At 47.6% G+C, this 70911-nt stretch overlaps 3 protein-coding genes and 1 long non-coding RNA gene across 7 annotated transcripts in view; 2 read left to right on the top strand and 2 right to left on the bottom strand.

Annotated features, from left to right (window-relative positions):
• Nucleotides 1-8531, top strand: part of LOC144142953 (uncharacterized) — a 10985-nt gene extending 2454 nt beyond the window's left edge. Inside the window, exons 2-3 of the mRNA XM_077674781.1 lie at nucleotides 5333-5439; nucleotides 8373-8531. Coding sequence (XP_077530907.1) covers nucleotides 5333-5439; nucleotides 8373-8531 — 266 coding nt within the window. The remainder of the gene's footprint in view (nucleotides 1-5332; nucleotides 5440-8372) is intronic.
• Nucleotides 8532-20438: 11907 nt separating this feature from the next.
• LOC144142398 (uncharacterized) lies at nucleotides 20439-42324 on the bottom strand. Of its 2 annotated transcripts, XM_077673888.1 has the most exons (7): nucleotides 42027-42317; nucleotides 34176-34288; nucleotides 33965-34084; nucleotides 33602-33724; nucleotides 32963-33055; nucleotides 26431-26587; nucleotides 20442-22787 (listed from the first exon to the last, which is right to left on the bottom strand). In XM_077673888.1, exons 3-7 carry the CDS (start codon nucleotides 34053-34055, stop codon nucleotides 22574-22576), a joined length of 678 nt encoding a protein of 225 aa, XP_077530014.1. In that variant the 5' UTR covers nucleotides 34056-34084; nucleotides 34176-34288; nucleotides 42027-42317; the 3' UTR covers nucleotides 20442-22573. The 2 variants fall into 2 exon arrangements, with proteins under 2 accessions (XP_077530015.1, XP_077530014.1); XM_077673889.1 differs by lacking the exon at nucleotides 32963-33055 and having other exon boundaries at nucleotides 20439-22787; nucleotides 42027-42324.
• Nucleotides 42325-45157: 2833 nt separating this feature from the next.
• LOC144142391 (zinc finger Y-chromosomal protein 2-like) lies at nucleotides 45158-53717 on the bottom strand. 3 transcript variants are annotated; one of them, XM_077673875.1, is made up of 5 exons: nucleotides 53366-53717; nucleotides 50740-50838; nucleotides 50579-50668; nucleotides 49253-49421; nucleotides 45158-48460 (listed from the first exon to the last, which is right to left on the bottom strand). In XM_077673875.1, exons 2-5 carry the CDS (start codon nucleotides 50825-50827, stop codon nucleotides 47578-47580), a joined length of 1230 nt encoding a protein of 409 aa, XP_077530001.1. In that variant the 5' UTR covers nucleotides 50828-50838; nucleotides 53366-53717; the 3' UTR covers nucleotides 45158-47577. The 3 variants fall into 3 exon arrangements, with proteins under 3 accessions (XP_077530001.1, XP_077530000.1, XP_077530002.1); XM_077673874.1 differs by having other exon boundaries at nucleotides 53404-53717; XM_077673876.1 differs by lacking the exon at nucleotides 53366-53717 and adding an exon at nucleotides 52646-52906.
• Nucleotides 53718-53936: 219 nt separating this feature from the next.
• Nucleotides 53937-69222, top strand: LOC144142403 (uncharacterized). The gene is made up of 4 exons (XR_013316981.1): nucleotides 53937-54081; nucleotides 59560-59663; nucleotides 68386-68447; nucleotides 68687-69222. It is a non-coding gene; the product is annotated as an uncharacterized LOC144142403 (long non-coding RNA).
• The last annotated feature ends 1689 nt before the right edge of the window (nucleotides 69223-70911 follow it).

Below are 70911 nucleotides of genomic sequence, written 5' to 3'. Positions count from 1 at the left end.
TCAACAAATGCGACCAGCTCCCCGATGATTCTGCACAAGATTTCGTGGCAGCACTTCAGCAGCTGGCTCACTGTGACTTTGAGGAATGATTACATCTTTGTGGTTGCCTGATTTGCGGTCTTCACAACAAGACAATCAAGAGGCACCCCTTTACCAACCAAAATACTAAGGCGTTCAAAGCCATCCTACTGGCTCATGCAGCGGAAGAAACAGCCGCCAAGGCTTAAGAACTGCGAAATCAAAGGTAAACTAAAGTCGACACCAACCAGCTGCAATGCAGCGGTAAGCTTCTCTGTGCAAAAGGACCAACTTCTACGTCTATGCAACCATGTTTGCGTTGTATGGGCAAACATGAACCACACACTTCCTTACACCATACAGCATGTGGCAACAAAAAGCACCTCAAGAAAGCCCGTCAGATAAAAGCAACCAAAGAAAAGCAAGCTTCAAATACAATCATTGCAAGGGACACCCAAGAAAGAGTCACAATATTGTGGAAACAACCATCACGTTTTGGAGCCTCGTGATTTAACTAAGAAGGTTAACACTCGTACTATTGCTGATTCGTACTCAAACGAGCCTATGCATGTTACGCCCATGTCTGCCATGGTGAACCACACTTCACCTCTTTTCCGTGTGGATGTGTGCAACGACAGTCCACTGTCCATGGATGTTGATTCTGCAAGCACCTGCAGCATTACCAGTGACAGAACGGTAGATAAACTTGGTCTACCAAGGAAAGAGATTCTTCCCAGCTCTCTACAGCTTCGATCTTACACAAAAGAGCACTTAGATATTCTGGCATTCTTGGAAGTTTCAGTCTCGCACAAAGTCTGAAGAGCATCCAATTTATTGTTCATCGATCTGGTGCTAACTGGCTGGAAAGACTGGTTTCCTGCTTTGGCTGTCTCACTCTACAGAATAAACTATGTTCCCTAACATGAAGCACCACTTGCAAAGTTAGCAGCAATCTTTGAATTCTGCGAGGTTCTTGCTGAAGAACTCGGAAAGAGAAAAGGGCGTCCTGTGCACACGTAAGTCGGTGTGGGAATTACTCTTGTGTTCTGAAAAGCTTGACAAATTATCATGGCTCTCGAATCGCGAGCAGACGATGCCATTGACATCTGCATTCAAGAAGGAGCCTTCGGGTTCACTGGGCTACTCTTGTGCTTTGCATCGTTAAGACGAATGGCAACAATAGAATGTGTGATGTGTGGTGACTATACGAGCACCGTGAATCAAGCGATCAAGTCTGAAACTTATGTGCTTTTCTCAAACCATGCTGGCTGTACAGTCTTCTCACAGTTCGACCTAAATCACACCTATCAGCAGCTTGCTGTACAAGATATAAATGAACACTACTCGAGGACTGTTTTGAGTCACTAACCTACCGTTTGGAGTGTCAACTGCCATAACCGTATTCCAGCAATACATAGAAGAGCTCCTTGCTGGGTTTCAGGAGTTCATGTCTGCCTTGATAATATTACTGCTGGAAGCCAAGGTGCCAAAGAGAACAACAAATGTCTGCGAACCGTGCTGAAATGCGTCACGGAAGTGTGCTGAAATGTCGGAGGTAACTTTTCTTGGATATCACATAGGTGCATCTGGGATTAAAAGGTTGAACCTCTCAAGAATGTGCCCCAACCTAGAAGTAAACAGCAAGTTCAGTCTTTCCTCAGACTGCTGAATATTTACAAGAGGTTCCTGCGGGGTGCTGCTGATATTCCCAAACCTGTTCACTGTCTCCTGGAAAATAATCAGTGATGGAGACAGTACCTATATACAACGATCATTCTGGAGCAATCCAAACAACCCACAGGATTGAGCAGCTGCTAAGCGCCTCTCACTTGCCATGCAGGCATGTGCGGAGTGCTATACACTGATCTTTGGAGTAACTTTGCAGTGTTTCTTGGATTGCTTTGTGAATGGTTGACCGTCTGTTAACCAAAACTATTGGCAAAGGTGTTGGCTAACCTGTCTGCTTGACTTGGGAGCAATATTGATGGACTGAAAATAGACTTGAAAGCTGCATTTTTATCTGAGCTTGAGGGTGTTGTGAAATCAATGGACTTTAAAAAGACAAAATCGGCGGAGTTCAAGACTAAAGTGGCGCCAATAAGCAGCTATGGTAAACAGTTTTGCCTCCAACTCTGACTTGCAAACACCACAGCATGACATCAACTTTACAGCTGCTGGACATCGTTCTTCACAAGCCGTGCAAGGACGGAATGCGCGAACTGTATTATTAATGGATAGCTAGCGACAATACGGTACTCCAACTGGCCGGCTGCACAAGCTGACTCTCAAAACAGTTTTTACTTGGGTATCCCATTAATGGTGGTCACTGCCTAATAAAAAAGCAGTCCGCGCATTTGAGAAGTGCTGCATTAGCTACTCCTGCAGTGGCATAAAGGATGACACGCTGGGGACACAACCAGCGAGAAGCAATCATGCACAAATGTTATGGCAGTTTAGATAATTGAGCAGGCAAGTAAACAATACAGCACAGTGTTGCCATTTTACGGATTTTATCGCTAGATTTAGAAACTTTTCATCTATTTAGCCACCGATTTTTCAAATTGAGCAGACAATGACATTTTCAGTGGAATCGCCCAAGGGTTTAGTGAAATTTTAGTGACTTCCATATATAACTGCAATATTTGTATTTTGAACACCTTTAGTGCTATTGTGAACCCCTCGCTTTTCATTGAGGTAAAAAAAAAAGTTGTAAAAACAACTTATTGAGAAGCTGCTGCACAACTGTAGAAAACATTTGTTTTAGTCATGCGTCACCTTGCAGTTTTCGTCTTTGCAAACTTTGTAGGGTGGTGCTATGTACTCTAATGCCCTCACACTGCAATGTTTGACATGATTATGGATGGTTCCAATTTCGAGATGATACGATTTTCAACGCGAAAGCGTTACTTGGCTAGGTTGGCGAAATTGTGCATCCAGTTTCCATGCCAAGCTGGCATGCACAAAAAGCTTTCACAACAGCTGTGTCCAGCAGTCACGTTCATAAGTCGATATGTAGCCCCGAATGAATATTCGAAATTGTTGTATGTCAAAGCGTATACAGTCTACGCTTGTTACAACGGACCCTGTTAATCTAGAAAAAAACGTCCGCTGTAGCCGAAGTATGCAGTATCTGACGGGGGGGGGGGGGGGGGGGGGGGGGGTATGAACCCTAAAGTTGGTACTTTTACTTTGACCATTATTGCATATACATAGTACATACACTTTGTTCTTTCTACACGCCTGCAGCACCTCTGCACAGTGTTTGCGCGAGGGCAAAGAGTCACGTGAACCCCGTTTCCAAAGCTTAGCACCGGCCCTTAGAAAAGGCTTAGCGCATGCGGTCAAGCGTCTAAAGACGCACGATAAGCTGAGCAAGTAAAGCAAGAATATAACTAGGCACAATTATTAACCAGCTATAAAACATCAGTCGTGGCCATCAGAATTCGCTAGTCTCTTTTAAATCCCTTCACGATTAGGCAGGTTTTCCTGAAACGGTTCGTCAAACAAATCGGTTCACTGCCTGACGTTCCCCCAAGGCAGCTTCCACATTTTTAATGATTTTAGTCTGGTCATTGAAACAGCTGTTACGAAATCTGATGACGGACAGCTGTAAAATCGAAAGTTACACCAGTTGGACTGCAAACGGTTACCGGCAGATTGCCCACAATGGATGGGAACCAACCCCCTACTTGAGGCATTTCTTACATTTTTCACCGAACAAACGGGAACGATGCATGCATGGGAATAATAAAGACCGAACTCCACTGAACCCCAGTTAGTTATACATAAAAAAAAAAAAAAAAAAAACTGACGAGGGCAGACTCGCCCATGGGTGCACCACTTTGCATATTTGATAGCGCTGTTTTCAATCTCACCGTAGTCGCGTTTATCAGCAGCGGCCTTGTTCTTGATGGTAGAGTGGACCGTCTGCTTAGACAGGCCTGTACTTCTGGCGATGTTGGCCAATTTTTCCCCATGTTCGACAGCATTATTACGTTCAATTTATCCGATGGTGAAATCAGCTACCCTGCCGCGTATGCCGCTGGTCGCCCCCCCCCAAAAAAAAGCCACTGGCACAGGCTTGTCTTGGCTGTGCCAACGACCCAGCTGCCAGCAATGTTGCCAAACATAGCAGTTTTCTTGCCAAACTAACCAGAAAAAGCATATTGGGTGCCGGCCCCGCGGAGGTCCACTATAAACATGCAGTCGAAACAATTTTGACCTAAAATTTAGTCTGCTGTAGCCGATAGTCTGCTCTAGCCGGGTCCGTTATGAGCATAGTGAACTCCATTTAAAATGCATGGGGACCAGACAAACTAACAGAAATGGTCTGCTGTAACCGAAAGTCCGTTGTTGCCAGATCCGCAGAAACGAGCGTAGACTGTACAAGGTATATGACTTCAGCTCCAAAACCAAACAAGGCTATTTGTAAAGTTGAAATATTTTCAAAGTTCAGGAGTTCTGCTGAGGTGAAATGCCGCATTAAACGCAACAAAGCAAATCCGCCTGCAAACGGTCGCACACAAGTCGAGAAATGGCATGGCATCTGTCACTCGTTCTGTTAACCCATTTGTTGGTGCCTGAACATGGCGGTGTGTATTGCCCCACGTATATTTTATAAGACTGCGACTTTAGGTATTGTGCTATGACACTTTCAAAATGCTTTACCAGACCCTTATCGTATGGGACGAGACACGCACGCTAGTCCTCCTTCCACTCCTACTGCGGGCGATGTAAACCATGAAAGGACGAAAGTAAGCATACTTGAGGGAGCGATGGGTGGGGGGTGTAATATTCCAGCTGCGTGTGGCTAACACTTACAGATATTTGAAGAATAAAGTGTCTATAGAAACGTACGTGACTGGTTCCTTGAACAAAGAAAAACATATCCAAAACGCTATGAGACTTCCGCCTAAATACGGCAAAGCAACAATTGGATATACACGGCATAAGCGACTCGCAAAAGTGTAGCCTTCGAGATCTGCTTCTTAGAAGCAACTGTCGGACAGGGGCATGAATTAAGACGCGGACTGCCTTTGAAAAAGCAAGTAAATATGTATTGCAGTAATGTAATATAAGTGCCAGAATTTTATGGCTACCGCATCATTCTGAGCCAGTGCGCCCCCCCCCCACTTCGCTCTGTGCCCCAAGATCCACACCACACAAGCAACACTGCCGATCCCCGGCCAGTCTACCATCCAATCCATTACAATCCTGGTTAGCAGAAAATAGCCCGACCTGTACACATCACTTCTCGTTCTTTCTTCTGACAGTGCTGGGTTCTTTTGGCAGCAGCATGTGCTTGATTTCGCAGCTGAGGAAGGGGCCGCTGCACCTGATGATTTTGTGGCCCGTTCCTTCGGGGGACGTGGCATAAGCTACGCACTGGATCCCCTGGAGGTGCACTGTGGACTGGCAGAGGTAGGGCACCAGGAGATCGAGGCACAGAGCACAAGAAAAATGTCGCGAACGTTTCTTTGGAACCTCCTCAGAGGAGTCTTGTGATGATTTTTAGAGCGACGACTTAGGCGCATGAGCATTCTGCCTTTTTTTGTCCTAGTGGGGGATGTTTGTGGACACCATCTTGAATTTTGGTGTTGTTCCGGGATACTGCCCCCGCCCTATTTGCTGGTGACCTCAACTTGCTTACAGGAGGCGTGCTTGCTTGAAATTTTACAGTATTCATTATTTTTTTTAAAGACTAGCAGTCGTCCAAAACAGTGCCATGGCTGCTAGGGGAAGCTTCATGGTAGCCACATTTCAGATATTTGCGCTGTTTTCTTTGTTCGTTATCATATCGGCATCAGGGGTGTGCGGTTGGCTCTCATCGAATTTTGTACTTCCATCATTTGACCTGTGCACACCGGGAGACAGGACGAGACTCCTCAGTAAAGTTTTCACAGTGCAATACGGAACTTCTTTGATCGTTCTGTTAAGAATGCAAAGTGTCGCATACGTAAGATGTGTTTAAAAACACCAACACCACAACCCTCGTGAATCACTTTTGACTTCACACGGAATCTGCTGACAGTGCTAAGAAATCCGCACACAACAAAAGTTGAGCATGACTTTTGCAAGCACTCATTGCCACTTCCATTAATTAGAGCTGTGGATTACATTCAATTAGAAAATATTCGCTTTGTTTCGGAAATACTGGTACTATTCGAAAAATATTCTATCAATATCACTATCCGCTTCATATTCGATTAGAAAAAAAAAAAAAACGACAATTCGCACGTAGCTATCCTTATGTTCACAGCATGTGCATTACAACAGAAAACAAAAAACGAAATGCGTCAAGTTAATAGGAACACGAGTTCCAAGGCACATGCAACAACAAAACACAAAAAATTATTAAATGAGTGCGCCCATTCGTGGCGACACATTACATAGTGCATGCATCATATCTCAATCGGCATTGGCTACGATGCATTGTATATCAGATATAAAACACACAGGAATCCTACAAAGGAAGCATGGTACTGCATCGCGTGTGCATCAGAAATAAAATGCACAGAAAATCTGCAAAAAAAGCGCGGTAACGCTTCCACATTCTGATCTCTTAAGAGTATGCTTAGTGAACTGCAACTTTTTAAAAATTACTGGTGAGAGTGCTTGACGTACAATGTGTTACCATTTCAGGATAGTCTGAATGCTTTGCAAGTTGTGGTGGAATGCAAATAGTTGAAACTCCAGGCAAGCAGCAGAACATGCGCGCCACTGAGTTGCGCCGAGCACCCGAATCTCTGCAGCGTAGACCTCACAGCTTGCGTCAAGCCCTGCCAGACCTAAGAGCAGCTGTCCTCTATTTCCAAGACTGGAATAATTCAGAGTAGTTCACGGGCAGTCCAGAACTGTCCCCGCAACAGAAATTCAATGGGCATAAAATAAAGAGCTGCTCTGGAGTCGTTCTGGGCAGTCTACAATGACAAATCGTGACATAACGCTCAGCTCGTCCAGAGTAAAGCTTCAGCGATATCTGACACTGGTCAAGGGTAGTATCCTTCCCTTTCTACCGTGCTGTCGGAGGTAACTAGAGATGGAGAACATTGTTTATTGTAACAACTGCTTTCGTCAATCCTCAAGAATGCTGATGTTCCATGTAACATCGTGCGGCTACATTTCCTGCAAGACCTGCATGGATGAATGCACTCTGGACACATGCAAGATGTGCCATGATCCCTGCTCGACTGCAGCCCTGTCAAACAACATGGCCCCGGAGGTCCGCAAACTTTTCAAAGATGCCCACCGCAATCTGCGACGGGCATCGATGACAAGTGAATTTCAAAAAATTCACAGCTGGTCAGGCTTTGCAAGCACCAGAAGCAAGAGTTGGCTGGCATGAGGGTCAGTTACTGGAGATGCATTGATATTGTGGTAAAAAAACCGAGGAGACCTATCAGCCTTCAGAAACACAGAGATGCCGCCACTCTGGGTATACTACCTATTACACAAGTACCGCTACATCTAGCCAGGCTACTGTATAAGTTACCACCACCCAGACGTTATGGCGTGCTAGCCAGAACATGCGTGGGAATGCAGGCATGTCACCTGCACGACTATATACGGTCTCCTCTATTTACCAGTCCTGGACCGTGTGTGGGCAGTCCGGGGATTGCCATCAGACTGGAAGCTCCCAAAGGATACACCGCAAAAATGAGCACCGGAATGCATCCCGCACAGTGTGCGGGTGGTCCCGAAATGATAATCGAGGAGGCTCAGTGGTGTAGGTGTCAGCAACAACCAGTAGCAGTTCGCGCATCCGGCGCTTTCGCATCTTTACACGTGCAGCCGTCACCATCTGTCGGTAGCAAAGCTAAGTAGTGATCTCTGATAAGCCAAGGAAGAACACAGTTATGCAGCTGCATTGTTTCAGCAGCTTAGCCCCATGTTTCGACACTAAGGTGCCAAAAGTGAACTAGCCAAAACTTTAGTGATGAATGACTGAAGGATCCCATGTTAAGCAGCTGGCTGGTTTGGAAGACCAAGAGGGATGGGACTAAAGTTACCAAATGTAAGTACTGCTGATGTGAACGCCGGACCAAGTACTCTGATATCGAAAAGCATTGGCTGACAGGAAACACAAAACCCTCGCTGCTTGCGTGCCATCGACACAGCCTTAGCCCACCGTGAACAAAGATGTGTGATCCATTCTCCAAGTGCAGCTGAAGGTACAGTGGCCCTTTTCGTTGCTTAGCATTGCAGCATTGTTACTGCAGATCACCTATCTGATATGATCAAGAAGGCATTCCCTCACAGTATCACTGCAAGGGGCTACTGCATGAAGCGCACCAAATGCAAAACATTGTTGAAGAACGTGCTGTACCCGCATTTCAAAGGTGACCTTGCTGCAGACGACGGAGAGCAAGTTTAGCATCATGACTGACGAGTCCACAGACATCAGTGTCACCAAGTTTTTGTCAATGGCCATCATCTACCACAGCACCGAGATAAACAAAAATTGGGACCAGTTTCCTTTCACTGTGTGCCCTGCAGATGTGCACGGCCGATGAGATCGTTGAGACTATCAAGCACATTCTGAAAGAGTTCAGACTAAACATGCGCAGCAGGGTCGGCATAGGAACCGACGCTAGTGTCCTGACAGGATTCAACAATGGCGTGCGCCAGAAACTGAAAACAGAAGTTACAAATCTGATCCTTGTTCGCTGTGTGTGTCACAGGAGTTCGAAAAGGCAACAGAAAGCACAGAAAGTGCGGCCAGTGTTGAGCAACCAGAGCTATGGGATCCCCCCACTACACGAGTTTGTCGCGATGTACAGGTCTAACCTCCTGCCATGCAACAAAGACGAGGTAAATATGCTGACGTCTCAAAGAAACATTGTGGTCATTCCTTGGAAGTCAAGGTAGAAGACTACTTCCACCTCCCACCCTGCTTCTACGACTCCAAGCTTCTGCAAAACCATCCTTGAGACCCTGCTGAGCTTGGAACCAGTCATTTCGGGGTTTTCTGTGATGCTACTCCCACAATTTAATGCTTCTTCGGAGGCATCTTTAGGTCAACATAATGGCCGCTAAATCAATTATTTCGTGATGAAGTCAACGTGCCACTATACTACCATTGAATGCTGGAGGCCTGAAACCCCATTTGTCAGACTTTCACCATTTTGGGTTCATAAATAACTTCCCTACCATCGTCATTTGTCGTGTCGAGGAAAGTACTGGTGTTGATCCGAAGAGAACTCACACGTTCTACATTCTGTTCAGCCACATAATAGTAACCAGTACATTTGCCTCATGGTGAAAAAGAAGGGCTTATTATTCACACTAGCAAGGGTTTATATATCTCTATCCAGGTGATTTGACTGCAAGAGACTAGAAAAAATTACCCACGACACCTTTGGACTATAATCGGTTGGATCATAACCGGAGACCTCAACGCACACCTTATGGTCTGGGGTAGCCAGAAGAATAATCCAAGAAGTTGAAGACTTGTCTCACTGGCGTCGCAACATGAGCTTTGTTTTGAGAACGATGGCAGCCCAACTTTTCTTCACGGAGAAACATATAGCAGTTGTCTAGACTTGACATTGGTCTCCATAAGCCTGACAGACAGTGCTCAGTGGTTCACAGATATCGAAACCCATGGTAGCGATCAGCTTCCGACATACCTCAAGATTGAGGGCCCCGATAGTCTGCTTACAGGAAAAATCACAGTGAATAAACTGGAAGAGCTGCAAATCTTGCATGGAAGACATTTGCCGCGAAAGGCCTTTCTTGAGCTTCGAAAGTGCCATAACTAGCACTGCGGAGGAGACCACGCGTTGTGTTCGGATACATCCATCATGTTCGACGAAGCTTTACAACACCCAAGAGTGATTTGTCATCATGCGGAACGCAGATACCGGCGCCCAAAATGTGTTGATGACCTTCGTGAGGCCAGACTTAGACAAAAGAAAATTCAATGCCGGATTGCACAAGTGCAAACACAATGATGGACGTCATTCTGCGAAAAACTTTATCCTCGAAAGCCTTTGTCCCAAATCTGGAACACTGTTAGGGGCCTACGAAGAATGCCGCAGCAACGATGCCCATTTAGTGACTTGGTGCTTCATCAGAAAGACAGGATTAGTGCTGGACATTGGATGTACACCGGATCCTCAACTGAAATCAATGACTCCGAAATGGGATATGGAGCATCAGTTGCTCTCACTTTGTTGGACAAGGGGCACGTCTTTTGGGTTGATAATTGGTACACCAGTCTGGCTCTGTTCACCCACCTCCTCGAAAACAAGACCCATGCCTGCGGTACAGTGCGAAAGAACAGGAAAGGCGTCCTGAACGAAGACAAAAAACTGCAGAAAGGGGAAACCAGCGAGGTGTGCAATGACTAGCTTCTCTTCATCCGCTGGAAGGACAAATGTGAAGTCCACATGCTCACAACCAAGCATAAGGGTGGCATGGTAGAGTCCGCGAAGGTGAGCAGGAACACTGGCGAGAGCAAGAAGACACCCCGGTGTGTCACCGAGTACAACTTGTGCATGGGAGCTGTGGTCAAAGTAGATACGGTTGTGACCGTGACCGGTACAGTCACAAGAAAGTCCATGAAGTGGTACCAGAAGTACTTCTTTCACCTCCTGGACATCACTGCCCTATACCGCAATATACTGCAAATGACAGCGTCTGCTAATAAAAGGAGCGTGGCAGACTTTCGGCTTGAATTAGCCAGCCAGCTAGTTGAGGTACCACAAAGGGGAAGATCCAACGCGGCTGACAGCGCATCACTTCCCGTCTCAGATATTGCTGACTGCAGCGAAACACAACCCTACACGAGCCTGCCATGACTGCACTCATACACAGATGCGACCGAAGCTGCGAAGAATGTCACACTATGTGTTCAAGCTGCCGGGTGCCACTTTGTGTGGTGCCTTGTTGTAAAGAGTTCCACACCAAAAAGGTTTTCTAAATGGCTGGCCATCCTACTTAGCAGCTCATTCTTTTGTTAATTATTGTGTTAATTATTTGTAATTACAGTCTACGCTCGTTACAGCAGATCCGGCAACAACAGACCATTTCTGTTGGTTTGTCTGGTCCCCATGCATTTTAAATGGAGTCCGCTCCGCTCACAACGGACCTGGCTAGAGCAAACTATCGGCTACAACAGACTAAATTTTAGGTGAAAATTGTTTCGACTGAAAGTTTATAGTGGACTTCCGCGATGCCGGCACCCGATGTTCTTTTTCTTTGTTTATTTTTGCAAGAAAACTGTTATGTCTGGCAACATTGCTGGCAGCCAGGCCAGGTAACGGCATGTTTGTTTGCGTTCTTGCAGCGTGCGTGCTGAACATGTGCGTGTGTGCATATTAACGGCATTGAGTTTATTGTAGAGGTAGTAATGTAGAGTTTATAAAATAGGAGTGCAGAATATAAGTATATCTCTTTGAGGTGAAGAGCGAGTGGAGTGATGGGTGAACAGTGAGCACAGTGAGCAAGTCGGTGTGCGCGTTCCTGCGCGAGTGTCAGTGCGGGCAACGGTCCCGCAAGTGACCCTGGTTCATGATTACACAGTAGACCAAGACGTAGCGAAGTGGAGGGGCTGCACGGTCATACGATGACCAAACCAAGAGGCAAAAAGGCAGCGCCACTCGGCGAAGCTGACGAGGAATGGGTCGCATGCACGGAATGTGGGGCGGGGGTCGTCTTGCAGGCTCAGCAAGGCTTGGGAGTGGGCTAGTTGGTGTTTTAGCATCTTGAAGTGCAGAGGTGCGCTGCCTGACACGAAACGTAGGACAGGGTTAATGCCACAAAAACAGACAAGGTGAGGCGCAAACTATCAACTGTTTATGATCTTGTGAAGGGGGGCGGTTATATATGACGGAAATGAAGAACATGCACGAAAAAATAACAATAAAACGCTACACGTGACATGATATCTATTCCTCATTTAGGAAACTTATTTCGCGCGCCGAAAGCTGGATTGAAGGGGCGCTAACGCAATCTCCCTCCACTCCTGACAACATTGCATATGCTTCGTATATCTCGCGGGTAATCTTGTCTCTGGAGCGGAACAAAATGTTCCGCTCCTTTTTTCACTTTGAAGAGCCACAAGGAAGGCGCACCCTTCAGGGTTATCGTCGAAGACAAGGCAACGTGGCAGCAGGCTACAGCTCGTTACCTACAGTCCCACCTGAACAAACTGCATGTCAACGACCCCTTCCTCGTCCGCAACTCCGAGGACATTATCAGTTTTCTGGACAGTTCCCCCCCAGTGTCTTGTTTTTCAGTAGATGTGAAAGACCTGTTTTACAGTGTTCCGCAAAAACGTCTTTTACTGGAAGTAGAGGACTGCATACTCGCTTATGGAGCAGTCAAGTTCCAGAATGAAACGTGTGTTAGTGTTCCTTCTTTCTTGGACCTGCTCAGGATCTATTTGCAGTCTGTGTACATTGAATTCGAAGGAACTGTTTATTCCCAGCAAGACGGGATCACGATTGGCTCATGCATAGCTCCGGTGTTAGCAGACATTTATTTGGCAAAAGGGGATGTGAATCTTCTCGAGGACTTGACACCACTTGGTGTAACAAGGTGTTTCCGCTACGTCGACGACTTTTTAGTATGCATGCCTTCAGGAACAAACCTCGACAGTGCCATCCCTAAAATTATGGAACAGTTCAGCCGGTTGCATGTGGGGCTAGATTTCACACACGAAAAGCCGGAAAAGTGCCTACAATTTCTTGACCTGTTTTTAAAAGAAGAAGAATTTCACACATGTTGGGCCTACCGCACGAGAGGGGAGAAGGGACTGCTGCCTTATGACTCGTCCCACACCAAATTGATTAAGCGTGGAATTGCAACTTCCTGCATCACGCAGGCAATCACGAAATCGTGCTCGCACACTGTGATGGACAGCCTAGACCGCCAATGTATAAGGCTGAAAAAGGGTGGTTACCCTACCCATGTACTTGTATCAGTTGCAGAGAATGTGCTTAAGAAGGTGAAAAATGCGAACAGCCCCGAGAAGAACAAGGAAAGACCTAAGATTCGACCAGTTGTCATGAACTACATTCACAGGGTTTCGCACCGGCTAAAGAAAGTGGGCGCCAAACATAATATTCCGGTGGTATTTTCTGCCCCGTTGAAACTAAAGGGACTGTACAAGGCTGCAAATCAAGAGAGGAAAAAAGGTTTCGAATGTGGCACACGGCACAGGCGCCAGTTCGTCAACTGCGCAGAGGGTATTGTATACAAGATCCCCCTCTCCTGTGGTAGGTCGTACGTGGGGCAATCAGGCCGCTGTCTCAACGACAGATTACGGGAACATAAGAATGCATGCGCGCAACTGGCGGCAAATGGAAATTTGGCCACGCATGTTAAGAAGTGCGAGAAGAAATGTTCGCCCGATTTTGAGGGGACAACCATTTTGTTCCGCTCCAGAGACAAGATTACCCGCGAGATATACGAAGCATATGCAATGTTGTCAGGAGTGGAGGGAGATTGCGTTAGCGCCCCTTCAATCCGGCTTTCGGCGCGTGAAATAAGTTTCCTAAATGAGGAATAGATATCATGTCACGTGTAGCGTTTTATTGTTATTTTTTCGTGCATGTTCTTCATTTCCGTCATATATAACCGCCCCCTTCACAAGATAATAAACAGTTGATAGTTTGCGCCTCACCTTGTCTGTTTTTGTGGCATTAACCCTGTCCTACGTTTCGTGTCAGTCAGCGCACCTCTGCACTTCAAGATGTCTTGCAGGCGACACCTTTTAGCACCCGACAGGAAGCCGAGGAGGCAGAGAGTTACGAATGTGCCGTTTGCGTTCGACTGCGCTTACTAGAGGAAGGCACGGAGCGGGCAGCACGCGAAGAAAGGGAGGAGTGGACGCGGCGCTTTCAAACCCTGGAAGCGAAAATGACCGCAGAACGGGAGACGGTCGACAAACGGCTGGAAGAGCTGCCATCCCAACTGCGACGGGAGGAACAGGAGAAGCAGCGCTGGTTCCTGCAAGTGCGTAGAATGGAGACAGAAATGGAAGCAGGCCGCGAGGCCAACGAGAAGCTTGAGAAGCGAGTGAAGGAGATGTCGGCGAGTGAAGGTGATGCGAGTGGAGCGAGTGAAGATGTCGAACTCTGCATGTCGGCCGTGCCGCAAGTACGGCAAGTAGTCCCAGCACAGGAGGGGGGCAAGGAGGACAGAAAGGCCGAGGAAGAAGAAGGCGGAAAAACGGAAGGCAGCGTAGCCACCAAGGTACCCCTAGAGTCGCGACTACCTGCGAGAGGGACACAAGGGCGAAACGAGAGCAGCGATCACACGGAAAATGCACCGAGCCTGCAGGATACCAGCCCCATGCAGCACGAGTCACCAGCCGCAGTAGAGGTGGCAAAAGAAGCGGCTGAACCAAGAAAGGGGAAAAAAGACCACCCCAGACCGACGCTGAGCGGGCCGGAGCACCAGCGACACGGACAAAAGCAGAAGCGTCCGCGACAGGAAGGAAGGAGAGCCTTGTGTTCGGGGATGCAAATGCCTACGCCATGAAGCATGCAGTCCTTAGCATGACGAATTGGGACAAATGCGTACAGTTCCACGCAAGGCCTCAAGCCACTCTGGAACAGGTATGTGATGCAGTGGAGCAGACGGCAGAAGTGTGGAACAAGGAAGAGTCCCTTGTTGTTATCCACGCCGGGCTGCAGGATATTGCAGAGTTGGGGCAGACACCCGTGGAAAGCGCTCGGGAGTTAAAGAAGCGACTATCAGGATGGATAGAAAAAGCCCCACACAACCGCATCCTCATCTATGCCCTGCCAGAGACACACAGCGAGGAGCAACTGAAAACGGCATGTGGGCAGTGGAACAGCAGTGTGCACCAGGTGTGCAGAGAGCTCGGGCTCCAAGTAGAATTTGCTGCGACTGCATGGGCCCTGGACAACTGGGTGCATGAAAAATGGTACAATGCACGCACTGCAGAGTTGTTGGGCCAGCGCCTGGCAAAGAGGCTAAGGGCTTTGTTAGGCATTCCAGCAGAGGGGACCCCAAGGCACATACGAAGGCAGAAGTGGCAGCCCTGGGGGAATCCACACACAGCTCGTCCACTCGTGGAGGCACTGGGCCAGGCACCGCTCCAAATGGGGATGTTCCCGAGGAGGAGGAGTGCGCCAGGACGGCCCCAGTAGAAGAGAGAAGGAAAGAGAAGGCGGGCACGGGGTGTGCTGGGACGTACAGGAACACACCACGCACCGAAAAACAGAAGAAAACACACAGGAAACGGGCCCTTAAACGAAGAAAACAGCAAGTGATTTTATTTCTGAACATGCAGGGAGGCCGAAAAGCTCAGAAATGGGAAGAACTGTATCACAGTATGGAGGAGGACTCCATTACAGTGGCAGGAGTTGTGGAGACCCACCTGCGGGAGACAGAAGAACCACCAACAAACAAGGACTACAATTGGGTGGGCAACAACAAGGGGGGGCACAGAGCGGCGGGGAGGGGGAGTTGGAGCACTCAGCAAAATAGACGAACAGTGGGACAGGGTAGTGAGCACGTTTGATCCATCTGTGGGGGTGGTATACATGTGGACCGGTAAGGGAGCCGAGGAAAAAAACAAGGAGCTCTTCAAGTGCATTGCACAGGACGTCGAAGTGATAAATTTGCCCTGTGTAGTGCTGGGAGACTTTAACGCCCATATCGACACTCTTGATGACGCAACAGATAGAGCGGGACAGAGGCTTCCGGACTGGGTAAATGCGACACGACTGGTGATAGCCAACACTACAGAAAAGTGTAAGGGACGAACCACATGGGCAGTGGGAAACAAGTCGTCTTGCATCGATTACTGCATTCTCTCCCCTGAGCTGTTTGACGAGCTGGACTCAATGGAAATAGACGAGAGTGGAGAAAAAAGTCTCGGCAGCGACCATAATAGGATTAAACTAGTGTTTGGGAAGGCGCAGCATAGGGAAAAAGCGACGAAACGTCCTACGGGCCAGCAGCACATATCGGCCAGGGAAATCGAAACACTGGTAGAGCGAATGGAAGAAGACGCAGTGAAAGCGAACATAAAGGACTACGAAGACTTTGTGCAGTGGATCAACAAGCACATAAGGGCCCTGGGCCAGCGCAGGACAGTCGCTCGAGGAAGGAAAAGGCAGAAGAAGTGGTGGGACAAAGAAGTGGCTGCAGCGATCAGCCAAAGGAAGAAACGGTGCCGTGAACACCGACAGGCAGTTTGCTCAGGAACGGACACACAGGTGAACAGCCTTTGGGAAGAATACAAAGATGCAAAACGGGAGGCGGCAAACGTCGTGCAAAGAAAGATAAAAGCAGTGAATGCTAACTTTCTGGAGGAACTCAAAGGGGCAGGCAGAGACGCTGCAAGAAAATTCTGGCAACATGTCCGAAATGAGCAGGCAGAGCCTTCCCGCACCAGAACTTGTTTGAGAGACCCAACAACAGGGGAGAACTATGAGGGACAGGACTGCCTCGAGTACGTGAGGGCCTACATGGCACAGAAACTGGCAAGAAGTACAGTGCCACAGCAGCAGGAAGTGGGGACCTCAGAAGGGAAGAACCCAAAAGAAACAATCACCGAACGAGAGCTCAAAATGGCTCTGAACCACATGAATGGCAGGGCAGCAGCTGGGTTGGACAAAATTCCAATCCAATTGGTCAAGAAAATGGGGCCCAAGACTAGGGAGCTACTCTGTGACGCACTGAACGCTGTGTTGGTGACGGGAAAAATACCGAGGGACTGGAAGTGCACAAGAATAAGGCTAGTGTACAAGCGCAGCGGGGACAAAAGTTCGGTGGACAACTACCGACCCATTGCCGCGACTTCGGTCATATATACGCCTCGAGATTCGTGATCGCTGCGCCGCCTGCCGCCGCTTCTCCGCGGCGTTTGCGGGATTAGCGCTGCGTGACTGATAGGTGGTCATGCAGTGTTTTGGTTCTCTTTCGCTTCTCTTTGCCTTTCCGCGCACTAAACAACTTGTTATGGTGACGTCTATAAGCTAACTGCACGTTTAGGGCACGTAAAAAAAACAGCTGCGTCTTGGTAGAGCGCTCTAACGCCAACAAGAGCTACACGGGGAGGCGGTTCTGCTAAGGTCCCTGAAATTTTAGGGACCTTAGGTTCTGCGCGCTTCTTGGCCGCTCTTGCGGGCGTCGGTGACGGCAGCAGCATATCACCGCTGTCACCTTCGAACACGTCAGCACAAGTGATCACCTCGTTTAGACCTGATATTGGCACTGTAAGAGGTTGGTTCGTTTTGCAGCGCAAACAAATGCGGCTTTTCTTCGAATATGTACGTCGTAGAAAAATATGTTTCGGCGATGTGATAACCCAATAGCTGACAAAAACTTGTGCCTTTTATGGGAATATAAGCCACGCGAAAATGTTAGGTACACTCAAAGCCTGTGCATTGTCAGATATGTGCCCGCTCATGCCTTATAGTAAGAACCAAGGTATATGTTAATGAAACCACGGGAAAATGAAAGGTCTGCAAGTCAGGAATAAATAGAATAGTCGTAGGGGAATGAGAAAAAAAAAATGAGTACAGCTTCTGAAATGCTAAAGACGTTTGTTTGAGCAAGGTAGTATTCACCAGACCAACTAGATGCGAAATACACTGACATTTCGCTAGACATAGGGGGGGGGGGGGGGGTGAGGAGGAGGACGCTCAACTATCGTTGTTTACAAATGCGGAGCGAAATCAACGAATGAACGTTTTAGTAACCACACACACAAGCTGCGTGTTCACTTTTCGTTTGTTTTTCGCCTTCAACGAACGGCTGATCACTCGGCGGACGCATTTTCTGAAGAATACGGGGTTGGCAGTTCACAAGCGATACGAGGTGTCATTGGAAGAATTGATTGATTGGTTGCAGGGTTTAACGCGCCGACGCAACGGAGACGATGAGGCAGGCCGTAGTGGAGGGGTCCGGATTAATTTTGACCACCTGGAGATCCTTAACGTGCGCCGAAATCTCGTACACACGGGCTCATTGGAAGATCTGATTTCGGTTTATGCTAGATTCTGCAGTCTCCCTGTGTCATATGACGATGTTTCGAAGAAGAGTTTAGTCACGGACGCGGATTACTCTATAAGCCCATCTTCGCGCTTCTTGTGGAGGATAAACGTAACAGATGAATCTTTGCGAGCGCTCACCTCGGGACAAGACGACACAGCATTAAATTTGTCGTCGTGTGCTGACTCCGGAGTGTAATTTTGCATTATCCATCGTACTTCTTTGGTACAATGTTCGTGAAATTTATGCCGCATTGTGTTCATGGTACTGATCAATATCTGATATGTGATATTGACAGGCGTAACTTGCGTGCTGTCAGGTATGAGTGCTCCGCTGGATTTTGTAAGTGCACAAAGTCGATTTACATCATAGTGTGTATGGCCGCAACATGACCATCGGAGGAAACATTGCTTACGGAGACACTGCCACTAAATTTCAGGGCAGCGGAATTGCAATCAGCTGCATGCAAATGCTGGCTTCGGGACGCCGGCCTGTGACACACGCCCGGCGCTCATATAGATCTCACTAACATCGCGTCATAAACGTTTATACTCTCGTGAACACACCACGCTTGCAAATAGAGTGCCTGCTCCACGTTATTCGGTATTTCGAACACGGACAAACAGTAAATCGCTGTCTTGAACGAGCCCCAAAAGCAACGGCGACAGGGGGGAGCGGGCCAGGGACTCCCGTGCCTGCTTTCGAAACGGGCCGCTAGGGGGATTTCAGTGGCACCCCTACAGGCCGCGCTCGAGGCGTATAGGCTATTCGCACACAGTGCGAGCGAGGCTATGCAGATGGGCCGAAGGACAGGGCGTGTTGGGTGAGCTTCAAAACGGTTTTCGGCCTGGTCGACGCTTGGAGGACAACCTTTTTGTGATCACGCAGGCACTGGAAATATCTCAGCTGGGGAGCAGGCCGTTGCTCCTGAGTTTCCTGGACATAGCCCAGGCATTGACCCCGGTATGCTGTGGAGAACACTTCGGAACACTGGACTTCCGGAGGAGTGGCTGAGCCTATTGGAGCAAATATATGCGGACAACCTGGCAGCCATTCAGTGGGACAGTGACACGTCGGAACCAGTGGAGGTCTCAAGGGGACTGAGACAAGGCTGCCCTATGTCGCCCCTACTCTTCATGCTGTACATCTCGGCATTGACAGAACGACTGACAAACACTGGACTCGGTTTCGACCTGACATACATGGAGGAGGGGCATACGAAGTCGAGGCGCCTACCTGGTCTGCTCTACGCTGACGACATCGTGTTGATGGCAAATTCGACAGCAGAGCTTCAGGCCCTCCTCGATGTGTGTGCGGAAGAGGCGACCAGACTGGGCCTGAGGTTTAATACGAAGAAGTGGGCAGTTATGTCAGGAGGGGCAACGACGGAAGGAGTGAATGAAGGGGAAATGCGGCAACCACTGCGGCTGCAGGGCAGTGACGTGGAATGGTGCCACGCTTACAAATATCTGGGGATAGAAATCGCCGACCAAAGGAACTATCTCGAGGAATACGAGGCACAACTGCGGAAGAAAGCAGCGACTAAGCGAGCATACCTAAGATCAAGGTCACTATGGGCTTTCAGCAGGTACGAGGTTGTCCGGGCGCTCTGGAAGCTGGTAGCAGTGCCCGGGTTGGCATTCGGCAATGCCGTACTGTGCATTTCTGCGGCGACTAGGAGGGCACTGGAGGTCAGGCAGAGAGAAGTGGGCAGGGTGGCACTGGGCGTTCATGCTTACACCACCAACGAAGCCGTGCAGGGCGACATGGGCTGGTCGTCGTTTGAGGCGAGAGAGGCCACAGCCAAACTAGCATTTGAACGGCGCCTCAGTGCGATGCCTGACGGCAGGTAGGCCAGGGAGGTGTACAAATATGGACACCTTCGCTGCACAAACACCAAATGGATGACCCGAACAGGAAAACTGGCACAGCGCTACGACGTCCCGCAGGTGCGCCTGACAGAGGCACTCAAGCCGAACTGTAAACTGAAGGTGCGCGACAGGGTACGGGAAACAGAGAATGCGAAGTGGCGCGGCGACGCTCAGGCCCGGCCATCTCTGCGAGTGTACTGCGAAGGGAAGGACTGCATCTCCAGGGAGGAGATCTACGACAATTCAAGAGGGAGTGGGCTGCTGGGCGAAGCGAGGAGCGGGGTGTTGCGGACGAGAGTGATGAGGGCGAAGTTTTCCCTGGACCTGGACACTTGGTGCACAAGGTGCAAGGACACGGAGGAAACTCTCCTTCACGTAGTGGTGGAATGCCCACACCTACACCCGCCGGCCATCCCTACTGCGGCAATGGGGTCGTCCGAGGCACTTGCGATGGCACTCGGGCTGCATAGGGGGAACGCACCTAGCGGCCAAAAAGAAGCGGTCGAGGTTACCAAACAGCGACTAGAACACTGGTGGTGAGATCGTACGTAAATAGGACAGTGCAGTGACACTGTTAAGGAGTTTTTGGCCCGAGCCAGATTTCTCTGGCATCACCCGATACAAAGGGTAGCGGCCACATCCGCATCAGCATCAGCATTGGCGCAGCCAAGCCAAGCCAGTGCCATTGGCTTTTTTTTTGTGCGACTAGCGGCATGAGCAGCAGGGTAGCTGATTTCACTGGCGGATAAATTAAGCGTAATTAACGCTGTTGGACATGGGGAAAAACAGGCCAACATCGTCAGAAGTACAGGCCTGTCTAAGCACACAGTCCGCTCTACCGTCAAGAACAAGGCAGCTGCCGATAAACGCGACTCCGGTGAGATTGAAAACGGCAATCGAATACTCGAAGTGGTGCACTCGGAGGAGAGTCTGCCCTCATCAGTTTTTTATGTAATAAAAAACTCGGGTTCAATGAAGTTCAGCTTTTATTATTCCCACGCATGCATCGTTCCCATTCCGTTCGGTGAAAAAGGTAAGAAATGCCTCAAGTAGGGGGGTTGTTCCCCATCCATTGTGTGCAATCTGCCGGTAACTGTGCGCAGTCCAACTGGTCTAACTTTCGATTTTACAGCTGACCGTCATCAGATTATTTCATTACAGCTGTTTCAATGACCAGACTAAAATCGCTAAAAATGTGGAAGCTGCCTTGAGGGAACGTCAGGCAGCAATCCGATTTGTTTGACGAACAGTTTTGGGAAAACCTGCCTCGTCGTGAGGGGATTTAAGAGCCTAGCTAATGTCGATGGCCACGACTAATGTTTTATAGCTGGTTAATAATTGCGCCTAGTTATATTCTTACTTTATTTGCTCAGCTTATCATGCGTCTTTACACTCTTGACCGCATGCGCTAGGCCTTCTCCAAGTGCCGGGGCTAAGCTTTGGAAACGGTGTTTACGCGATTCTTTGTTCTCGCGCGAACACTGTGCAGAGGTGTTGCAGGCGTTTAGAAAGACCAAAGTGTATGTACTATATATGCAATGTCGATCAAAGTACCCACTTTAAGGCTCATACCCCGCCCCCCCTCCCGCCCCCTCGTCGGATACTGCATACTTCGGCTACAGCGGACGTTTTTTTCTGGATTCAGAGGGTCCGTTGTAACGGGCGTAGACTGTAGTAAGCCTTCTTTTGTTTGAATAGTATATTCCTGAATAAATATCTTTACATGCTGATGCTGATGTGGCCGCTACCCTTTGTATCGGGTGATGCCAGAGAAATCTGGCTCGGGCCAAAAACTCCTTAACAGTGTCACTGCACTGTCCTATTTACGTACGATCTCGCCACCAGTGTTCTAGTCGCAGTTTGGTAACTTCGATCGCTTCTTTTTGGCCGCTAGGTGCGTTCCCCCTATGCAGCCCGAGTGCCATCGCAAGTGCCTCGGACGACCCCATTGCCGCAGTAGGGAGGACCGGCGGGTGTAGGTGTGGGCATTCCACCACTACGTGAAGGAGAGTTTCCTCCGTGTCCTTGCACCTTGTGCACCAAGTGTCCAGGTCCAGGGAAAACTTCGCCCTCATCCCTCTAGTCCTCAACACCCCGCTCCTCGCTTCGCCCAGCAGCCCACTCCCTCTTGAGTTGTCGTAGATCTCCTCCCTGGAGATGCAGTCCTTCCCTTCGCAGTGCACTCGCAGAGATGGCCGGGCCTGAGCGTCGCCGCGCCACTTCGCATTCTCTGTTTCCCGTACCCTGTCGCGCACCTTCAGTCTCCAGTTCGGCTTGAGTGCCTCTGTCAGGCGCACCTGCGGGACGTCGTAGCGCTGTGCGAGTTTTCCTGTTCGGGTCATGGAGTATCATGGTGCATTACCAGCATCAATTTTCCCCTGAGCCAACATGAAAAAAATACCCGGCAGGGGGTGAGGAGCAGTCAGAAAAAAACCCGGCAGTGAAAGGGTTAACACCTGGTGTGTAACAAAACCTGACATGCAACCCGTCATGGTTACTTTTCCCCTTGCCCTACCGTAACATTGGGAGTGCCCCAAGGATCAGTTCTGGGACCTTTGCTATTTTTCATATGTAAGTGAGCTCCCTGACTGCTCTCACCATTGTGACCATTTGAAGGTGAAGAAACCCTCCTGACTGACACTGCAGGCGTGGACAGTCTCCTTGGTGTGACCTTGCTCCATCAAGCGAGCACGCAGTCCACCGCACTACGGAATCAGGGTGTGAACTCGCTGATGGACGACCAGGTTGCTCTTCCGGTGGAACACTCTCGGACAGAACCTGCAGGTGTGAGGCACCTTGCCGGTATGCACCCTTTCATGGATGACCAGGTTCTCTTTCAGGTGAAAGCACTGCTGGCAGAATTGACAAACGTGGGGTTTCTCTTTCGGGTGGGTCCTCTCGTGCTCTTCAAGAAACTCCCTGAACAGGTGAGATAAAAGCAAAAAAAATTATAAAGACATTTAGATGAAAACAAAGTGCTCACAAATGACGAAGAGTTTGTCTCCTGAGGACTAAAGGTTCATAGTTAACAAGACTCGGAACGTCACAGCTCCTGATTATCCCCGAGGGCCAAAAGGATCAGTGCTGGGCTCTCGGCTATTTCTCATATAAATGAAATTTTTGACTGCAATCCTTTTTAACAGCAGAGCTGTTTAGGCTGAGCTTTGTCTATCCGTCCCACCAAAAAACCTCGAAGCCTCAAGAAAAAAAATGTGGTTAGGGAGATGCCGGGTATCGAACCAGGGACCTTTACGCCGTGAAACTGGCAACCTAACCATGGTGCCACCGCGAAGGCCCAAAGGGTACAAGGTCAGCAGGAGCGCGTATCATTAACATGTGCATGCTAATTAGAAGGAAAAAGAAATGCTTTTTGTGGCCAGAATCAAACACGGGTTCCTCGGGGTCTGAAACATATGGCTATCCCATTGAGCGATCGATCATTGCATCCTGGGCGTCCATTTCATTTGGGTTAGTAGAGCAGATGTGGGCTTTGGACTTGGCTGTGGGTTTTAGTGCGCGCTGACGTGGTCCACTTTGAGGAACACGTGAAAGCCTGCAAGTGAAACTGTCTGGGCCTGCCAGTCGTGGAGAACTTTTAGCGGCAAGTTCGAAAATAAGTGTGAGGTGCAACAGCCGGGTCTCCAACCAAGAGACAGGGGTTGCAAGCTCTGCTCTTTCTTTCTCCAGCCTTGCACCCCTAGTGCAAGCTGCGCCAATTTTTTAACACGGAAGTGCTTTATGCCGGGGTTCACCAAAATCTCACTGACGTCATATCCGTCACGGAAATCACATCACCAGAAAAACTTCGATTGACGCGGCTGCACTGGGACTCGAGACAAGAACTCTTTCGCCGACGACGAATGCGCCTTATATCCTTCCCTTCAGATGGTGCTGCCATCCAGGAGAGGCGAAGCGAAGTAGTGCATCATGATGCTATTGAGCGCAGACTCTTGGCGCCTCGATGCCAGCGCCTACAAGCACGGGGGACACACAGTGTAAGCTGCGGCGAAGCTTGTACGGCAGGAACGCCAACTTTCGAATGTCGCGGTCGTGGCATGGTCCGCTGCCCCTTTCACTGCAGTGGACCGTGTGTTCATCAAACGATTGACTGACAACCCGCTCGGTTTCGTTCGCATGGATGGTTTGCGAGAACCTGTGGTTTGCTGGATTTACGCAATGCTCCGGCACGTGCAATCCATTGTCTAACGTTGATGTGTATAACGGTGCCATACCGACGAAATATAAATAGCGGTGTGTAAGCTCCTATCGATGCACAATAAATATCAACTGCTCCTGTGAAGGCACATTTCACTTTCGTGTTTTACTGGTTCCTATGGAAGAGGCATCAATTAAATGTTTTAGCTAGGCTTTTTGCAGACAACACATTTATCATCAGATTACTAGTCTGTCAGCCACATGTAAGCTCCACAACTTGCACCGAGGGGACTTGATTTGTAGTTGGTCACAAGAGTGGCAGCCAAGCATGCAGCCAAGGGAACCATCTCAACCATTTCAGCCTGAACCCAACTTTGTTTACCATTAGCGAACAAGCAAGTGGCTCAGGTCAAATAAGCAACGCATGACCCGCAAATATGGGATAGTCTGGTCAAATAAGCAATGCGGCCACCCGCAAAATATGGGATAGGTACAGGGGTTTCGATGACAAGCCCCCTGGGAGGATTTTCGCCATTGGCTTTGTCTCTTTTTTGCCTCCCACCTCAGCACCGTAGTCAACAGAAACCATCTTCCCCTTTTATGCATGCACAGTCAAACCCCGCGATAACAAAATTCCCACCATGGCAAAGAAATATTATGCCATCCCTGGCATAGAAGACCATAGAAGACCATGTATTTCATCTAGTGGCAACAAAATGTTTTTGGAAAGCGATTCTGCGTTATTAAAATGAAAAGCGCAAGCAAATTTGTTTCAAGTTCAGTTGGCATTTTACCGATCAATTCGAGGCTAATAATGTGCAAAAGGTGCTCAAATGCTTTTTTTTCAAAGTCAAAGTGCGTAAACTACTGCCACAGCACGCTTGCACGGCCACCGCCACATGTGTTTACATAAAAGACAAAGCGGCAGCTTTTATCACTACAGGATAGGGTAGCTATCATTGCCCAAGCCAGTGGCCCAAGCGGAGGAAGTGCCGACGAGTTTTGAGCGGCAAGCAGCTCACTCTACCATTTTGAAAAGCAAGGACGCCACTTTTGGCGTACGTGCGCAAAACAAAAGTGATGGCTGTGGCCTTTGTGGACATCGCTGGAACAACAAGTTGCCATTGTCTGGCAAAGTTGGTCAAACAGAAGAAGCTGGCCTTCGCTTGCATCCTCGGACGTAATCGGTGCCGAGGATCAGGGAGAAAAACGTGCAGAGAAGGTGAACTTGCGGGATGTTTTGGATGCGTTTGACACGACTAGCAGTGAAGCACTTGTAGTGTGAGAGCTGAGCTGTGAAGTTACTGCCCGGTAAGTCTCGCAAAGTCATACAACCAACTTTCGGAAATCAATTTTCAGTTTGTGGGTGATTTTCCTACCATTCATTTTCTATTCTCGTGGCAACGAAATTCCCGCAAAAGCAAATTTTCCGGCTTTTTTTGGCGGAGTCGTTATTGCGGGGTTCGATTGTAGTAGCAAACACAATAAGTAACGAATGTACTAGGTGTGAATAAGTGGGTGCAAAGGAATGTACCATATTGTTTCAGTGCAATATGCGGCTGCGACACAAATAGGTATAATTACGGCCATGTCACACACTGAAATGTACCTACCCTTCAACAATCAACAGCTAGCTGAATAGCAGTTTTAACCCTTTCACGTTCGGGTGCTTTTGGCAGTGATGCAACCCAGTGTCGGCTTGTTTTCCGAAATATGGAGGAAGAAACATAGTGATTTATTTGACTATGACAGCGTTGGGAACGTAACACATCGAAAGGAAAGAGCGTGGGTGAGAAATAACCTTTCTTCCAGATATTTTCAGTTTGCCTTGCACGCTTTCCGGACGACAACCCCACCGTTTCAGCATCAGAATCTGACACTGTGGAACTCGCATCCCTTCCTCGGATGAGAAACTCTCAGAAAGCAAACCGAGCTCGGCTCGTATTGGAATCGGAATTGAAGAACCATCGCTCCTGTCTTCAATATATCATGACAATGAATTGAAGCGCTAGAACAACGGGACAAGCAAGTCGACACATACAAGGCCGACTCGGCCAACACGCAAGGCTGTGTCCACTTGCTTGTCCCGTTGCGAAAATGTACTGGTACGTCAGTGTCAGCGAAAGGGTTAACGGCAAAATTCTACGTTATCTGACAAATTTTGCAACATTTCGACAAACACTGAAACTAAAAGATTTTCTGGATGTTTATTCAACTAGAGAACTAAAAATTAAGGAACCATCAATTGTAACAACTAATGAGCTATGTTTATTTGAAACTGCTTAAGTGGAATAAACTTTATTATAAGCCTGAGAAGATTTATTCTTCGAGATTGACACTTGGCTTTGAAGTATAAGATAGACATTTCCCGCTCAGAACTTAACGCAGCTGCCCCAACCCAACTCACCGGAATTCACTGGAGTATGGACAGACGGAGCAGCAGTGCCTGCCGGGCTCCTTCCTGTGCTTCATCCTCCAGTGCAGCATGGCACCCTTGGAAGAAGCGAAGAACTTCCCACACCTCTCGCAGCATACACCGCACTCAACAGTGTTGTCCTTGATACCTGAAAAGAGCCAGAGAGTGCAGTGACTTCAAAGCTGCTTCCCAATTATTTTCAATAATTCTGCACTTGGAACATTAAAAAAAGTGTGGGCCAATGCACCCCAAGGAGGTGGTTGGGAAGCGGAGCTTTATACACCACCTACCAAGGGTGACTACAGCCCGCTTGTGTTATTCTATGTTACACGGTGCCTGTAATACGTTCTTTCACTTCAGCATGACCTCCAGAATGGCCTTATGAACAGTGTGATACACCTCAGATTTTGCGTTTTCACCGCTGTTATACTCCTTGTGAACGTTAGGTCAACGCACGTTCTACAGATGGTAGTCGGTTGTTTGGTATTAGTGTTGCCCCTTTGAAGACGAAATAGATGACCCACTGGCGTGCACACAGCCGCTACACGGGCCGTGGGTGCAGTGCACAGTGGCGCGAGAGGTCACGTGGCACTATCACGTGGCATGCAGCCAGAACGCAGAGGGTAAACCCGCACCTGTGCTCGGTGAGTACACCGTCTGTCTCCCCCGTCTCCGCAAGCGCTCGTAGCTGAACGGGCGCTCATCCCATTTCTCTATTCGGTCCAAGCTCGATTCCTGACAGAGTCGGTGATTTTTTATTTGTTCATGGGAGTTTTCTGTTGATGCTGATGGTCGCCACAAAACCTTTGGCTGGTAGGGGTACACAGCTTCACTTTAAAAAGGAGGTTGATTCTAAGACTAAGTGCAGGTTGACTATAAATTGCAGTTAGACCTTGCAGTAAGCCTTCATTAGCGTGCATAAATAATAGGTGTTGCATAAATATTTAGGAGGGGAAAAAGCACAACCCTCGGGCTTAGTATCCTGTCGTAGAAACGCCGACGGTAGCTGAATGACATGGTGAATGGCAAAAGTAGGAGCATATTTGTAATCTGCTGCATCCGAGAGCAAGAGACAGAGGCACATGAAAAAAATAAGCAGTTTTATGGCAAAACAAGACCCTGCATTACAATTTCTCTATGCTTGAATTTGATAATGCACCTGACAGCCAGAATAGCACCACTTTCACCTGCACGGTATAGGAAACCTAATTTAAAGCATTTTGACCTAATTTTTTCTTACATGATGGTACTCATGGTGGTTTTTGTTGTACCTGTATTGTGAGATCATTGCAAAGTGACTGAAAGTTATAAATCTGAAGCAACTGCACTGAACTTAGAGCAGGCATTGCACTGACTTTCTATTTGTGCATTTCACTCAGTGAGTCACAACAGCTGAGTTGCTACACCTGAGCAAGCTCCGTTCAACCATGTTGATCAGTATCAATCTAGACTCGTGCCCCGAGTAGATGGATTCGATTTTTCTACTTTTCAGGGTCAAAGTCTTGGTGAAAGAAGGGGCAAGGTCAGTTAAAGCAACCGTCAACAGCCAAAGGTTACATGAAAACTGCAATGTGTCACGATGTGTGCCCATTTGGCCGCACCATAGGCGAGCTTAAAGGGGCCCTGAAAAGCGTTTTGAGCACACTAAATGAAGTAGCGCAATCGTTAGATTGGGTCGTCAACGTCATCTGTGCCAAGTATTACTCTTTTACGCGCAGCGGAAAGCTCACACTTTTGTTGCAAAGTTTGTCGCTTTTTTCTCACCCTTCCCTTCGTGTTTATGGACGCCGCCATCTTCACATGTCTACATCATCGATTCCCATATGTTCGTCATGAGCTAGATATCCTGCTATTGGGCGGCTTTTTCACGCACTTCTGGCAAAGAGATGAGTCGTCTGCTCAGCGTCGGCTCGCCGGCTGATCTGCCAGCGGAGTGAAGTGCCGGAGTGCTTGGACATTTTACGACAAAGGAAACAAGTGTAAACAAACGCTTAACCATTCGTATTGAATGCAACACGGCCATAACACGACATGGATATTCTCTTACCTGAGTACGTTCCACAAAGAAAACGTTGAAGCCCCGTGGCACTTCTTTCGTGCAATCGCAGAGAACGCCCTGAGCCGAATGCCCGGGTTTGACGGATACATTTTATTCAACTTCAAAACAAACCAGAGACGCGTTTCGAACGAACATCAACGTCCCAACATGCGTTGCAAGTCTGAACCGCAATTGACAGATGATGGGTTGCCTCCTCCTGCCCGTCGTAAATTCGGCACTCACCTCGCGCGCGGTTTGCGGGGACGAACAGCAAGTCACTTAACTCTGGCGCGTAAGCCGAGATGGCTTTTAGCCACGCACACTGCACATACCCCATGCGAGGTTGAGTCGTACGTCGCTCGAGAAATATGTCGCGAGATGGGGCCCCGAGCTGAACCGGGATCACGCAACCGCAACTGACTTCTGGGGCGGTTTGTGCCTTGTTGCCAAGGCAACCGATGTTTGAGATTGTCAAAGAAATGGTGCTCTCTCCAGCGCTAGAAAGCTCAGAGCCGCGTTGGAGCATGTTTTGCATATGTTTTGCCAACGTTGCCGCTCTCCACCACGCGTCGCCCCAAGCTGAACTGGTCACATGATTGAAGCGTTTTGTGCACGGGTTCTGTATCGGTTTAAAATGTCTCTTTCACATGCCGCCGGCAGGAATTACCACCACCGCAAAATAAGACAGCAACGTACACCGCGAAAGGGCAAGGCCAGGCCCCCGCACACATGCGGCCAGGTTTTTCGTTCGCTTTTCCAGCCTTGAGCGGAGTGCATGATTCAAGGTGTCAACAAAGCTTGCCCGTAGCAGACGGCAGAGTGAGCAGCGCAATAGCGGAAGTACGTCACCGCCGCCGAGCGCAGCATCACGGGAGGGAACGCTGGCGCGCTGTCAACAGCGGAGAGTAAGTTGAAAGGAGGAGGAAATGCGGTGCGACGATAATGCGCGGTTTTTGATTTACGATTTCTCAGCTAATACTCATCGCTTTAACAAAATTCTTGTGGGAGGAGATAGCTAATACATTGCTTTATTTGGTTACATGTACACCTATGCATCGGCGGAAGGTATTTCAGGACCCCTTTAAGGGGGCCTATGGGGTCCTGACCACACTCCTATAAAATTCTGAACAGGCTCCCCAACCCATGTAAGGGCACCCCGAAATCCACTGCTAAGTCAAAATTTTTGGAATGTTCCAGGAAAGCACCTCCTCCTCCCCCCGCCTTCCCACTCCATTCCCCGAGATCCACCATATGCAGCCAACACTGACGTGCCCCAACCAGTCTATAATCCAATCCAATCTAATGCCAGTTAGCACCTGGACCTCTATGCTCCCTTACTTGTCTGTCTTTCAGCAGTGTCGGTTTCTTTTGGTGGCAAGCATGTGCTCAGTTTTGTTGCCAAGGCGTGGGCCGCTGTAACTGAGGATACTGTGGCATGGACCTTCAGGGGCTGTGGCATAAGCAACACACTGTATCCGTCGGAGGAAGGTGACCTACATTGTGGAATAGCAGATGCTGGCTCCACCTGGGCACCAGGAGACCATGGCGTACTTCAAGCAAAATGCTGCAAACTTTTCTTTGGGACTGACTTAGAGGAGCCTTTTCACGGTTTTGAGAGCCATGATTAGTGCTCTTTGGCAAAATGTTAGGTGCATGTGCATTTTGCTTTTTACCCTGGCGGGGCACCTTGGTTGCCACCATCTTGAATTTTGGTGCCATTCCGGGATAGCGCCCCCTCCCCACTTTGCCAGTGATCTCGACTTACTTACAAGGGAGCACTTGCTGGGAATTTTACGGTAATTATTTATACCACACAAGCTTAAAAACCATCATACCCCGATACGAAAGGTTTGAAAGGTCTATGAAAATGTTAATATAAAATAAAAATCAACAATAAACAAATTTCAGTTACACTATAGTTTGCCCTAGATGGCGCTCACTCTAGCACACGAGCGTTTGATTTCATTTCAGTACAGAAGTGATCCATATTTACAAAACAAGCAAACTAGGCTGTTACGAACATTTTCTTGAAACTCCAAAACTTTTTGTATTCTTGCACAATGGTTTTTAAAAAAAAGCCTGTGAATTATGAATTATTAAGTTCCACAAGAATGCGATTCGGTGAATCCCCCTTAAAGGCCAACTGCATTAAAAATTTCCACCTTCTGAAGACGCTATTAGTGTACAGTCTAAAAAGACTGGAAGGTACAAAACAGGACACCGCACAAGAACAACAAAGACTGGTGATTAGGTTCAAGTGACACCGCAGCTAGCGAGCGACTGCTCAACTGGCCGCTTGGGTGAAACTGCATAATCTGTACATGTGGGTGCCCTTAAAGGAGTACTCACACGAAATTTTCATGTTTGGTTTTTTTCACTGTTATGGGTGCCTACCAGCCCACTAATCATAGAATGGCACATCAGACAGTTGATAGCAGTATAAATCATTATTTACAGCCTCGTTTATTCGTGTCAGTTTTGGCTTCGACGAAATGAACACCAAGGCAGCTGCCATGACAGGAGGGTGCTCGTAACGTCACCGTTCTCGTCTCACTACTTGCATTGTGGCCTCGCACACACCCAGACCGACCATGGTCCCCACCTTCTCCACTCGCCCACCCAGCGTAAAGTCAGTCCCAAAACCCGTAACGTGATACACAGGCCGGAGCAGCATGTGCCAACCGCAGCCACCACATTGGCTACGTCACAGGGGCCACCACATCGGCAGTTTGAGGCCAGGAGGAGCAGTTGGCGTCATGCTGATGCCAACTGCAAAAGGGTATCCGTTCTTAGCTTTCTCGTGTGCGCAAAGGCTAAACTGAATTTAAAATGCGTTACACTGAACCTTTATGGTTGAAATGTTCTGGGGGATGCCTTCATATACAAAGGAAGCATTTTACATAGATCACTCAGCTTTGAAATTTCGTGTCAGTACTCCATTAAAGAAGCATGTCTAAGTGAAGCTCAATGGGTTCATTGGACCCTTGGCTGGCCAGAATGGCAGGAATGTCACTTGTGCTTCTAGGCTGCTAGCAAAATTCACCAGCAGGTGTAGTCTGCAGCGGAGCTATTTCAGACAGTACTACTTCACCCTTACCGTGTTGTTTATTCTGTGCATTATTCATTGCCAGTGCCAATTCTTACAGCCTCTAATGTTGTGTCCGCTTTGCGAATATGTTTTCACGGCAGGAGCAGCAGTTTTTACACACTTCCCTGTAACGTTAATACGGGGATCACTGACCAAGTACGAAATGCAGCAATTTGACATTTCGGTAGGGCACGTTGTTCCCAATGATCTTGTGCCATGGAAAATGACCCTATATACTGGGCATTAGGCAGGGCAGTTACTGCACATAGATATGGTGCAGACTACCGCCAATTGTGTTTGTGGCATCAGGCATTACACTTTGTCACTGACCCCCATTTTGTCATTCCAAACAAGCTACGAGAGAATTCACAGAAGTTCACGATAGAAGACCGCGAAGTGTCCTGACAGGAGGTGCAAGCTCAAGTAAGCATCAGTGGCTACAGCAGCAAAGTAGCTCAGCCCATGCACAAATCCCTTCCTACAGACATTCCGCTGGTTCACAGAGCGACGAGGAATACCTAAGATACTGCATTCAGACAGTTTCAAAAGCTTCAACAGGGCAGAGAAAGGTATTAACAAAGGGTTGGAATCCATTCAACCAGAGAAGCTAAACGATACTGCAGCTCACATAGGATCAAGTGGAAGCCGACAGCGGAGGAAGCACCGTAGTGGGGAGGATTTTATGAATGTTTTATAAGAAGTCTTAAAGAGCTTTATGCTCAAAATCATTGGCAGGATGACAATCGCAGTAGAAGTGCTGCGAACCACCATAACAGTGATGGAAGGAGTGCTAAATAATTGACCCTTAACCCATGTCTACAGCGAGCCTAGCGATCCCAAGCCAAGAACGCCTGTGGACATAATTGGAAGAAGGCAGCAGCTCAACAATGCACGTGTCATTATTAGAGATATCGAAGAGTACTAGAGAAGTCGGTATAGGGATCACAAGGGCTTGGTGGGAGAGATGGCACCGAGAGTACCTGAAGGTGTAACATCACGAGCAAATGCAACAACCGGCAAAATGCTGGAGGAAGGCGACATTGTTCTCCTGGGATGCACTGGACCAAAGACATTCTGGGAAATGTGAAGAACGAAAAAGTATTTGGGATGTGACAGTGTGACGAGAGTGTGTCTTCTGCAGCAAAGCAACAAAGATCTGATACGGCGTTCAACAGAACATTTACCTGCTTGAGGACTGCTACAAGTAAGCATGCCACCCTAGTGTACTTTTGGTGGGCGGGAATCTGTCAAATATCACCATCATACATCCTGACGAGGATGAGGATCTGCTTCTCGCCACTCAAGAGTGCGTCCAATTCAGTCAGCCTATAAAGAACGCATGAAGACAGTGTCCCAGCCTCTGTTGTGTTTACGAAAAGAGCGAGTGGTCTGCTTACTTAGGCTGCCTCCAGTTGAAGTAGCTTCCCATCTTTTTGCGGCAGCCAAATTCCTTGGGGGCTTGCTCAATGATTTCACTTTCCCTGCAGAACCTGCAACGTGTTTGGAGGGAGGGCGCATTCAGTGCTTGCTTTACAAGCCATCACCAGCAGTATGTGCAGCTTGTATACAACCCTTTTCCATGGCACAGTCATCACCAGCAGTATGCACTAGTTAAACCCACCTCTGTCCAATGACACAGGTAGCCTATTAGTCATTATTTGAGCTTGTTTAACGATGGCACCTCAGCACACAGTCATTCTATGCCAGACTTCTCTTTTGTGGCTGAGACCAGCATTGACAACTTTCTTGAGAGCGTTAACTTCAACCCTCTCTTCCCCCCGAAAAAAGTAGCCCAATGACATGTCATCTACTTCCTGCTCATGGAAGCAGACGACCCAGAAGTGCAAAAGAACATGGTGTACCTGTGTGTCTATCCACCACTAAACCGCCCACTACGGTGTATAGTGTCCTCTCACCAGCAGCAGCCTCGCCACCTTACAGAGTAGGTTAGAATCGGCATAATCATCACTGCTGTATGATCAAATTCCAAATTCTCATTACTGGGCAAAGGATGCAAACAGGCCTCAGGTGCATACCGTAAAAGATTCGGGCAGTCGAACGTGGAAGCCTGGCCGCCGTTTGGCATCCGCGGCTGTTGAGGGATGCCAGGCCTGCTTGCGTCGCCTGGTGTATGCAGCCAGGACGACTGCACTGGACACCTGAAGTTTGATAAAACAAATCAAACAGAAATGTGTCAACAGTACTTGGTGAGTAAGCTGGTTCATTTCTGCAGTAAAAAGAATATGGTCCTAAACAGACCACGATGAAGGTAGACACAAACAGCATATATGTGGTGTCTGTATCGTCCTCACCTGACTATCGCCATATTCTTCTTATTGCAGAAATGTGCCAGGTATGTACAGAAACAGAAAAAAATTGGCAGGTGGAAAGCGGGGCACCTTTGTCAGCAGCAGAAAAAACCACTCGCATGTCTTGGGTTTGGGGCACCACGCCACCGCTACTACAGGATAGGTCCGCAAGCTTGGCCATTGTCTCGCAGCTGACGTTAGATGCCCTCACTGCGTGCAACGTGATTGATCACTGTCAGCGATACCAAAGTCACACATGGCATACCAAGCAGCTGTAGTCTAGGACAATAAGGGAACTTACCCCAGCTATGGTCATGTAATTGTGGGCTCCATGATCTGTGCTCGGAAAGCTCCAAGGTGGCATTTCAGGTGGCCATGCTTTCTGCACAATGTACCACTAGAGTATTGTGCAGCCTGCAAAAACAAACACTACAACTCAATGATGCACCTCAATATACACGATTGATAATACATGCTGGGCAAAGATTACAAACGACATGTAAAAAAGAACGCTGCTGGATAAGTCGATGCAGGATAAACAAAAAAGTTGGCCCAGCATGCACTAGTGGTGCGAGGCTAGAGACTCGGCTGTTGCATCACAGATGAATTTCCAAACTTTCCACTGAAAGTTCTCCATGATGGCAGGCCCGGATCGTTTTTTTTCTGCAGCCTTTCACATCTCTCCCAAAGCAGACCGCATTAGCACGGGCTAGAACCAGCAGCAACTGCCTTCACAAACTCTGTGCGTGTAGCGGTAGCTATTCTGTGCTCCCCACTTCAGGCACTACCGCATGTGAACTGGCAAGGAGAACAGCATGCGAGAGATCACGCCACAAACGCTGGGCAGAGTGTTCTCGAAGGTCGAACTGGCCAATGCCAGCCGCTCATCATGAGGCGCTTGCTCACGTGCGCTCGGTATCTCTTTCTGGTAATTCTTAACCCCAGAACTAAAAGGTTAAACAGCTATGCTGCTAAAAAAGAGAGCGGGGCTTCTCCCCCTTGGAGACAGCCCTGCCATGTGTCGCCTTGCAAGTGAACAGTAAAGGCTCGATGCAGACGACTGTTTATGGGCGTTTTGTGGGGACCACATTGTTCGAATGTTTCGTTACAATGGGAATTCACTATTCTGAAAATGTACCGGGCAAAGTGGTGCTACGGCTAGGCACTAATTTATTCTTTGATGGGTTAGTACGAATATTATCACGGCTCCCGGTAACACCTCAGCTTTCACCCATGGCCCATGTTGTAGTTGAGGGTACCTGCCCAATACCCACAATTAAATGATTAATTTGGTGGCAACACAAGCCCAAGTTATAGTACATTTTTAGAAACATACTGTCAAATTTTTTCCTTCACACCTTGCCGCCCACAATGGCACAAGACGGTTGGTCCAACATGTGAGGGAAAGCTCTTGTGGACACAGCTCACCGCTACCAAAGGCTGAAGTGCAACAGTCATGCCATTGCATGAAGCACTCCATTTATTGATTGATTGACTGTAGGGTTCAACGCGCCAACGCAATGCAGACGATGAGGCACGCCGTAGTGGAGGGCTCCGGATTAATTTTGACCACCTGGGTATCTTTAACGTGCGCCCAAATCTCGTACACACGGTCCTTTTTGCTTTTCGCCTCCTACAGAAAAACCGGGAATCGAACCCGCGACCTCGTGCTCAGCAGCGCAACGCCTTAGCCACTGAGCCACCGCGGCGGGTGGCTCACCAAACGCAAGTTCCCGCATCTACGGGCTTTTGAGAGCCCAGCTGAGAGCCCACTTTCTTGAAGCAGACGACACCAAGAACAAATCACTTTGCCTCCTGTTGGGAGGGGGTAGGCATCCACATAACCATGAAAACCTGGGGACACCCCTGCAGTAAAAGGGCCCCTCTCAGATGTCTCATCACTACAGAGCTGGCTTCCTAGGTATAAAAGAGGACACGTCTCAGCACACGTTTTTCAGTGCATGAAAGTGAAAACAAGAAAGTGAATACGCCTCGTTTAAGCAAAAGGAAACCTGTTTGGTCCCATTTTCACGTCCTTTGCTTTTCACACACAAAAAAAGGTGTGCACATTAGGAAAGAGGGTCTGTCAGCTTACGGCAACACTCGGAATCCTTCAAAGAACCCAGGTACACTTTCAGAGTGCATTCAGTGATTGCTGATATCACTGCATTATCACAATGGGTGAGACAGCAAAAGAGCACATTTGTTGTTGCTTTTAACATGTCTTTGGGTCCTTGAAAGGCAATTCATTACTGCGCGCTATTTCGCGCCGGTGGGGCACAATAAAACCTGATCTCAAGAAACCTCTCTCAGAATACCATTGTTAAAATCCTCGCGTTGTTTCCCCTGCCCACAAGATGATCCCAATTTTCCCGGCCTGTTTCCCTTCGACCGAACAAATTTTGCCACAAAAACAAAGAAAGGGGCTGGTTTCTGCTGCCACGAAAAGTGACAGAAGGTCCAGCAGGGTGGTGCACAAAAGCCCACGATTTCAAAAGCCCCGCTCTTTTTGCGCCGTGCTAATGGTACCCTGACACATATGCCTTGTGCCAATTGTCCCACGCCTAAAGACCAGCTTTTTATTAAGTGCCGAAGTCATAATCTAAGCCCACGGTATTCTATGTTTGTGTCTTTTTTTAAAGCGAAAGCTTTTTACCTCTACCCCGCCAAGGGTTCTGCCGCGACCGTTGGTGTCAACAGAAAACTCCCACAAATAAATAAAATAAGTTACTGGCACCGCCAGGAATTGAACCTGGAACGAAAAGAGAAACGGAGTGAGAGCCTGTTGTCTTACCGATTGAGCTATGAACCCAGTTCCCGCACATGCAAGCGAGTGCACTGACGGTTCACAAGTCGCAGGGAGCACATTACGGGGACGTCATGTACAAGTACGACAAGAAGCACCCGCAAAGGTTGGTGTAGGTCGCTCTCAGTTGCTGCACAGACATCAACCACCTCTATCTGACAAATGCCAGCGGCGACTTTACATTCTACCACAGCCATGAAAACGTCGACCGGCAATTGCAGTACGAGTTAAGGTGACTCGAAAATCACCATCTCCAGACCGTCGTTAAAACGTGCGGGGCATTGCTTCTGGAACCGCATTCCAATGCACTAGCCGCTCGCAATGTCAGATCACTGGGCCCACATTCGGAGGATCTGACGCACGACTTCCTTTTCAACAAAGTGCTGGTGCTGTGTCTTTCGGAAACCTGGACTCGTGGGTGGACGCGTGTTACGACGTGTGCGGGTACACAGGAAAAGCAGCTTCCAGTCGAGCGTCGGGCGTTGCAATATATTTAAGAGATGACCTTAGCAACGACGTCCAGACACGCACGCTCGAAATGTCGGACAAAGATGTCGACTGCGGTGACGTGTGCGCTGTGACTACGAGATGGAATCACCATTTACACTGTATACGTCGTGCTAAACACACCCAAGACTGACATCGAAAGTTTCATGCGAACGCACTGTTCCTTCACTACCTGTGACCACGCTACGCTCATTATCGGCGTCAATGACTTTACCGTCGACATTGTGAAACCGTAAAGCCAGTGGTTCGTGCATTTCGTCCTGGAAGAGTTTGGACTCGTGTGCAACACCGATATCAAACAACCTACTACCATTTGTGAGACGTGCATTGACTTAACAATCACGGAGAATATAATTGCAGTAAAAACGCAAAGTCTGAGTGTGTATCGCACCCAACATAAGGCTGTTATGAATGTCGTACTCAAATGAAATAATAAAGAGCGTGTTACAGGTACAGTGTCATCATCATCATCATCACCAGCCTATCTACGCCCACTGCAGGGCAAAGGCCTCTCCCATTATTCTCCAATTGCCTCGGTCCTGTGCCAACTGTGACCAATTTATCCCCGCAAACTTCTTTATCTCATCTGTCCATCTAACTTTCTGCCGCCCCCTGCAACGCTTGCCTTCTCTAGGGATCCACTCTGTTACCCTTAATGACCAGCGGTTATCTTGCCTTCGCATTACATGTCCTGCCCACGTCCATTTCTTCTTCTTAATTTCTACTAATATGTCTTTAACACCAGTTTGCTCCCTGACCCACTCCGCTCTCTTCCTGTCCCTTAATGTTACACCTATCATTTTCCGCTCCATTGCCCGCTGAGTTGTTCTCAATTTAAGTTGAACCCTCTTAGTGAGCCTCCAAGTTTCTGCCCCGTAGGTGAGTACCGGTAAGATGCAGCTGTCATACACTTTCTTCTTCAGCGACAATGGTAGGCTGCTATTCATTATCTGAGAATGTCTGCCATATGCACCCCACCCCATTCTGATCCTTCTAATTATCTCTGCCTCATGGTTTGGATCTGGGGTCACAACTTGGCCTAAGTAAATATATTCGCTTACCACTTCCACTGCCTCGCCACCTATGTCAAACCGCTGTGCTGTCCCGAGGTTATTGATCATTACTTTAGTTTTCTGCATATTAATTTTCAGTCCCACGGTTCTACTCTGTTCGCCCAGTGCGGAAAGCATGCTTTGCAATTCGTCCCCCGAGTTACTTAGCAAGGCAACGTCATCAGCAAATCTGAGGTTACTGAGGTATTCTCCATTAACCCTTACACCCACCTGTTCCCAATCCAACGTTCTGAATACTTCTTGTAAACATGCTGTGAATAGCATTGGAGAGATTGTGTCTCCTTGTCTGACACCCTTTCTTATAGGTATTTTACTGCTCTCCCTATGGAGGATGATCGTAGCTGTAGACCCATTGTAGATATCCTCTAGTATTGTTACATAATGCTCATCTACCCCCTGGTTCCGTAATGCCTGAATGACTGCTAGGGTTTCGACCGAGTCAAATGCTTTCTCATAATCTATGAAGGCTATATATAGGGGTTCAGTATACTCAGCGCACTTCTCTATCACCTGATTGATCGTGTGAATATGGTCCATTGTTGAATAACCTTTACGGAACCCTGCTTGTTCTTTAGGTTGACTGAAATCTAAGGTTGCAGAAATTCGGTTAGCGATTACCTTGGTAAATACCTTGTAGACGACTGACAGTAAGCTGATCGGCCGGTAATTTTTCAAGACCTTCATGTCGCCTTTCTTATGAATTAGAATGATGTTCGCGTTCTTCCAAGATTCCGGTACCATTGCGGTCATTAGGCATTGCGTATACAGGTTTGCCAGTTTTTCAAGGACAATTTCTTCGCCATCCTTCAAGAGGTCTGCTGTTATCTGATCCTCACCAGGTGCTTTGCCCCCTTTCATTTCTTTTAAAGCCTTCCTTACTTCTTCGGTCGTTACTGGTGGGATGTCTATCTCCTGTGAACTACTGTCTCGTTCGGCATTATCCTGTATGTCCTGGCTACTGTACAGATCCCTATAGAACTCCTCGGCCACTGTGACTATTTTATCCCTATTTGTGATGACATTGCCTTGCCTATCCTTAAGTGCATACATCTGATTTTTCCCCACACCAAGACGTCTCTTCACTGCTTTCAGGCTACCTCCGTTCTTTACAGCGTATTCGATCCTCTCCATATTATACTTCCGTATGTCAGCTGTCTTACGCTTATTGATTAGCTTGGAGAGCTCCGCTAGTTCTATTCTGTCAGCTGCGGTGGAGATTCTCATGGTTTGCCGTTTCCTGATTAGATCTTTCGTCTCCTGTGAAAGTTTACCAGTATCCTGTCTAGCTATAGTGCCCCCGACTTCTACTGCACACTCCGTAATAATGCGTGTAAGGTTGTCGCTGGCTTCCTGCGTCGTAAACTCGGCTTCCTCGTTAAGAGCGGAATATCGGTTCTGCAGCGCGATCCTGAATTCTTCTACTTTACGTCTTACTGTTAGCTCATTTATCGGCTTCTTTCGTACTAGCTTGTTGCGGTCCCTCCTCAAATCTAGCCTAATTCGGGATCTTACCATACGGTGGTCACTACACCTTACCCTTCCGAGCACTTCCACATCCTGCACGACGCCAGGGTTATCGCATAATATGAAGTCTATTTCATTTTTGTGCTCCCCATTCGGGCTCCTCCAGGTCCACTTCCGACTCTCCCGTTTACAGAAGAAGGTATTCATTATGCGTAGGTTATTCCGTTCTGCAAACTCAACTAGTAGGTCCCCCCTGCTATTTCTACAGCCCAGACCATAGTTCCCAACTGCCTTGTCTCCAGCCTGATTCTTGCCTACTTTAGCATTGAAGTCCCCCATAACTACGGTATACTGTGTTTTTACTTTAGCCATTGCCGATTCCACATCTTCATAGAAGCGTTCCACTACTTGGTCGTCGTGGCTGGATGTGGGCGCGTAGCCCTGCACCACCTTGAGCTTGTACCTCTTATTTAGCCTAATTACAAGACCTGCTGCCCTTTCGTTAATGCTATAGTATTCGTCTATGTTGCCAGCTATGCTTTTATTGACTAGAAATCCCACTCCCAGTTCTCTTCTGTCCTCTAGACCACGGTAACATAGGACGTGTCCATTTTTCAACACCGTAAGGGCTTCGCCTGCCCTCCTAACCTCGCTAAGCCCTATTACATCCCATTTAATGCCCTTTAATTCCTCGAACAACACCTCGAGACTTGCTTCGCTAGAAGCAAGACAGGTACAGTGTAACATGTGATTAACGCAAGCGGGGCACGGTCACCCGTGGTAGGTGGTGTAAAAAGCTTCACTTCTCAACCACCTTCACAAGGTGGATTTGGCCGTATTTTTCCTTTGTATTTTTTGTGTGCCTAATGACAGGATGCGTAAATACGGGAGAAGAAAAACTAAAGAAACGATAACTTTGACCAAAGTTGCTGGCTCGTCTGGCACTGAATGTGCTAGTCCTCCGAGTTCATGTCTTGCAGTTATCAATTGGATTATTAATGTTCTCATACAGGTTGGCATGACATACTTGTAGCCGTATATGAAGAGCGCATCCAGCCCTTTTCGGGCCTGAATGACTTCCAATGCAAAGTGGTCGCGCTCCCTCGACCAGGCTGTGGCCCGGCCGAGGTGACAACCCCCGAGACGTCGGGGTGTCACTGTGCTTCGCCACGGACACGCAATAACGAAGTTCACTGCGCAGCTATCACTTCGGCAGCAGCGGGCGTGAAATCCACCCTACTTAGACCAGACATGCAAACAAGCGCTGCTAAGGGTCCAAGGCATGCTATCCCAGTGCTACAGCTCCCTTCCTCCCTTTTCTCTTCTAAGCTCGCTTGCTCATACCTCTTTCTTCAAATAGTGGTCGAACATTACCTTCCTATTTCTAAAGCATGTAGTCACCAAAAATGACGCTTCGTACCGCCACGGGAGAATGGCATTGGGGCACGCGGGGATTGTGGCGCGGGGCTATCGCTCATGGGGCATTTGAGACACGGGGCAAACGTCGCGGGGATTTTGCGACGGGGCTTCTGCGCGCGGGGCAATCGTGATACACCCGTCCAGCAGAACCGAGCGTACGTGGAAGCAAATATGAGCGCTTCTTTAGATTATCGGCTAGAGGCGGTACAGCACTTTGCAGAGAAAAAAAAAGACCCCCACCACAAGAGGCGCTTGATGTCACTCCCTGTCTCGCACAATCCGCGGACGGCCTAGGACGCGATACGATACGGCGTTACTTAGAAAAGCAGCGCTGAAGAACGACACGAAAGGAAGATTTTGCGTCGTTTTTTAGCGCCGTTTTTCGAAGTAGCGTCGTACACCAACTGGCCCGTCTCAGTTCACTTGTTCGGTTTGATGCTGGGTTGTTTTTTTAAGTATTTCTAAGGGGCCTCCAGTACGAAGGCAGTCCTCGAATTTCCCGCAGACAATCCAGGGCTCGTAAATCGAGTGTGGCCAAAGACTGCGCTAACGTTGAAGAAGGGGCGAGTTGGAAAATGTTCATCTTCGCAGCGCAAAACTGGGCAAAGAAAGACGAGAAAGTACAGGACAAGCGCATGTCCTGCACCTTTGTTTTCTCCCTTTGCCCTGCCTGTTTAGCGCTGCGACGATGAACAATGACTGCAATGTGGCTGCGCTCCCCGACCAAAGCTCACAGCGAAAAAACGCGCTTCCGCCTTTCGTACATTTCGGCCGCTGCAAGCGGCGATACAAAGGTACTGTAGTTGTTGCAACTTCTCCAGAGAAAAGCCGAAGGAGACGCGAGGCTTGAGCGGTTCGGCATAGCGGCTGTGATCGCACCCACCTTTGTTTGCGAGCTGAAGAAGGCGATTTCTTCGGGGCACGTCCTTTGAAAGCAGCGTCGGGTTGAGTGTAAACTACGCGTTTACTGATGACTCGCTGGAATTTCACGGAAGGCACACACCTCGCAACACATTGCGCCAAAACAAACGTCAAAATACGGCTAAGCAAAGCTTCCACAACAAGCGCACACAGAAACATGCAAAAAAAAAAAAATATCGCACTATTCCCAGTGTTTGTTGACTAAGATCAGAAGTGCGCGCTAAGTCTGGCAAAGGCCTGCAAAATTATGAATTTGTGCACAACGTCTTTTACGGTAAGTAATAGAAACAAACCTGCACAGCTTCACACAAACTGAGGTAATAGCTCTTAATGTTTATAATAACCTCCCATCTAAATGCAAATGTTCCGAGCCCCCAATCCTTCGGGAGACTAGCTGAGACCGCAAAGCTACCTAATAACGAAGAGCGCGTTTTTTAAAACTCTGCATGTCTGGAGTTTTGACTAAGCTTCATTTTAGCGAGAAAGCCTCATCCATGGTGGTGATGGTGATGGTGGCTGTGCCCTTTGAAACGGGCTGTCGCTGCTCAAATGCGCAACCAAGCCAAAAAACAAGAAATACAAAGAAAAAAATAAAAAATAATCCACTGACACTGCAAAACAGTGTTGGCATGAAAGCCAGACAAGTTTGTAAGGGTGCAAAACGGCATCAGCAGCATAGATTGAACAGGCTGTGCAGCCTGTGGATATCGCATGCAGCATCGAAAGCTTTACAAGGGATCAGGGTTAGAGGCGAAGGCTGCAGTAAGTCTGGCAGAGGGTAATCAACGCTGAGAGGGAATCGGGCAATTAGTACAGCCGCTATCTTTTAAACGCAGAGTTGTTTAGGCCGGCACAAATCTGTCCGGCGCACAAAGAAAACCCCATGTGCACATGAGCGCGTGCCTCGTGGGGACCACCCAGCGTTGTCCAGGCTTGCGCGTGGGCTTACTCCACATGAGGCGCTCCCGCCTTCGGCGTCGTCATTTTGTAGCGATTAAAGGCGATGAAGACGTCCGCGGCACCGGAGAAGATGACGCATCCGTCAAGCCATCCCTTCAGAATCCGCACGTGGAGAACGCTACCAGATCAGCTGACAGAGAAGTGGAAGTCTGAGGCGAGGATGCGGTGCAAGAGGATTTGCCGCAGCTGTGCCGTCGGAAGACGATGACGAAATGGATGACAACAATCCAGATTTTTTCTTGCTCCGCCCTTATCCTGATAACTTGCCTGCTACTGAAATATCCTCGACAATATTTCTCCTCCGAATGTGAAATTATAGCCGGCCCGATTTCTCAACAGTTTACTTGAAGATCATTTGTCTACTCTACGTACTCATGTCGTCATTGCCACAGATGCCTCGCAAAGTTTATGAGAAGGCCGGGATATAGGAACATATCAGTCTCTGGATTGGTCCTTCTCAATTCAGGCTGCCACATTATACCGCAATTTTTCAGGCGGAATTCATGGGGATAATTTTGGCCCTTATTAACTACACTATAGATTTGCGGGCGTCGTTGGTATTTGAAATTCTCTCTCAGTGTGCACCGCTTTAACAAATTACAAAGAGTCTTCCATTCTCCAATCATTCGTTCCTCACCAGCTTTCCAAGATACGGTTATCTTCAATGCACTGTCAGACCAGGCAATGGCCTAATTTGGGTCTTGGTGGTCCTGTCGTGGTGAATTGTTCAATTGACAGTTTCTGTTGGGGCGCCTTAAACTGATAGTTTTAGGTTCAGGCACCTTGAAATTTTACAAATTAATCGGCACGATGCCCTCCGTTCATGCTACGATTATATTCCCCTCAATTTGGAAAAAAAAAATTAGGATAACATTCATTTTACTACTTATGTATGTCTGGTGTTGGCAATCTGTTTAAATAAGTTCAGATTTATGGAGCATACAATGCCCAAAAAGGCAGTTTGTGGTATTTGCATTGCAGAAGCTGCAAAAGCTGGGTAGCATGCATGGGCTGTGTGAAACTAGACTGTTGAACAAACTAACTGCTGTTACACATGTCTGCTTTTATCATCGTTTTTCTGCTTGCTACGGTGCTTATGGGATTGCCTTTTATCGTTGCAGTTTCACATCCCGAAGTTGCAAGTGACGACCTATTAGAAAGGCTGGCTGCTGATATTCATCGGAGTTCTGCCTCCTGGAGTGGCAGGGATCTAAACACTCGAGATGGGGCAGTCGCGGGAATAAGCTGTGACAGTGGAGGGAACAGTAACGCGGGGTTGATTAGCACACAGGGCACCAAGAATGTTGAGCTGACTCCTCGAAAAAGTGATAAAAACCACTTCGTATGCCGTCTGTACCCTTACACCTTCAATCATTAGCAACAACGTAGTCAGTCACATCCGCGTCCACACAAAGGAGAGGCCGTTCAGCTGCGACGTTTGCTCACGTTCGTTTACTCACAAGCATCACCTAGCCAAGCACGCCGCCATACACAGCAGTGCGAAAGTTTACAAGGGCGAAATGTGTCCTGTGGAGACCTTCGGTTCCAGGTCTGATCTGTCTCAACACAGGTACCTGCACATGGGGAAGAAGTTGCTTAAATGCGACATCTGTTCGCGGGTGTACCTCGAGAGGTCGCACTTGACCTCACGCATGACCAACCGTACAAGTGCGAGTATTGCTCGCTTTCGTTCAAGCCGAAGTTCAGCTTGAAGGTCCACGTGCGCAGGCATACAGCGAAAGAACGTTCACGTGCGACGTCTGTTCTCGTGCATCCACTTCCAGGCAAAACTTGCGTCACCACCATACAAGTGTTCACCAGAGAAAGAGCGCAGCACTTCCACCCTTTTCATGATGGGGTTGATCACGCTGTCCACACATTGTATCTACATTTTATGCTCTTAGAGTTTTTAAGCATGTAATAAATGGTTGGACCCATCCTTGCTCTTTGTAAAAGAAATTGATGTCGTAATACAGCATCCTGGGAGTATTGTTATTGGACTGCTAAATTAATTTTTAAATGTCCATGCTTATTTACAGCTTAAGTTTCCCCAAGCTTGTGTTTGTTGTGTTTGAATGTTTAGGTGGGTGCAAATTCTCATTTTGTAGCAACAATTGGTTATGAGAAAGTTCATGCAAGTTCATTGGGGTTTATTGGCACGCACGTGAGAACAAACACAGAGACCGTCACTTTTTACAGATATAGCGGTAATTCAACTCTGATGTGAGGTTAATAGTACTATTGGCCTCAAATTACTGTCGGTGGAAATGTACTGAGCAGAAGGTTATTTGGGTCAATTTTCTTAGTTGTAGCAGCTGTCAGCAGGCCTGTGAATTGAGTAGAAGAACCATATGACAGCACAATGTGAGTGGCTGCTAAAAGTGAACACAACTCTGTTGCATTCAGACTTGAAGGGTGGGCAGCACAGAAGCAGGTGTTGTCCCTGTCAGAGCAGCTTAGTGGCATTAAAAAGGGGCACTCTATGTGCACTGTTTGTATGTAATAAGGACATCTTGCAGTGCAAAAGGTTTAGATGTGCCACACATGAGAGCTATTTACAGTGTCTCAAGTCCTTGCATATTTTACTTGAAGCAAAACACAGCTGTGTTTTGCTCAAAAGTTGAAGATAACACATTGACAATCAGGCCAGGTAATCAGAGGAACATGTCTCAGTGCTACAAAAATTTACACAGCCAGTGATCAAGTCACTCTGGGTTGTGAACTGGAATGTGCTGTGGGCATTGCCTAATTGGGCTTAAGGGGGGGACATGGCTCTTAAAACTATTTCTTCTAATATGTAAGTAAACTCTGGGAAACTGGAGAGTCGTAGTGCTTTTCTACCATTCATTGCAAATATGCCATTATTTTTTGAGTACGTCAATTAGTTCCCAGGATAATTACACATTAGTAATTTTTTTGAGGAACAATAGACAAAACAGTGTTAGCCATAGAACTTTAATTTTTACATTTTCCAATACTATGAACAGTGGTGAATGCAATAAGAGAAGCGGTTTCTTGATGCACCGCTTGGAACTAATTTTACAGCTCCTTAAACTTTGGTGTTTCAAATGGGCACTCGAAATGGTTCCTTGCCACTGGTGCAACCAAAGTTTATTGAGCTGTAAAATTAGTTCCAAGCGGTGCATCAAGAAACTGCCTCTCTTATTGCATTCACCAGTGTTCATAGTATTGAAAAATGTAAAGATTACAGTGCTACGACCAACAATGTTTTGTTTATTGTTCCTCCAAAAATGACTAATTATGTCGAATTATCTTGGGAACTAATTGACTTACTCAAAAAATAATTCCATATTTGAAATCAGTGGGGGAAAATCAGAAAGGCTGCCAAGTTTCACAGAGTTTACTTAAAAATTAAAAAAAGTTTTTCAAGAGCAGTGTCCCCCCTTAAAGGAGCCATGAAGACAAAACACAAGTTTGGTTCATTCAAAAGACGGCCTTGTTAGAATCATACTGACACCAGTTTTAACGTAAACTTTGCTCAAATAAGCTATATAATTAGGAAAAAAGGAAATGGCCATGCGACCCACTCGCTCATTTCCCGCAACAGAGCCTATGATGTCATACGAGCCTGCTCTGAGATTGGCGGAGGCCGGCAAACGCAAATGCAAATTAGGCTGAGCTTATAAGCTTGCAGAACGAGCTATTTGTGCTTAAATTTAGGGCACATTCTTTTTAAAGCAATAAGAATGGTGGGACAAACGGACGAACAGTGGAAGTTACGAAATCACATGTAAACATGGAAGCACTGATGTGTACTGCTGTTGGTACTGCGCGCACTATGCTTGATCTAGCAGCACAGCACTGCGGGGCTTTGGGGTTGTTTCAGACGACACTGGCCGATTGACGCAAGCAACGGTGTCTTACGTGACAATATTTGTCGAACGAGCACTATGTTTCACGAAACAAGCCAGGGCCAGGTTTGAATACAGTAAAAAAAAAAAAAACCAACGGCAGAAAACACCTTCCCACTTTGCCCATTCATCGAGCACTGTTTTTTCAATCCGGCATCATTTAGAAGTTTTCGCTGAAGGGTAAACGAAACGAAGGGAGCACTGGTTCGAGGGCAGCACACTTGTCCAAAAAAGGGAATGTGATGAAAACTGGCCACAGCCATTTGAACCTCTTTTAGGGGGCCATCATCTATGCACGTACATGTATTTGGGCCTGGATTTTCAGTAGAAGCATGCCTGAAGGAAAATATGAGCCACTCCATGTGCACTTTTTCACTTGCAACACAACGAAAAATGCTTTGTTAAAATAAAAATGGTCACCTAACGAAACGTGTTGCCATTGTTTCACCACACCGTGCTCACAAAAAGGAGGAACCATCACCCAGTAAAGTGGGTTCTATGCAAAAGTGACGGTGTGTAACATTAGTCAGAGCATTGTCAGGGGCCTACACATTGCTTCGTTGACAAGCATGGCATCAAATGGTGCCACTAGCTTCACTAAAGGTGCTACTAAATTAGGCTTATGCAGGCCTTTACCTGAGCGCATAACACACCTCTCAAAAGGACAGCTGATTGAGTGGCCTATGCACGGTAGTGCACAGATCCCTCGTGCTCCATTACACTATTGGAGCAGGCGAACCTTTGCCCACATATGCTGCAAGCATACGGTCTTGGGGCCCTGTGGGTAGCAAGATGTGTTGCCAGCTGAGCTCTGTCTGGGAAATCCTTTCCACACTCCAGACACGCGTGCCGGTTCACGGCCTGGGTGCAAGTGGTTTGGTGATCCAGCAAGGTGTGCTTCGTGCTGCAGTCTGTGGACCCGGACGGCTTTTCTTGTGAGCAGACGGTCTCCCGAGCGTCAAAGGTTTTCTTTGCTAGGAGCTCTCGCAGGCAGACGTTCACCTTTTTCCTGGTGTGAACTTTCATGTGGAGGGCTAGACCAGACTCCTGGAACAAGCTTTTTTGCCACACGACCTGGTATATGCTGCTAGCATGTCTTTTCTTGTGAGCAGCCAGGCTGATATTACGGGCAAACCGTGCCGGGCAGAAGCCACGAGCATACGGATATGCACTGGTATGCACTGTGTTGTGGTTGGCCGAGACCCTTGGCTCAAAACAGGACATCTGGCTTACACCTTGGACGCTAAACTCCTCAGCAGAATGACATTTTTTGTTGTCACCGGTGTCTGTTGGTGGAGGAAGTGACTCGTGAGCAACAGCACAGCCACAGGCCTTGCCGCTATGCGCTTTCGTGTGAGCAATTAGGTCGCTTTCTTGATGGAACAGTTCTGGACAGTACTGGCAGGTGTAGCAGTCTTTGATGGTGTGCATTTCCTGATGGAGAGATAAGTCAGTTGGTTGAAGGAAGCATTCTTGGATGGAGTGCCCGCTCTCGTAAGCCACCAGGTTGGCTCTCCCGGGTTTTTCTTCAGCTTGTGTCCCCACGTGCTCTTCCACAGATTTCCTGAATAGATACGGCCGAGAAAATGGAAGAGGAGGAGGCTTATACAGCACCACCTGTCTAACTAGTGGGCGGGCAAGAAGAAGCAATCATGACGCTTATCGGGAATGTTCACTGCCGTGACCACTTTCCAAAGTGAGGCCAAACATTTTCAGCGATACATGTTTGCAGGGAACCTAACCGCAAAGGCTGAAGAATGCACACTGAAACCAGAGAGGTTGGCAAGCATGCGTACAACTTTATGGCATGCACATCACCACACGAGAATAAAATCCACGGGCGATACAGTTTGCGAGGAACTCGGAAAAACTTGAAATAGCCCAAATGCTACTAAGCTAATTTTCAACACTAACTTTATATTATTGGCTTCAATTACATGTGTACAACACAACTTTTATGCCAGTACCATCATGCTAATGTCAAACTTGTCATCTGCTAAGGTGCAAAGTTTCCAGGGGTACAAGACACCGCAGTGCCTGGCACACACTGATTAGATGACCTGAAAGCCTTGGGAGAAATCGTCCCAGCTCTTAAAGCGGGTGCAAGTCGAAGAGCCATCTCAGTGGCACGCAATTTTGCCACACAGGGGCACGCACTGCCTTCCTGCTGGCATCGTTTCAGCTTTGAAGTTTCACACTGAAAGGCACAGCCGTAAACATATAGGTAGGGTAGTCCAGTTGCCTCACAGCGTGCAACACTGAAAGGTACACAAGGGCGCAGTGACCGGTGCGAGATGTACAAACAAAAAGCAACGGTGACGGGCACAGTGCAACCTTGCACGAGACCCCAACCCACCTGATGTTGCTGGAGTACTGCAAGTAGGAGTCACAATGCTTTTCCCCTTTGGGTTCCTCCTCTGCATGCTCCGTGGGTGAGCGCCTGTCTCCAGCACACTGGCAAACGAACAACTTGCACTTCTCACAGCAGGCATGAGGCTGGAAACTGTGATGGGTGTTGCTCTCCACTGTAGGTGAAAGAAAGAAGAAAAATGTGATAACTGAAGATGTCCTCGTAACTTTTTATATATATATATACACATATATACAGAGTGTCCCAGCTATCATGCACCAAGATTTAAAAAAAGAGTAATGTCGTAACTTGAAGAAAACCTAGTGCATAATGTTTGCGGTACTGTGGAGATGCGGGCAGCATTTTTTTTGTTAATGAGACTTAACTAATTAATTGTATTTAATTATCTAACTCGAGAAGTACTGTCCTAATCACTAAAGTGCCAATGAGGCACTTGTAGTTACCCACGAGGGGCATCTAACTGCGGTATTTTCAGCGACGAACTAATTGCGTACTCATTTATTGTGACTGATAAAGAAAACCCGCGAAATATGAAAAATACCACGTGAGCGCGCTTCGTAAAGCAATGCCCTCAAACAGGCTGAGTCTGAGTTAGCCAGAACGAAATAAACAAAAGAAAGAAAGAAGAAATCGCGACCGCGTTTGTACCTTATCTGCACACGCGCCACGCGAATCTTGCTGTTGCTGCTCCTTCCATGTATGCCATTATCAAGGTGATACGCTGTCTCTTCGGGCGGGTGACAGGCGAAGTAGTTGTTTTCAATCAACTTATTTGGGGGCACTGCTTTACGACACGCGCGGGAGCGTCGTCACGTGGTATTTTTCATATTTCGCAGGTTTTCTTTATCAGCCAGAATAAATGAGTACGCATTTAGTTCTTCGCTGAAAATACCGCAGTTAGATGCTCCTCGCGGGTACCTACAAGAGCCTCATTGACACTTTGGGGATCAGGACAGTAATTACCGAGTTAGATAATTAATTACAATTATTTAATTAACTATAATTAACAAAAAAATACTGTCCACTTCTCCACAGTACCGCAAACATTATGCACTAGGTTTTCTTCGAGTAACTCCATCGCTCTTTTTTTAAATCTTGGTGCATGATAGCTGGGACACCCTGTATATAAAAACAGCTCTACGACAAGGCAAAGACAGCCAGACAGGGCACCGAAGCCTTGCTTCAGCGCCCAGTCTCATCTCGCCTCCCTCGTCCCATTTTAACTCTGGGTGCAATCACAATGTGGCTGTATGTAGGGTTCTGACATGTAAAACTTGACGTACTCCCAAAAAAAATTTAACTTTGTCTAACCTGAAAATTCAGCTTCTGTCTGACACGCAGCACTGCTGCAGGTAGCAGCATATCGCATTTCCTCCTTGGTGCTGGTAGGACATTGTGTGCCTGGCAAAATAAAAAGACACAGAATCATTAGTGAGCCACTTGTAGGTTTCGAAAACTGTCAGTAGGCGTACCTATGTGAGTAAAGGATATAAAGGCTTGCGCTGCTTGATTTCGAGTTGCCACACCCGCAGGCTTGGCCATGGTTTGGCTGCTGGTCATCGGCACTGTTCCTGCATGTGCGCAATAAGTGTGCAATTGACGTAAAAGGCATGCACAGCGACAACTAATGTTCTGATGCGCTACACGGTGCACCCGTCCAGAAAGCAGCAGCCTGTGTACAACCGAGGTTTTTTAACTAAAGAAAGCTTCACTTCATTGTTTGGCATTTGCTTATATTCACCCCACACAAAGTAATTATAGCTACTGCATTGGCCCGCACAAATCGCTTGGCTACATGTGTGCACCGAGCCAAATCATTTGACCGAAGTCGGAACAGAAACAAAGCTTATGACAGTGGCTCAGTGGCAGTTAAGCACCCTGTTTGGTGCTATTTGGTAATGTTTCATAAAAATAAACAGGTATTTTTAACACTGTGTGCTCGAAGGAGTTCTCAGGTACATTTACTTATTTATTTAACATACTTTCAAGGCCCGAAGGTCATTACAGAAAGGAGTGGGTGAATAAACACAAAAAAAAATGTGCAAGATACAAAGAAATGAATGATGGTTTTGAAGGTTTTGGTATCCAGGATGGCGGTGACGGTGGCGGGAAGGTGGTTCCATTCCTTGCTTGTGCTTGGGATGAATGAATTGCTACAAAGTTTAGTACGGGAAGACGGCACACTAACTTTGAAACAGTGGTCAACGTGAGATGAACTGTATTATGGTTGGGTGATAAGCTATTCTTTCAACAACGGGTTACGATGGTATATTTTATGAAAAAGTGAAAGGCGGAAGCATCTATGACGGAAAGAAAGTTAAGTGAAAGGCGGAAGCATCTATGACGGAAAGAAAGTTCTGGCAATCTAAGTGTTGTTTTCACTGAAGTCACGCTAGCATATCGGGAGTAGTTGGATAAGATAAAACGTGTTGCGCGATTTTCGATGGCTTCAATGCTGTTAACGAGGGTGATGTTAGACGGGTCCCAAATGGCGCACGCGTATTCTAGTTTGGAGTGAACTAGGTAATGTTTTGTGAAGAGCTAGCTTCAGTGACGATGGTGCAGACGAGAAATTCCGATGCAAGTAGGCCAACATACGGTTATCATCGCTGCGTATAATATCGGCATGCATGTGCCAGGATAGGTTGCTGGTGATGTTTGGTCCATAATATTTGTAAGATGAGACAACTGAGAGAAGCCATCAAGGAGATATGAATTCAGATTAGTAACATTAGTACACTGCGATACATGCATGCGTTTACATTTGGTCAAGTTTCATAGACCACTTGTTACACCACAATAGAACGTTATTCATGTCGTTTTGAAGTTTGTTAGAATCACTTGAGTAAGTAATTTTACGATATAGAACGCAGTCGTCAGCGAAAAGTCTAATAGTTAAAAATTTCACACAGGAAGCAAGATCATTAATATAGACAAGAAAAAGTAGAGGACTGAGAACCGACCCTTGCGGCACGCCTGAGGTTACCGCAAGGGGTGCAGAGGACGAGTTGTTAGCAATTACGTATAGGGTTCTATTAGCAAGGAAGTTTTTAATCCAGCCTAGTACTAGCGGGTCGATATTAAGAGAACTAAGTTTATGGATTAGTAGGCTATGGGAAACGGTATCAAAGGCCCTAGCAAAGTCGATAAAAATGCAATCAGTGTCAAATCCTAGGTCAGTGCTAGAAAACAGGTTGTTAGTACAGCAAGCTAGTTGTGTTTCACAGGAAAAAGATTTCCTAAAGCCGTGCTGGCTGTTAAAAAAAGAGTCGGTCTCAAGAAAATCTATTAGGTGGGAATATATTATATGCTCAAGAATCTTGCAGGGAATGCTAGTTAGTGATATGGGACGGTAGTTTTCAGGAGAATGTGTGTTACCTGACTTGTGAACCGGAACCACCTTCCCCACCTTCCAGTTGCTTGGCAGAAATCAGCAGTGTAATGACTGTTGAAATATCCAAGAAAAAATAATTGATGAATACAGTTCAGTACATTTCAGAATTTTAGAATTGATTTCATCCGAACCCGCAGGCGAGGATGTTTTCAAATTACGGATTACTTTCCTAATGCCAACCCAGTCTATAAGAATCGGATCCATTTGAATAGCGTGAACTGTCGCAGTAGATGGAAAATGCACTGGTGCAGCGTCACAAAAAAATGAAGCGAAGACATCATTAAAAACTGTGCAACACAGGTCATTTTGAACAGGGGTGTTAAATTGGGACAACTGTGGCCACAGTTGTTCGGAACGAGAAAGAGACGTCATACCGTATGCCCTTCTAAGGTGATGTCCTATTATCACCTCCAAAAAAAATTAAAGAAGCTCACATTTATAGCAACAATGCTGGAGTAAAGGTCGCTGAGACAACCACGAAGAAGCAAATCGGCTGCAATCATGGACCTTCGTGGTGGCCGTGAATGTTGAATACAGCTTCGCTACCTTCAAGTCTTACGCGTTAATGTTAGCTTCCTTCATTCTTTTTTTTTTTTTTTTTTTTTTTTTTGTAAACACAGATTGGGCCGTAGAAAATACGTTTACGAAACGCGTCAAGTAAAACACGGCGAGTACGCCAAGGTGCGAGCTTGCCGGCACTGCACCCGCTCGTCTCTGTCGACAGCGTTCACGGGGTCATTACCGAAGTCGATCTTCTAGACTTCCACCTCATTCCTCCGAGCACAACTAGTCCGCACACGCTGTCGCTGAAGACGCTCCTCTTTGTGTGCCTCCCGTTTCGTGGTCGCGGATGCTGCTCGTTTTTCACATGGAACGCGCGCTGCGTCGTTCGAAAACTTCTTCGGCCTGACCGATGCTATGGAGACCGATTAAACTACTGCTCAGAGCTATGCTTTCCTTAACTCAACTAGCACAGAGGCTGGTCACCCTCCTTGATGAAAGCATACTGAATTCGATGTAAACAAACGCACATGCATACGCAAAACAACATAAACAAACGAGGCGACTGGCTCGTAGTCGGCTAACAATCCATTGTGTTATGCGTTAACACTGCGAAATGCTCTTAAGCTATGACATAATTTGATTAATATTAGCTCACAATCAAAATGTAGTAGTAAAAATAGGTCCGTTAATCTTGGCCCTTCAAAGTACTCTTTTTTTTGTGTAAGTATTAAGGTGCTGAAAACGAAGTCAATCCAAACCGAAATGTTTTTTTTTGTTTGTTTTGTTGTAGTGCGAAGGTGCCCCTCTGTGTGCCCCTTTAAACACAACCGTTGCGGTGGGTTGTTGACTTGGAGGAAAGAAAAGTTATGGTTGTTGAAGCCCAGGAACACCGGACCCAAGCGCCTGGAGTTCCACGGTAATGCAGCACCGCAAGTGCGTCGATGCTTTCATGCCAAATGCAGCATGCGTGGTTGCCGGCGCGCAGCTTACAGCGTTCAGGACCAGCTGCCTGTTAGCGTAAACGTAGCCTTTCACCTGTTCAACTTAGTTGACTTCACTGTGATTAATTCTCAGTCGCTGTTTTTCAGTCCAGCGAGCTTGTTGTCGGCAGCTTTAGGTGGAATGCGTCTGTGCACTCACTACTGTGACCTCACACCTGTACGTGAGTGAATTGTGAGAAGGCGCCCAGGGGCTGTTTCTCCTTTTATGGCACGTTTCTCATCTTTAGCTTAAGCTGTAGCTATTTGCCGTACAAGTTACCGTAGCCATAAAAATGTTATACAACTAGTGTAGAGACGCGCCCGGGTAGCGCGGGCGCCGCTCGCCGGGCCGAATGTGGGCATGAAGCCCGCGAAGAATGACCCAACAACGCGCAGTTCACGAACAGCAAAAAGCCCCGTTTATTGCCCACCAATGTCTTTATACAGAGTGGGGGCGCCACCTCCCAGTTGCTCCAATCAACGGGTGGCGTCCTCTCCATCCCTCCTTCCGGAGCTCTCAAACACAAGGGCTACAAAAGAGCACCACCAAGAAACAGTCCTTGCAGCAGTCTCACAAATCCAGTCTCCGAGGAGTCACCACGCGCCGGCCGTGTCGTGTGTAACAGTGGCCTGGCGATCCTGCAGCAGGTGCAGGAGCTGGAGTGTCCGGTGCGTTACCGGTTGCTGCCCGCTGTGGTCCGGGAGACAGTGCAGATGTCGGGGCCGCAGGGTTGGGGCTTCCCGTGTCATCTGAGGGGGCTGACTGAGGATTGCTGCAGGGGACGAGGTGTCTGTGGTTTCTCACTAGTATGCCACTGGGCGTCTGGACGATGTACGAGTGTGGTCTCTGAGCTGGGCTTAGGACTGTCGCCCTTGATTGTGTGTCGCGTACCCATACTTCCTCCCCATCGTCGAGAGCACGAAGGTCATGAGCTGCGTGCCGGTTATTGTAGTCTCTCTATTGTCTTCGTCTCTGGGCGGCATCCCTGTCATTGAACTCTTTCACCTGGGGCCAATCTGGAACAAGGCTTTGAGCCGTGGCTGGCACGCGAGTTCGCAGAGAGCGTCCCATGAGCAGTTGAGCCGGGCTGTAGCCAGACACACCGGGAGTGTTACGGCATGCTAGTAGAGCCAGAAATGGGTTTGTGGCCTTCAGAAACAACTCCTTGATTGTGCGAACCATGTGCTCCGCTTTGCCGTTGGACTGCGGGTAGCGTGGACTGCTCGTGACATGTGTGAAACCGTAGGTCTTCCCAAAGTCCTCGAAAGCTTTACAGGAAAACTGTGGCCCATTGTCGCTGACGACAGTCACTGGGATGCCGTGTCAGGCAAACGTGCTCTTGATTGCAGAAATAACGGCGTCCGCAGAAGTGGACCGGAGTGTGATGACCTCTGGGTAGCGAGAACGGTAGTCTACAACAACAAAAAAATCTTGATTAGCAAAATGAAACAAGTCTATGGCCCCCCTCTCCCACGGAGGTGATGGTGTCTCGGTCGGAATCATGGGCTCACAGCGTTGGACACGTGTAGAAGCACATGCTTGGCAGTTCTCTATGGCTGCTTTAACCTGGCTGTTGAGACCGGGCCACCACACAGTCTCAAGCCACCGCCAAGCATAAATTGACGCCTTGATGACCATCATGCAGCAGGTTCACAATGTCTCTGCGTAGTGCTTCGGGCACAACTAGACGTCCACCCATGAACAGCAGGTCCTCACAGATGGTGAAGTCCCCACGGTGCTCCCAGTAACGAGTCATGTTGAGCAGCAGCCGGTCTCGTCGAGGCCACCCCTTCATGCTGTATGCTTTCAGCATTGAGCTCTCGCCGTCTGAAGTTTGGTGAGACTTGAGGTCTTCAAGACGTACGGCCAGGGTTGATGGAAGGGCTGCCACGACCAGAGACACAAAAAGTTCTGTGCTGTCCCCTTTGGACGTAGAAGAGCCTTCAGGAACCCTAGAGAGGGTGTCTGCAGTGGCCAGGTACTTCCCTGGAACATACTTGACGGTGAACTGATATCGCATGAGCCTTATGCGAAATCTCTGGATGCGAGGGGGCATGAAGTCAAGATCGGCGGAGCCAAGCAACCTGACGAGCGGCTGATGGTCTGTTTCAACGACAAAGCTGAGTCCGCACAGGAATTCCTCAAACCTCTCGATGGCCCAAGAGACACCAAGCGCTTCCTTCTCAATCTGACTGTACCGCTGCTCAGCGGTAGTCAGTGCTCTTGACGCGAACGCGACAACCCGTCGCTCTCCCGTCTGTTGCTCCTGCAAGAGAACCGCGCCTAACCCGAACGAACTGGCATCTGCCGACACAAGGGTGGGTAGCTCCGGATTGTAGCTGGCCATACAAGCATTAGATGCCACCATTCTCTTCAATGTCTCGAAAGAGGTTGCTTGCGCTTGGTCCCAGGTCCAGACCGCATTCTTGTTCAAAAGGAGCCGAATCGGTGTAGTGACAGCAAGACAGGTTCGGCAAAAACCTTCCAGTGTGGTTCAGCATGCCCAGGAAACGACGGACGCCTTGCGTATCTGTCGGCGGTTTCATGTTCACAATAGCAGATACCTTGTCGGGGTCAGCCGAGATGCCACTGGCGCTTACCACTACACCAAGGAACTTGACGGAAGATACCCCGAAGGAGCATTTTGAGGCGTTCAGCGTAATGCCTGCTTGTTCTAACTTGCGAAGGACTGCTTGGAGTCTGCTGTCGTGCTCGGAACAGTCCCTGCCGAATACTAGAATGTCATCTACCATGTTCACACATCCTTCCAGACCCTCTAGAATCCGAGACATTTGGTGCTGAAACACTTCGGGAGCGGAGGTGATGCCGAAGGGCAGGCGGCCGTAGCAGTAGCTTCCAAATGGGGTTATGAAGGTAGCCAGTTCCTGACAGCTTTCAGATAGCCTTACTTGACGAAACCCCGATTTTGCATCAAGTTTCGAGAAAACTGTGGCATTGCCAAGATGCTCAAGTACCTGATCCACCGTGGGCATAAGGTGTCTCTCCCGAAGAACTACTTGGTTCAACTTCGTGAGGTCGACACAAATTCTGTACTCTCCATCCGCTTTGGGTACCAGCACAATACCAGCACACCACGGGGTTGGCACTGTGACTCACCAGATGACCCCGCCCCTTTCCATCACGTCTAAGTCCTTCTTGACTACGAGGGGAATAGGGATGCGCCTAGGAACGCTGAGAGAAAATGGGACTGCTCCAGGCTTGATGCGAATGTGGTATTCTTCAGGCATCTCGCCAAGGCCTGAGAACAGCGAAGCTGCGGCCTTGTCGGACGTTGGGGGCCTGTTCAGAGCTTCAGCGTCTTCCACAGTGTCAACAAACTAGACGACTCCCAGGTCCACTACCGCCAAGTACCCCAGCAGAGGAGGGTCAATGTTTGCTACGATGTACAATTGTTTGCATACTGTCCGGCCTCGCCACGACAGGGTAGCAGGAAACGTCCAGAGCAACTTTAGGCGGCAGCAGCCCGGCCCCATTAACTGTTCATTATTGGGTTTGTCTAGGTCTACTGGGCACCCCGCGAAGCTCGGAGGTACGACTGAAACGTCCGCCCCAGTATCCACCTTGAATTGAAGGGGGCGTCCGTTGACATGAACTTGGGTCATGTGTTGTGTGGTTGTGCTACGCAAGCCTCCTATCTGGAGGATAAGGTCAAGTAGTGAGAGGGATGTGGAAAGGAGTAATGGTTCTGAGCCTCACATTTGCGAATGCAGTACTCTGCTTAAGGGACCCAGAAAAGCTTTGTGAAGGTGGCAATCAAGTGCATTCAGGTGGTAGAACACATAACGGGGGATTTTTGAGCCAAGTGTGAGCCCCATACGTTGTACGGATAATTTGTAAACAATTTTTGAAGATTGTCTTTCTCAGCAGATGAGCGCAACGCCGCAGCAAGCCGATCGCGGCTGACGCAATGGCAAGGTGCCCCCTGATTCGCCTGATCGTCGGCTGCCGGCAATGTCACTGCCATTGGCTTCCGGCTGCTCTTCCTCCTTCCTGAGCGACCCCGAGGCAAAGGCGGGTCTGCAGCGATTGACGCGTGCCTAGGCGCAGAAATGTAGCTAGCGCAGAACGGAAGTCAAACGTCACAATGGCTATTCCCAGTGTTTCCAGCTGCTTTGAAAGAAGCAGAAAGGGAGGAGGAATCAATGGGAAAGGGGGGAGAGGTGCATTTAATCGCTTGTGGCACAGCTAATATTGAATGTAGATCAATAATTCTAACGGCATTCCATCGCTGTATTGGTGCTACGCGACAATACAGGCTTTTTGTAACTTTTACAAAAGGCTTTTCTGGGTCCCTTTAAAATTTGATGCTCTATAATGCCTTGAAGTGAACCAGAGAACAGTAGACCATTTGGCCTTAGGAGCGCATGGTAAAACAACTAATGAAACAGTGCAGGGAGATATGGGTGGGCGTTGTTTGAAGTTTGAGAAGCTCAGAGTAAAACATGTTTTGGGTTCAGAGCAATGGATCAACGTAGGTCGACAGCTAAAGTTTTTAGTTACCTATACATGAAAAGCGTGGCTAAGGAAGACTAGAAGGCTAAGGATGAAATACGGAAACAGTGGAGAATCGAAGACAGCCAACGTAATCAAAGGAGAAGCAAAGCAGGTAGAAACAAATAAATGGAGAGAAAAAATGGAAGCTAAAAGTTAGAAATGTACAAGGAAGAGAAATTCGGCATCAAAATGGAAAATTTCTACAGTAATTACAAGGGCAGTGCTTTGCTTTTTCAGGCTAGAGCAGGTTGCTTGAGAAGTAAGATCTTTGTGGGGAAGTATGCACAAAATGATGGGGCATGTGTGGTCTGCAGAAATAAAAGAGAGACTATGCGGCACACTGTGTTGGAATGCGAGTGTATCCATCCAAATCTACATGACAGAATTATTCGGCTTCCAGAAGCCCTACGATTTAAGGCTAGCACAGAGAGGAGTTAACTTCAAAGCTGTCAACAGGACTAAAAGAAGGTTAGAATGCTGGTGGATGAAAAGCGGAGGGGAATAAATATGGCCTAGGACAGCTACCACCTCTGACAGAAGAAAAGTATTTTGAGCCTGCCCTAGAGCAGTTCTAGAATTAAGCAAAGAGTATAAAACATAGATATATTAGTTTCTTTGGTAAGATGACACGTTATTAGCTTGTTACATAGGGGATAGCAAAACAGGCAAGTGAGTTGCTGACAACTGATGTCCTGATTCAAAAGGAAGGCCACTGATCATCATCAGGTTTTGTGTTTGCTCTACACATGAACACTGCTGCTGGGAAGTTTCACAAGGTTGTGGTTTCCATTGTCAAGAGACTTCTGGTACTGTTATCGGTGCCTACATAAAGTGCCTGTGTTTCTACCACCTTCTTGACGAAGCTGCTGACGCTTGCCTTTTTTTGCCTTTTTTGCAGGCACTCGGTGTGATTGTTTTTGTGATGTGCTTAAACAGATGGATGGAGAAGTCTCCCGCAGTGGTGCTATAGTGCGTGGTGCTAAACCAGACTTGCATTTCAAGGTGGGACACCCACAATTTTTCCTTTGTGCTTTCACTGTAGAATATGATGCAAGCCTTTCTCCAAGCAGTCTGTGCAGTTGTACATCACAGTATACCCGCTTCCCATCATTATCATGATCATAATCACTCTTCTCAAGAGAGAGAGACGTGTTAACTGTTGGAGGAGGAGTGCATTGTGAAGGAGTGTGTCTGTGTGCATCATAATTGCAGCCAACCCCTGTGGTCGTGCTGTATGTTAAAACTCGCCTTGAAGTTTAATGTGAAAACATTAAAGGGCTAATCATGTGAAAAGTCGGCGTTGGCATGTGTAACAGACCAATGGCTCCTTGGGAGGCATGATAGCTTGCACTGACATCACTGCAGCTGCCGTGTTGGTGCACTGCAGCGATGTTGGAAGGCTGGGAACTTATCTGCCGCCCGTATCTTGAGCAGCTCAGAGAAAGCTGTCAGCAATGCACCTGAAAGGGCGGTGGTGTTGTCATGTGTGAGCCAGGTTATAGCGCAAGCTTTCCAATAAAATAAAATGTAAGTTAAGGACTATGCTGCTTGGCAACAAAGCTGGTTGGAAGCTGAGAGTTGTGGCTGTGGCTGCGAGCGCAGTGTTATGCGCACTATTAAAGGGGCCATGAATACAAAATACAAGCTTGTTTTATTCGAAATATTTCGCATTTTATAGTGCCCCCAGTGCTTGTCCAGCAGCAAATGATGCTGTCTTCACTGAGAAATTAATCAATTCAAGTTAAAATTTTGATTATCCCTCTAAATCGTGTGTTTTCGTGGTCTGCAATTACATCACAAGAACCGACCGCTCTGTAGCCAATTCTGGAGCCTTGTTTACCCTTAGTGAACCTAGATGGCGCCACCATACCGCGGGAAGCCGTTTTCTGCCTTTGGTTTGTTTTGGATTGTATTTAAACCTGCCTTGTTTTTGTTCAGGGGGAAAATAATTGTTTTGTGAAACGTGCTCGCTCGACGAATATGGTCACGTAAGACACCGTTGCTTGCGTAAATCGGCCAGTGTCATCTTAGACAACCCCAAAGCCCCGCAGTCCTGTTCAGCTAAACCAAGCATGGTGGGCACAGTACCAACAGCAGTGCACATCGGTACTTCTATGTTTGCGTGTTCTTTCGTAACTTTATATTTGTCCCACCATTCTGACTGCTTTAAAAGGAAGGTGCCTTAAATTTGAGTGGAAATAGCTCGTTCAGCAAGCTTATAAGCTGTGCCTAATATGCATTTGCTTTGGCCGGCCATTCCCTTTTTTCCTAATTATATAGCTTATTTGTGCGAAGTTTACATTAAAAGTGGTGTCAGTATAACTCTAACAAGGCAACCTTTCAAAGGAACCAAAATTGTGTTTTGTCTGCATGGCCCTGTTAGGTCAGCATTAAAAATATATTACTTGTGTTTTTAAAACAAACATAATATTTTTAATTGTTGGATTTTGTTTACTTTTCATTCTTTTAAATCACGACATCAAGACATATTTCCATACTCGCAACACCTGTGCAAGAAAGCAATAAATCAGTGTGACCAGACAATTCAGATTTTTACCAAAAAGCCACCAAATTAGTGTGAAAGCTTGTGTTATTTATAATTTGTTATCATTTAACTGCCAAAGACTGCTTCTAAATTTGATTGTGGACTGTTTGAAAACAGAACTCATTGGCAGCAGCGCCACCACAGCACGGTGAGCAATTGTTACAGCTGTCAACTCCCATCGAAATTGTAGTGGAGCATGGGGGATTTGGAATGACATTCGAAGCCCTCTGTTTGAGTCGAATGACAATTGGTTGGAAGGCATTTGAGATGCCAGTGTAGCAGAGGTATTAATGATATTTACGAACATGAAACATCCTCGCATCTCCATCTATGTCATTGTGGGAACTACCTTGTCTGTTGCAATGGAATACAAACACTTAGGAATAATTTTTCAGACAACTGTCTTGGAATGCTCATATTCATTACTTATCACTCAAGGCTAGTTGCTTGCAAAACTTTTCGAGGCGCAATTTTAGGCAGGCACCAACAAAGCTGAAATAAACGCTATGCATGTCGAATGTGTGTCCCATATTGGAACCACTTGCAGTGTGTGGGACCCTTTTGCAAAATCAGATATAGAAGCACTGGAACATATACATGCATGGGCAGCACGCTGTGACAAGCAGTTATAATTTCACTGTGAGATCAGTCAGCATTAGTTCAGAATTGCAGTGGCCTTTGCTGGCTGACCAATGCAAATACCTCCTTGTGTTCAAATATGCCTTTTTTTCAAGGACCATGCATGGTGGAACAGTTTTCCAGAAGAAATTGTCTGTGGGCCTTCTTATCGTTTGTTAGAAATCTACAGTATTTTTTCGTTAAAATAATGCTTACTCTTGATTCTGGGCATGTGCTTTATTCCTTATTTTGCTGCCCTGTGTAATTAGTAGCACCTTTTTCCTCGTTGCTTCTTGGTGTTTGCTTTTATTTTCTATTTACAATCCAATGCCTTGTTTATGAGCATCAAATCACAATCTGGTTCATTTTTTAATATTCTCTCTGGAACCCCCCCGCCCATTTTTTCTTCTCATAGATATTGTACGTTATGGTTCATTCTCCCCCCGCCTAATTCCCATGAGGGTGACGTGGGAACATGTATAAATAAAATTAAAAAATTGGCAGTGGCTTAGCTCGGCTATGCCAGGATATACGTAGCGTGAGCTAAGGTTCAGGTGGTTATTCTTCGCTTTCCTGGTTGTCTAGCATTAGCGCCGCTCAGCCTCCTGGCGACACAGCTTTGCTAGACGTTCCTCCCTTTGCTGTGGTGTCTCCGCAGCATGTTTAGCCTTCTTCTGTTCGTTCTTCCTACGCTCGACCACTAATTGCCAGGCAACCACTTCAAGATCCGATGAGTTAAGCTTCTCCACTCTTCTGCGCCGCTGAGCAGCGATTTTGCTCACGTTCCCCATGGCTATACCACACTGGCAAATGCCCCGCTATATGTATACCCCTGTTGATACCTCTGCATGCGCACAAAATGAGAGGCGCTATCAAGCAGCTCTGGCGCAGCGTCAGACTTGGCTGCTGCGCTACGGAGGCATGCAGCTGGGCACGCGCCGGTGCCAGTGCGTCTGCCGTGGCTATGATGTCACTCCTCTGGAATGCGCCGACCGGCGAGGCGCGCGCGGCGGCAGCAGAGCGCGCGGTGGCTGTGGCTTCGGTGCGCCAGCTGTGCACTGTTTGCCATCACTGCTCCTTGTGCATGCGCAGCACGGCTCTCTAGGAGCCCTGCAAAACGGCTCAACCTCGGCCAGTGTAGCTCACACTACAAAAGTGCAAAGCAGTACAGTCAAACCCGGCTATAACGAACCCGGATAGAGCGAATTATGCTATATATCGAACAAAAATATTTCAGTTTCGGAAATACATGGGAAACATATTCCTTATAACGAAGTTCGCATCCGATATATCGAACTCCGCGCGCCTAGAATGGCCGCCGAAATGCATGGTCTCGGAGCGGCGATTGAGATGTGGATTGGCCGCGACCACGGAGCAAGAGCCGCGACTAGGACATTGCGCCTTGCACGTAGCGGCGTGACGGCCGACACTTTCCGTAACTATTTCCGACGCGTGGCACTTACGACGGAACACGCCCAGCGAGTCCGGACCAAGACAGCAGCATCGGTGAACTGTGGGAAGAGCTCGCCAACGTTGCCGATGGCGTCGCGAGTGAAAGCCGTCTGATGCTTATAGTGAAGCGCTTTCGGCAGTCGATGTGCTCCGCCAATGCTTCTTCGATTTTGTAGAACGCAGACTCGTACTGCTGCAAACAATGTTTCGTGTAGAAAATGCTATGCTAGTTGTAGCCGCCAAAACGAAGGTGAATACAAAAATCACAGCTTTTTTTTGCAAAGTAGGTAGTTAAGGCGGAAAGAAGCTTTATTAATTGCAATAAATGGATTACTTTGGGTATGGTTACTGGCTACTTTACTGCGTTCGTTTCTGCATGCGGGGATGGTGGAGTTGAGGAGGGGGAGGTGCTACCGCGCAATGTGAACTCGTAACAATAAGCTCATTATACGCGGGTTCGGCTATATCGAACTATTGGATGTATCGAACAAATCGCGGTTCATATTGCAGTTCGCTATAAACGGGTTTGACTGTATCTTCACATAAGAAAGGGTGCTCCTTGATGGCCAAAGGTTTAAGTTACCATGAACTTGTGCTGGTACCTAGGTGAGGTAATCCGCTTCTCCGAAGCAAACGTTTAGGGTAATATAGTAGCAGACTGTGCCAGCCCATGTTCGTAAGCACTTAGCCTGCTGTGTGGATTCTGGTGGCACACAGGCAAGTGAGATTGGGTTTAACAGCGTTCCTGGAGTGGTGCACAGAGTGATGGAGAGATCACTTGGAGGGCCTTGAGTATGGCATGTATTGTTATCTAGATCATTGGGGCAATGCTGAAAATGTGCCGCCTCACACTCAGAGGTTTTTGGTGACACCTTCCTGTAGTTTCTGGGAAGATTCACTCGATATATCTCCCATGGAACACATGTCTGGACCCAACTTCAAATGGTGTGCACAGAAATCATCTTTGCAGTAGTAGTCTGCAAGAGTATGGAGCTGTCAAAGCCACTCAGGCTAGATATGTCTTCACTTCCGATATATTCTGTTACTGTTCTCACTTTGCTTTTCCACTACATCATTCCGCACTAAGCGAACCCGGGTGTAGAAATGCAGATTCCTTTGGCGATTGCCTGCATCCTCACACGTGTTCGCTGTTGCCTCTTTTCACAAGAATTGGGGGTAACATATGTATGTTGCTGTTAAATGCTTCCACATTTTAAAGAAAGCTTGGGTATTACTGATGAGCGAATGAAGAATACAATATTTTATCAACAACAGGTGCCGCTGTAGGGCTCCGGCCAAGTGAAGAGGATTTTCAGTGCAGGATTCCCTGGTATGGCTGGCTCGCGGGCCCTGTTTGCCAGGTCAAGCTGTATCATAGGGTCCTTCCTGGCCAACCATGCCGTCCACTGTTGAATGGAGGGTTTGGAGATGATTGTAGGCCTGGTGTTTGCTGGCACTCCCATATCGTATGGTATGTAATCAACAGTAGTTGCAGGTGGCTTGATATTCGGTGGAATCTACGGCATAGAAGAGGATGCAGTGAGGATAGGTGTTGGTTTGGAGCGTTCTGAAGGTGGTGGCTTCATCTATTGTGAGTTGAGGGTGTGGATTAGGGAACATTGGCTGTTGATGTCGATAGTGGGCCAAGATATGCATGTAGCACAGGAGGGGTTGTTGATTAAATGCGAGGAATGATGATCCTGTTGCGAGGGAAACGGCCCAATGTACATAAGCACGGGCAGCAGTGTGAGCCGCTTCATTCCACTTGAGGGATTTGTGACCAGAAACCCGGACTATGTAGACCTTGGGAGTGTTCAGGCTTGTTTGGAGAATATGAAATGCTGTTTTATAAATGCGTCCTCATTGATAATTTTTGAAAGCAGTCAGAGAGTCCTTGATTAGGATGATTGTGTCATGGGCAGTAGTTATTGCGTGAGCTATTGCGGCTTCTTTGGCACTATTGATCGATGTGGTCTTGACTGTGATGACTGTTATTTCCTGTCCTTGTCCATTCACTACACAGGCTACATGGGTGGGATGGTGCGTATAGGGAGATGTGTTGACGTAGCGCGTACTGCGGTCATTGTTATAGTTTGTGGACATCGCTCGTGCTCGGGCAATTCTTCGGGCCTTGTTGTAATCCGGGTGCATAGTATTTTGCGCTATTGGAGCCACACATACGCGCTTGCGTATCTTCAAAGGTATACTTGTTTTATGATCTTTAACTGGGGGGCGTCTAAGATTCACATGTCCCATAGGTGTTATCTTCGTGCGCTGTATTTGGGAAACACGGTGCACTTCCTGTAATTTTTTGATGTCAACATTTTGGAGGGCAACCAAGGGTGGTTTTGGAGGTCTGGCGGAAAATCATATTCAATCTTGCTTTTTTGTTTACTTTCGGTGCCAGGTATGTTGTTCCATACGTGATCCTACTAATCACTATGGCGTGTTTAATTCTAAGGGTGTCCAATTTTTCAGGCTGTAGAGACGGTGCACGACACATTGAATAATGTGCATGAGCTGGTTAAAAATCTTCGGAGGGGGGCGATTGTGTTGATTTTGGAGTGAGCCATTTTTGGGGACAACTAGCTCCAAAATTCGCAAATGTGGCACAGTTGGAATGGATTGGCCATTTATGAGTCAGACTAAGTCTCGGATGATGATCTTTCTTTGCTTTACCATATCGGCACGAAGCCTTATTCGAGGCCTCATGTTCAAAAGTAGCTCCGTGCTTTGTTTATAGCTACTTCAAGCCCATCTTGTTGTTCCCCCATGGATTCTGTAGGTGTACATAATGTGTCATGATCCACATAGGGTGCCTATCTTAGGTGGGGTATTTCTTGTAATAAAGGGGGAAGATCAGTCATGACAAGAATGAACAAAAGGGCGAGATTACTGAGCTCTGGAGGGTGCCACGAGAGATCATTTTAAACGGGGCAGTGCGCAGATGGCCAATTTTTATGGTACTGGTAAGGAAAAATGCGACATAATTGTACATTCTTATCCCACAATCAATGGATTCAACACCCTGAAGAATGGCGTGGGGACTGACATTATCAAAAGCACTCTTTATGTCTGAAGCAAGGATGGAGCACTTAAGTGTCTTGGGAAGCCGGTCAATAATTTCCTCTAATTTGGATGAGTATGACTTGAGTTGATGGGTGTCGGCAGAAGGTATACATGGTAGTTGGGAAATATTCACGGTCTTCAAGGTATGGTGAAAGCCGATTTTGGGCCATACCGCATTTACTTGCGTAATGATCGCACCCCTGAAGTTTGTCGCCAAAGTTCGATTTTTTTATTTCCCGCACAATGAAAGCACCCTTAATTAGCCACAGCAGTATGTCGTATGTGTGCCAAGTCTACCTGATGGTTGTGCGTACCTCTGTTTCCTTCCCTTTCAAAGTTGACATGGCAACATTATTGCGACAGACTTGCCGATATTAGCGATATCGGCAAGCATGCGTTCAATACTCATGAGGAAGAAATTCCGACTAAATGCATTTAAAGGGACCCAGAAAAGCCTTCTGTAAAAGTTACAAAAGGCCTGTATTGTCACGTAGCACCAATATAGCGATGCAATGCCGTTGGAATTATTGATCTACATTCAGTATTAGCTGCGCCAGAAGCAATTAAATGCACCCCTCCCCACTTGCCGATCGACTCCTCCTCCCTCTCTGCCTCCTTCAAAGCAGCTAGCTACATTCCTGCGCCTAGGCTCGCGTCAATCACTGCGGACCCGCCTTTGCCGCCTTTGCCTCGGGATCGCGCAGGAAGGAGGAAGAGCAGCCGGAAGCCAATGGCAGTGACGCCGCCGCCGGCCGACCTTGCCGGCGATTGGGCGAATCAGGGGGCGCCTTCTCCGTTGTGTCAGCAGCGATCGCCGTTGCGTCACCCACGGTCGCCGTTGCGTCAGCCGCGGTCGGCTCGCTGCGGCGGCGCGCTCATCGGCTGAGAAAGGCGATCTTCAAAAATTGTTTACAAATTATCTGTACAACGTATGGGGCTCACACTTAGCTCAAAAATCCCCCGTTATGTGTTCTACTACCTGAATGCATTTGATTGCCACCTTCACAAAGCTTTTCGGGGTCCCTTTAATGTACTCACGAGACAAAGAAAAAAACGCCCTCAGGTTGCTGCGTCGGCAGCCATGTCTGTTCTGATGTCCCGCAGCACTGTGAATGGCAGCCACTCATTAGTTTAACTCGCAGCAAACTCGTTCCAGTGTATTCGGTAATTCATGAAAACACTGCATTTTGCATCAATTTTCAGAGCGGCTGGTGGCGGTGTCCGTAGTTTTTATTGATTTTTTATTATTTTTATTATGTTCATGAGATCTATCGTAAATATTTTGACCCACAACTTGCTTGAGTTTTCTGTGCTCGAGAAGTTTTCGGAAAACTTTACCCCGCATAATGAACGCACCCGTAAATTTGCATCAAATTTTTTTAGAAAAAGTGTGATCATTATGCGAGTAAATACGGTATGTTCGAATAGTTTACTACACAGGACATTAGCTAAATGGGCCTTAGGAGTACTGAAGCTGTCTTCCCAGGTTTCAGAATTAGTCATATCGGCATGCTTCCACTGAGGGGGTATCTCTCCCTTGATCCAGTTATTATGCATGTAATTGAATAGACCTTATGCTTAAGTGTCGAAATTCTGGGGAACTTGTTTGTAAATTTGTCCTTTCCGGGTGCAATGCCCAGTTGAGGTTTTGGGCTGCAGCTTCAATTTCGGCGATTTAAAGGGTGCATCCAATTCAAGATTGGGAGCTCCATTACAGGATAGGAAAGGCCACAAGGTTTGGGTGCCATTTTCTTTCCACGATTTTTGAAAATCATTGAGAAGTTCTGCCTCTGTTCTCGAAAAATTATGAATAAGTCACCTTAGTTGGTGGGCTGTGGCTGATTTTGACTCGTTTCCCATGAAGGACTGAAGGAGGTGCCACATGCACTTGTTTCAGAGGGTGCCCTGCTGTTGCGTGCACACACAATTGTGCTTAATTTTGTTGACAAGAGTTCTAGCATAATCAGTGACTTTCTGCGTCAGTTTAGCCGTTCTGTAATGTAATTTTAGGTTTGTTTTGCATTTTCTTTTCCCGTTTAGCCAAACCACTTCGGGCGTCCCAAAAGTGTTGAAGATGAGCATCTACAGCAGGGCAATCTTGTGTGAGTGGCATTTCTTTGGGTGGTTGCTGAACAATTTCTAACATCCTTTGCCCAATCTTCGATTGCTTGAAGGGGACTCGGTGGCAATTCACGGAATTTCTGCCAATCAGTTTGAGCAGTAAATTTTTTCCACAACTGGTGAACCATGACTCGCATGCTTTATGAACATGCCATGTTTCTATCTTATGGACTGTGTGTTTTTTCAGATGTACCTTCTCAAGGAATCCCTTTTCTTGCAGACCTCACAGTACCGGATGCACCCTCCAATGACGGCCCGACTTGACTTCGAGATCAGGCCTTTCAACAGTGTGCATCCTTTCATGGGCAACTTGCATCTCTTTCCCTGAAGATCACGTAGACAAGAAACTGCACGTGCGTGGTTTCTTCCAGCATGCACTGTGCCATGGTTGAGTGGATGCGATTTGAAGAGGAAGCATTTGTGCATTTGTAGCAAACACTACAGACAAGCGGCTTTTGACCAGTGTGCAAACTCTCATGGTTGACTAGCCTTGTTTTCTAACAAGTGGTTCCGTGCTTCTCGATAGATTTCCTGAAAACATGGAATAAAAAAGAAAGTCAGCAGGAGTCCTTATTTGACAGTGTGGCTCGTACCTGTGACGTGCGCATGCGAAGGACCACTGAAAACACTAGCAAGGACAATTGTTGCAATCAACAAGATCACTTTCTGCTCTTGCAGTTGACAGCATCCATGCAGGCTTGCGATGAAAAATATCTGGTGCAATGGAATCTAGGGCCATTCTGTATAGTTTGCTAGGTGTAGTTTCATGATCAAATGTTGATGTCACGAGGTCGCGGGTTCGATTCCCGGCCGCGGCGGCCGCTTTTCTGATGGAGGCGAAAAGCAAAAACTCCCGTGTGTACGAGATTTCGGAGCACGATAAAGATCCCCAGGTGGTCAAAATTAATCCGGAGCCCTCCACTACGGCGCGCCTCATCGCCTGCGTTGCGTCGGCGCGTTAAACCCCACAATCAATCAAATCAATCAAATGTTGATGTCTATTCGCACCTTTTGCAGTAAGCTGCGGGGAAGGGCTAAAAAATGGACAGTAGCAATAAAATGTGGGAGGAAATAAGGCAGAACAATAATTGAAGGGGGATAAATAGTAGATGTAGGTGTCCAACTACGTCTTCGGCTAACTTCACTGCTTTTGAGCAATCAACAGTAAATTTTGGAGGGAGTGTATAATAGACATCTACTAACCGTGTGCGAAATTTCATACAGAAATATGTAATAGTTTTTAAAATGAAATTACTGAGCTTTCTAGCTTTTTTCTTGCCTTAAAGGGGCACTGACACAAAATTTTGAAGGCGAGATAACTTCGGAGATAGATTGGTGGGAACACATATACATCATCTTCAAAATATCAGCGGTGAATACAGCCTAGAACATATTTAAAATCAATTTCGAAGTGTGCGAAACGCAACCGAGCGGCCAGCAGAGGACCACGCGCAAGTGTAAATAAACAACATCCAAACACGTCACGAGTTTGTGTTTGCCGCTTCCGCACTGCCGGCTCGCCGCTCCAATCGGAGGGCCGGAGGGCGGAGCTTCTGCTCTCGAGAACGAACGACCCGATCGTTGGCGGCGGAGGCGCCGTGATTTCGTCAGCTCATCGGGCAGCTGGCCGCGACCAAAGTTCTACAGCGATTCCAGGCACTCTGTTTCTATTACTGTTTATTACCATTGGATGCGGAAACGCGCCGGAGGCACGAAAAGCCCACTGAGCAAGCCGCACGGTCGTTGTGCAGGCGGCGGCCACGGCCGCGATAGTGGCCCACGCCGGCGCAGGTAGCTCGAGTGATAGCTTGTTACCGCTTCACGAAATTGTCCCCAAGTCCCAACCATGGTGGCTTACATGAGAAAGGAGTTAATGATACCATGGCGGGTTGCATTAAAAATTGTGATCTGCACCGCTTACGAGAGCGGCACTCGAATATCCGCCGCAGTGCTAAGCCGAACACATCTGTAGGCGGACCTGTAGGCAGACCGGCCGGCTGCTCCCAGCGCGCGTCTTGCCACCCACCGTCTCGATCGTCGCGCGTCGTTCGTTAGCCGCGAGCGGTAGCATTTGCACTCGCAGCGCCTGCGTCACATCCACGGTCGCTTTTTAATTAGGCGCCTCACGAGATCAGTACGTGGGGGCATTCGCAGAAACTGCCGTCGATGCGGATTCGACAGTGCTACGGCGGCTCTGCTCTGTAACTGTGATATCCCTCCGATGGTCACGTGGTCAGCTTTGTTCACACAAAATCCACAAAATCCATCGTTTCGCGGCACTCGCTGAAACCGAAACTGCGACTGGCCGCATTGAAAATGCCTCTAATTAAACAACCGTCGCACGCTGAAGCAAATGAGGTTTCTACAGGTTATAAGTAGGTCACTAGCTACTTATCGCAACAAAAAAAACAAGATGCAAAATTTTTGTGTCAGTGCCCCTTTAAG

This window comes from Haemaphysalis longicornis, unplaced genomic scaffold (assembly GCF_048455015.1).
Source record: "Haemaphysalis longicornis isolate Haplotype H1 unplaced genomic scaffold, Haemaphysalis longicornis Haplotype H1 scaffold_6, whole genome shotgun sequence".
NCBI classification, from domain to species: Eukaryota; Metazoa; Arthropoda; class Arachnida; order Ixodida; family Ixodidae; genus Haemaphysalis; species Haemaphysalis longicornis.
This window is presented reverse-complemented; position numbering and strand designations above follow the sequence as displayed.

Bases quoted from the DNA above. Each gene is read 5' to 3' on its own strand.
- LOC144142398 (XM_077673888.1), bottom strand. From the start codon at position 34,055: ATGGCCAAGCTTGCGGACCTATCCTGTAGTAGCGGTGGCGTGGTGCCC. The intron at 26,588-32,962 runs GTAAGCAGACCA...GGCTCTTTTCAG, and splicing joins TTCAACTGGAGGCAGCCTAA to GTATCAAGGACAACACTGTT. The intron at 22,788-26,430 runs GTGAGTTGGGTT...TCACCTGTTCAG, and splicing joins CCATACTCCAGTGAATTCCG to GGAGTTTCTTGAAGAGCACG.
- LOC144142391 (XM_077673875.1), bottom strand. From the start codon at position 50,827: ATGACCAGCAGCCAAACCATGGCCAAGCCTGCGGGTGTGGCAACTCGA. The intron at 49,422-50,578 runs GTTAGACAAAGT...TTTCACCTACAG, and splicing joins GACAGAAGCTGAATTTTCAG to TGGAGAGCAACACCCATCAC. The intron at 48,461-49,252 runs GTGGGTTGGGGT...GTATCTATTCAG, and splicing joins CAGTACTCCAGCAACATCAG to GAAATCTGTGGAAGAGCACG.